Raw genomic sequence first — 72089 nt, forward strand, 5'->3', positions numbered from 1 at the left:
AGTCCACCACAAGTAATAATTTCACAAATACTTAATATGTCTAGTAAAGGTTTCTGTAATTTAATCCTGAGCTCAACCCATGGTAGCTGTGGCAAAGAAAAGACATGCTTAATTTAGGAAACAAATAAAGCAATTAAAAGTATCTCAACATTTAAAAAGACAAAGACTCAACACATTAATAAAAACAGAACATATCTAAATGAGCAAAAAGACAACAAAACAAAAGAAATCCAAAAAGAGGAAACAGAGATAGTAATGTTTAAAATTTACAACAACATTAGCGCCAAAAATTGCAAAGCAGCATCTTCTAGGAAACTGGTGGCACTATACCGGGTCAAAGTTAAGAGCTTCACAATGGATCACTGGTCGGACCAGGCTCATCCAGGTGGAAAGTTTACCTTCAAATTTATATAGAGAAAAAGTCATCAGATGGGCGATTTGCAAGCTAGATGTCATCAGAGTTGCTGAAGTGTAGTGTCCCTTTGAGGTGGGATAATTTCCATGCAGGTGAAGTCGGAAGAAAGCCTATGCTCAGCAAAGTCACAACATTGATTGGATGCTTCTCAGCATAAGTCCTCATGAAGCCCTCCAGGTTTGGATCTGGAAACTTTTCTGGACGTCAAATTTGAGTTGAGGCACACCAGAGATCCGACATTGACAGCATTGATTTTGATGGCAACCCTTCTCTCCCTCACTTCTCCTGGCAGAAAGTTAGCAAAAAGTTCCTAAGTCCTAGATTTAGCAGTTTGGGCAGGAGGACTAGACTGAGACATCTGCCAGGTTTTCCAGTAACTCAAAAACATCACTTGGGGCCAGGGCTCTAGCAGAAACCATCAGCAGGGTCCAGGGCAGGTCCAGTTTGAACTAGTCAGCTTGGATCCTCCAGGAAATTAGAATTCTTCCAGTTGTGTACTCCTGTAGCTTAAAATAATATGTGCCAACTGACCCTATGAGTCTGCCTATTTGTACTTGAGAATGGGGGAGCAGGTGCAGCCCTTAGTGTTCTTCTCACATGTCTCAACAGCAGGTGCTGTCCTTCTTCTTTATTCCACAGGAGCAGTAGTGTTCTGAATAGGGTTTCCAGGGGTGCCACATATATGCCTGACACTAGTCTGTGGGTGGGGTGATTACTAGCCCCTCTGTAACCAATAGGGTAGAGTTCCCAGGAAGAAACCTGCCCCTTTTTGCGGCAGTTCCTGTGCACCCTAATGCATACATTGACAGAATGCCTCCCTCTACCTAGAAACAACATGGCAGAAGCTTTCGTCCCTTGTGCAGAGCGTCTGTTCTGTGCCCACCCTAGAGTTGTGACCAGGAAATGAGATAACCTCCCCCTCAGGTCACTCAGAACTGATTCTGGGAAGTTCCTCTCCCACTAGGAGTGGTGCCTGGCTGATTTGTTAGAGAAAAGGGAGGAAACTCTAGGTGGGAGCTACATCTGCTAGTGATACGATAGGCATCTTTTAAAGATATGCGAGGGGTTGTGCCTAGGACCCAGGCTATTTTGTCAAGGGAAAGTCAACTTCTTTACACACTCAAAACCATTATCTCAGCTCTTGGAGCCAAATCCCACATAATCAAGGAGCCATTCAGCTCTAGAGGTTTTAGGTATGCTAAAAGGAGATTTTTTAAAGTACCTTTCTTAAAATATTTGTTACATCTCTGACACCAATAATAAATTGGATTCTATAATACATATTTTGAAAAGTCTAAGAATTGACTTTTGTTAGATTTGTAGAAGGAGATAACGTCATTAAGTGTATTAAAGTATCCCAATGCATTCCTATGGAAAAGCTAACCCTCTCAAGGTGAAAATAGTTTTTGGGTCACTGTCACTGAATAGACATGATTAATAGTAAACCTTTCCATTTTCTTCTTTCAAAAACCATGCATCCTGCCTTATAGGCATTTATGATATACTTAGAGGTGACTTACTAATATTTGAAAGGAGGGTTTAGGCCTGACAAAAGAGGTTCTTTTGAAAGGTCAATTCAACTCAATATAAGCTTTGTTTGGCATTTGCAAACAACCATAAAAGCAATTGCAAAATTAAAATACAAGTGTAAAACAGTCCTTTAAAAGGATTATAGCTGCCATACATAGGGTGCTGAATATTGCATACATATTAATCAGTTAATCAGAGGACAATGCCTTTTCTTACATTTATTGATTTTAGTATAAATGACGCAACATTAAAACAAATCCCGGGATCATTCAGGTCAGCAAGCAATTTCATTGCAACTTTATGTGTTCTCACATTGTGTTTTAACAAAAGTGATTTTATTTAATAACGCCTAAGATACAGATAGAAATTACAAAAGAGCATAAAGTGCATTGTGCTTTGCTTAGATTGCCCACCAGAGGGGCAGGGGGTAAGATCTTGGGGATACAATTCCATTACAGGGAAAGTAACTAAATGGTGTACTATTCCTAACCTCAATCGGATGTTAGAATAAAAATGTTTTTGCTGTGTTAATTATGTATTGTTCTATGTAAGTTAGCATTTGCGGCACCATTTTATGTTTGGCCGCCATTTTGAACCATGATTGAAAGTAATCTTTCCATTCCCCAAAAAGCAGATTTTGGTCATTCTTCTTTCTCCAAGGTTGTGTCCTTCTTTTTCTCTATGAATACACTGTTCTTATTAGCAAACTAGATAATGGTCTTCTCCCACTAGTCTACGGTGGCCACGGACCTTGAGTTGTAGATAGTGTTTGCCCGGCCTCAGGATCCATCTGTACTTCTATGTGTAGCTGTATCTGCCTGGAAAATTCCATTGACGGTGTGCCTTCATTGGTTCTGAATCATACATAGTGTATCACCACGTTTCCTGATGTCAGTCCCTCTACAACAATCCTAAGTGACTGGGCAGACTGGGCTCCACTCGAGTGTAATATATTGGTTTGTATTCTTTACTGTTTGACCGACTCTTCATTTCTATGAAAGTCTGAGAGGTGGTCATGAGTGACCCGAGTGACCCTAATCTGTCACTTCCTTCACTGATCAATACAAAGCGATGTGTAGACTCAGTCACCTGAATCAGGTAAGCTTGAATTCCCTTCCCAGATTCAATTGTTTGGTAGAATATAAAGGTTGATTGTTTCCCTACCACTCTCATGGGTCTCTATTTTGTAAGACAGAAAGGCATTCTTAATTACCTGTTTAGTTAAAGTAGTCACCTCCACGGGGTTCATTTGAATTTAAAACTTAAATAATTTACTATATGTATCACTAATATATCTTAACCAAAGAATACACATTTTTTATCCAGAAGTAGGCAGTCCTTAATTATAGCTTTGGTAAAATGAGTCTCATCTTCGGCCCAAATACATCTCTATAACAGCAATGGCGGCATAGCAAAAAGATCAGCTAAATATAAGATCCTACTTCCTGGTCTATTACTTCAGTAGATGCCCGAGGGGTATACTTAAATGATGTTTTAAAAAGGAATTATCTTCTTGCTGCAATATCTGACCATGGTTGTGGCTCCACACCCCTGCATTATATAGGGCAGTGGCAACAAATGTAACCTTATTATTGCTAGCATTTCCTTAATTGAGTGATAGCCTAACTTTGAAGCAAATCTAAAATCCCAATATGCGATCTTAGTCACCTTCAATCCAACATTAGTTAAGACCTGTGTCCAGTTCACACTGCCCAAGAAGGTTACTCCCTAAGTAGCAAAAATTGCTAACGGTATCCCCAGGGGTACTATTAATATAAACCATTTTACATTCATTCTATTTAGGTATGCATATCATAGTAAAAGTTTTTGTTTTATTTTCCTTGCAGCAATAAAATTACTAAAGTTGTCAATTAATCGTTGTAGGCCTACCGGGGTCCTAGAAAGTAGCACAGCATTGTCTGCATATAGCAGCACTGGTATGGGGCTGCCATCAATTTGTGGGGCTTCCGCTTGGACCAATTGCAAAGCTTTGCTCACCTCCTTTATGAATAATGAAAAAAGGAGTGGGGCCAGGACACAACCCTGGCAAATACCTTGTTTTACCTCAAAACATGGTGTACACTCGCCCCATTGCCCATATCGCACCTTTCTTGATAACATCTCATAAAACCTTGAAAGGAAACAAATGATTGACTTAGGCGTGCCAAGATTAAGCAGAGCTGGCCAAAGAATTAAATGGTCAACATGATCAAAAGCGCTGATAAGGCCTGCAAAACATAGATACAATCTCCCGTCTTTAGCCCTCGTATATTTTCCTATTAGTAATTCCAGATTAATACATTGCTCTATGGTCCCTAACCCTTTCCTAAAGCCATATTGTGCTGTGGAGAGTATCTTATTTTTATTCGCCCACTCTTCTAATCTCACTAAAAGTCCTTTACTCATCACCTAAAAGCGATTTAGGGCAGTAAATTATTGCTTCTGACTTATTACCTTTCCTAAAAAGAGGAATAAATACAGATTGACCCCACAAGAGGGGGATATGCTCTGTTACAGCTTTATTAAAAACTCTAGTAAGAATATGCCCCCATAAGTTTGTTGCAGCTTTATGAACATCCACTGGGACCCCGTCTGGGCCCGCATTACCCCCCTTACTTCCTTTCAGTCCCATTTGTACCTCTTCAGTTATGATATTTAGTGGTAGAATGGGCCAATTTCTTTGTGTTAGGCTTTGTGCCCTAGTTACTTCATAATGTGCTGGATTATTAAAAATACTTAACAAATGCGATACCCACACTTCACATGTAACATGGGATAGCAACTCAGGGAATTATTCACACTTTAAAAATGGCAAATTCTATGTTTCCCAAAACAATCTATTAATAGAAGTATCTGCTGCCAAGGATAGCTCATCCTATGCTAGCTCTGTAATTTCCTTTTCCTGACTGCAAGTACAGTTTTATAATTAGAATGTAGATTTTTAGTTGGTGCATTATCTCTTGGTTTACAGTGAAGGGCATGCTTCAATTGATTTAGGGCTTGAGTGCAGGTATATTCAAACCTCCCTCTAAGGTGCATATTCTTCTCTTTGAAGGGAGCAGTCAATATCCAATCAATGTTAGTATTCATTTTAATCAAATTAACTATCAACTGAGAGGGGTTAGCAATATCATTAAGGCAATAGAAAACCTCCTCCCACACTTTGTGTTCATTTCGTACAAGGTATCTTGGGGCTCCAATCCTTCCCATTTAATACGAACCACTGATTGTCTAAAGGGGGCAATATGAGTTATAGTATTTGGATGGGTTGTGACCTTCCTTCCCCAGAGGAGGACTGTCATTATGATACAGTTGTGATTGCTTAGTGCTTAACTGGGAAACCCACAAAGTGGAACATATATAACTAGCACTAGAGGAAATTAACATGTGGTTGATGGTAGATGCAGCATTCCTTCCTGTAAAGGTTGGTATTAGGTCACCATTATTGTCACAAGCACTCTAGCATTTCGAATCATACTTAGCAATCAATAAGTTCATGGCTCCTCCATAATCATTTTGTTGGAAATGTATATAATCATCCCCTTCTTTATTCTTAACCCCACATACTTGATTAGCTGACAAAGGACCAATTTGTGAATTAAAGTCCCCGACCCAGATAAGTAGAATGTTGTTGTTAAAAAAACTTAATAATTTATCAAGCCCCTTATCCAGCTCTTGTACAATACTACTACAGGTTGAATCAAGCACCTTATTATAATAATTCACCGTAACCATATCCCTATCGTCTTTACAATGTAACTACATAATTTGAAAACAGACTCCAGTTGTGACACCTCTTTTTACAATTACCGGTAACTTATTTGAAATAAGAATCAAGAGCCCTCCCCTTCGCTCTTCCAGCAAAGATGGCACAGCCTGCAGCCAATATGAAGAAAATCCTTCTAGTAAATAGAATCGGTGCAGCAAGATTCTTGTAATCAAATTATGTTGAGTTTTTTGATAAAATCAAACCATCCCAGGGAGTCCCGTTTACTTATTAGACAAGCTATATTCCAAGTTGCAATTTTGTATTCTGTTTCAGGCCCTGGATTGGCAGTAAAGAACTCACACCCACTATCCATATCCCCTTGTTGGTTATTAGTATCTAAGATAATGCTCCTGGTATTTGTTAAGTCAATTCCCAGATCTTTATCAGGTAGGACAATGGCATCTGAATACTCCCCATCATTATCACCTTTCCCATCTACATGTCAGTCATTATCTTGCAGAGTACTCAGGGCTTGATATCTATTCAAAACAGACAATATCGTCGGCCAGGCCCGTCCTCCATGTATTGAGCCAACCTTAGGTGCCTAAAGAAGAAACTAAGGGGTTGAAATTATACACTCTTATCAAAATTATTCAGCGGAATTGCCCTAACTAAATTATTTCTTGCCCAACTTGGAATGCTAAAATTAATAATTATACAGCCTTCTTTAAGGTTCTTCTATAAGGGGGCAATCCAGCTCACTCCTAGCACCAACAGTATCTGGTCAGCTCCTGCCACCGGGTACCCACAATTCCTATCGAGCTATTGTACCACTCTATTATTTAAGGTGTCATAGGTTTCTTGTTGACCCGGTTGTAAAGTGAGGACATTAACTAAGAAATCCACATAAGGACAACATTCAGGTGGCAAGTTTATATAAGAATCAACACCTCTCCCATAAATAACATTATCTCTCATCTGGGTATACTTTACAGGGGGTTGGTCCAGGTCAGTTCTATGCCTTCAATCTAACTGGTCTAGGTTTGTCGGGGTCTGCTAATTTGAGATTATATTTGTGGGCTCAGTTCCCCCATATTTGTACCCCCTATTATTGAGTTGTTGTTATCCCCATCTAGTTATTTACTTGTCACACTGACTGCTACCTTGTTTGAGGGGACAATTACCTGTGGTGGTGGCTTAGGTTGCCCACCCCCTTATTACATCCTCTCCTTTCTCATTATTAATACTGTTGTTCCTATATGAGCCACTAATCTAAGCCATTTCACAGGTAAATTTATCGAGTTTGTCATAAATCAGATTTAACAAGTCCTCTATTTTGGAAACTGTACTGGCTACAATGTGTTGTGTTTGTTTAGTGAGGTGTCTGGACCAACTATGCTCTTGGTAACTTGGAGGCTTTAGCACTCACTTTGCAGACTAAGGTTGCGGTGTAAGTCTAGGGTTGTTGGAAAACAAGCCATTCTCATGTGAAGATATTCACGCAGTTAAATTTACAACAACAGTTACATGCAGTGTTGTGTGCAAAAGCGGCAAAAGGGAAAAATGACGTTTAACTTCTAATAAGCTTTTGCTAACTTAGCAATGTGCGCAAGCAGGGGCCTGTCTTCACTACAGAACCCTCTCCTCCTCTTTCGAGATGGGGGTCCATCTGATGTAAAAAAACATGGGGAGTCAGTTTGAATATTGTGCTCTAATTCTAATGTGCTTTGGGAAACCCCTGAAACCTCAATATGAGTTACTCCCTCCAATTTCACATTTCCTTCTGGTATTAACCCACAACCATCCCGTTTGCCTCTCTTCCAGCATGCCTGGTCCCAATGATAGGCGATGTTCTACCCTCTCTATTTCTTCGGTAATGGCACTGACTGCTTGTGCATAGGGTGTTGGTTACTAAGGTTTGAACGCATGCCTTACGTTTAACCATTTTTATCTCTCTGAGTGTACTAAACCCAACCTAAGAAAGAAATTGTCAAACGTAGTATAATGTATAAAATATTATACAGAAATAAAAAAGTTACGTTATTAGTAAAATCAGAGCAAACTGCAGACAGTCTTAAATGGCTTATGATATAATGTACTGTGACCTTGGGGCAGGTCAATGTAAGATCAGACAAAGTGTCCAGGAATTGGGTGATGTACAGGGTGCTTTCCACATGTCTATTCCTATGTTGATAATATTGGATATATCAGCAGAACCCTCTTTTTCTCAATTGGCACGAGCTCTGAAACAATTTTATGTTTACAAATACGTTATAGGTCTATGAGAATTTTACTGGAGCTCGTCCCCCAGGTCCTCTGATGACCAGACAGTTATAAGCAACCAGAAAGTTGTACCTTCATGCAAGGTGGTGGCCCAGCCCAGCCTCTTCCGGGCTATGGTGGACTAAGATGGGCCTGTCTTAGCCTGGTCTTGGCCTAGGTATGCGCCCGGGTGCATCCTGATAGCGTCCTGCGCAGTGTGGGCCGAGCACAGCTCAAATACATGCCTCTGGGTGCTCACACGTGGCGTGGTATCGCTGTGGCTTGTGGCCCCTGCACCTCTCCGCACGGTAAATGGGTTCTGGCGCAGTGGGGGCCCAGCACAGCTCAAATATGCGCTTCCATGCTCTCTGAGGTGGCGTGGCGTGGGGCTGGTATGCTGGGGCCTGTGGTTCGCCTCACAGTAAACGGGATCCCTGCCTTATGGGCATTCATCACATGCTTAGAGGTGACTTATTATTTTTAAAAGGAGGTATAGTCCTGACAAAAGAGGTTCATTTGAAAGGTCAAATTTGCAGTTCAATCCTGCACAACCAGGGTACTGATAGAGGTTCTACAGTAATGTTAATGGTGGAACAATATTTATTAGCTGCAGTCCATTAGTGTCATTTAACTTTCGGGCCCTGTTTATACTCTTTACCATATACAAGTTACATGGGAAATTTATGATTATAGTAAATATTTAGATGTTTTAGGGATGCACATGCATGCACTGGGGCCTCATTAGCAGAGTTCCAGTGAACAAAGTCAGAAACCTGCACCAGCAGTGAAAGTAAAATGTGGGTGTTCATGCAAGAAGAGACTTTTCTCTACAATTACTATAAGAAGTCTATTCAACAAAAGCACACACTTTTTAGTCTGCTCAGTAAATCTAGCAGGCAGCAGCAATGACGAGTACAGTTGCTGGTCATCTGAAATGCACAAGTAAATCACGTCCTATATAAATGCCATGAGACAACATTTTGTGGCCTGAATCCTCACTTTTATTATACAGACCAGTGTAATGTTCTTAAGCAATTATCTGTTAAATGTTAAATCATTATTCCGTCTCTGTTTTCTATCTGTACACAGACTTTTCTCAATTGCAAAAATAACCCTGCATGTGTGAATGTATTACCTCAGAGCATTCACTGAAATCCCATTGTAATTCTGTATTGATTACAGCACAAATTGGATAGAATGCTCATTTTGATGTTAAACAATCTAATTGGTTGGCATGTAATCTATTGAAATACTCTTTCACAAACAAACCTAATCAAACTGCTTTTAAATGTCACAAATGGAGTATGGGTGTAATTGTTTTATTGCATTACCAATAATTGTCCTCTCTCACAAAGACTGTGCACCGCATAGCAGACAATATGCAGTTAGAGAGAAACAACATGAACTGCTTCTCCTGTCTAATTCACAAAGGTTTTTTCCTTATCTTATCACACAAAGAAGGTCCATTTACAGTAAGTTTTTTTTCTTCAGAACAGAAAAATAGGTCCACATATCCTACAGATCATGCAGGTCTTTGGTGAGACCTCAGTAATTAGTATTTGGTGAGACCTCAGTACTTAGTATGAATGTCGAGAAGTTTGTAGCCTTTTTCTTTGGTTTATCTGCTGCAGATAGGACGTGGGCATCCAGGCTAATGCTGGCCAGCACTGGGTGTAAGTATTTGGGCATATTTATCACATCAGATCCTACCACATCTTGGGCTCATAACATGGCCCCCATATTCCCCCTGTATAAAGGAAGAAGTCAAACATTGGTCCCATCTGCCATTGTCTCTGCTATTTTGAGATTCTGATGAACGTTTTTCTACAGTTATTTATACAGTGAGTTATCTACTCTGATGGTTGGAATGAAATATATAGTTTTCATTTTTTAATGTGTTGGTTGCTCTTGAAATTCGCTTTTGCTTTCCGCTTTCATGACGTACTCGTGGGGATCGCGATGATCGACATCAGCACACTATCTGTAGTCACCACAAAAATGGAAAATAGGTTTTAGAGATGGTTGTTCCAGAAATACAGTAGAAAAACATAAGTTTAAAGACTACAGTAATTATTCTCTAGTGTGTAGAATACTGTAATATGTGTGCATGTATGTATTTACACTGTATGGGAAGGGTGCGATTGTCGCGGTTAACTATGTCATCGTAATGTGCCAAATAACCGTGAAAATGGGAAATAGGTCTGAAAGATGGTGCAATCATCAAGGATGTCCTTTCTGCATCACTCTGAAAACCAGACTCTAGGCATAATACTAGTTGAAGGATGAAGTTCCCTTGGCTATTGAGGGTACTTGGGGGCAAAGTATCCCTCTTGTTACCTCCAGCAAGTTCCACACTGTCAGTTTGATATGAGGTATTCTAAGGCCACACCCCTTTCTGCACCATTCTGCATACATACCTGCTGGAACACTAGTGGTCCTGCTGGAACACTAGTGGTTGGGAAATAACGTTTTCTTGGATGTTATAGGATCTTGGTGACCAAGAAACCCTCCTGGTACTTGTTATAAGTCAGACTCAGTGGGACTTCTGAGAGGTAATCAGAGGCTCAGCCCCTTTCCATACATTTCTGCAAAGACATTTGCTACGACACAGGTAAGTTATAGTTAACAATTATCATTAAAAAAACTAGAACTTCACTGAAAAAAACAAAGCTTACAGGTATGTTATAGTTAGGAAGTAGAATTTAAAAAAATGTAGAAATTCACTGAAAAAAACATATGCTAAAGGCAAAGCTAAGACATAGTTAGGCCAATATTTCACTGGTACAAAACAAGCAATTATAGTTAGCTGAGCGACTCTCACACTGTCAGTCACTCATAGAGCTATTGACACACCTACTCACTCACTGTAGGGTCAATGACCCTACCACTAACTCACTTATACAGTTATACACACACCAACTCACTTATTTATTCAGATACTAACTCATACTTACTCAACTCCACATTCTTTGTCACAAGCAAACACTCACCTCTTCAGCCACTCTCACAATCACTCACTCACACATAAAGTCCCCTATACACTCCAAAACTCACATACACTGCCTTTCACATATGCAGTTACTCACCCATATAACAGTCAGACATCCATTTGCTCACGACAGCCATACAAACACTCACTCACCTATACAGCCCATCACAGACGCACTCATGAACCCATACAGCCAGTGATTCACCCTCTCATTTCCCAATGCAGGGAGTCACACATACCCTTAACCAGCACACAGACACTCAGGAACCCATAAAGGTACTCAGACAACCAATCAATAACCCATATAGGCACTCATGCACCTACTCACCAACACATGAAGCCACATATGTACCAACTGACAGACTGATACAGACATTCACACAGATTAGTCAATCGCTCAGACATTCACTAAGACACAAAAAATCACTCACTTATACAGTCAGCGATACACCCACTAAATCATTCATACAAACATACATACACCCACTCACTCATCAATACAACTTGGCATATATATATTTAACCCTCATAAACTTTTTAAAAACACTCACAGTCACAGGATGATGTCATCAGTGATGTCATTTGAGATGTTATCAGTGATGCCATCAGTAATATCACTGACCATGTCATGTGTGATGCAATAAGTGAGGTCATAAGCAGTGCATTGCGGGGACATGGAATATCACTACCTCAGCTAACTATAACTGCTGAATTTCTCTGGTTTTGTACGAGTGAAATGCCAGCCTAACTATTACATCCCTGTAACTTTTAGATTTTTCACTACACAAAAACAATCAACCAAACCAAACCAGTTTTACCAAACCTGGTATACTGGAAATGCACCAAAAAGAAAAACCTCCCCATGTAAGGTTGTATCGAGGAGGAACATCTTTATTTCTCCTAATTTGTACCTCTTTCTATGTGTCTTGCATTCTGTGGATTGCTTTTTTGCAGGAAGTTGCCCATTCCTGAACAAAAACCATCCTGTCTTCAATAGAGGCACCCTTGCACCATGGAGTGAGGGTGCCTGTGTTGAGGTTAAGAACAGGATTGCATCATATTGGATGAAAACTGCATTACTATCCCTATTCCTGTGATGCAGGGCAGCAAAGCAAAGAAACTTGCTTTGCTGTCCTGATCCACAGATCCAATAAATATGCACCTCAGACTTAGATGTTAAGTTACACTTCAGGGTTAAAGATAGTCTTTAGGTCTTAAATCAGACTTCAGGTCTAAACTTAGACTTTAAGTCTAAATTTACCTTTGTGAATCAGGCCCAATGAGTTTTGTGGATTTTATTTAATAAATTAATTGGTGTATGAAGAATTTTTATGAACCATTTACTTACACTCGTACCAAATCCAACCAGTAGGTCTGTGATTGACTAGTGGATGGGGGTTCAAAAGTGTATTGGTGTTTTTTTGCTTTTTACTCTCAGTGTATACTCTGTCTGTAGTGAACACCTTCTACCCTCACATCCTTTTTGAAACAGGTCACTAATAAGCATGGGCGAATTTTGCGAATCTCGCGTTCGCGAATTTTGCGCTTATTCGTGGGGCGCGAAGTTGTACTGGGAAGCCGCGAACTCACGCGAACAGTGCGAGCAAGCCATAAAATCCGCTGCTCGCGGATTTTGCGGGAGATTCGCGAATCTCGCGGATTGCAAATTTACCGAAAATCCGCAAAATCCGCGAGCGAAACGGATTTTCCGCCCATGCTTAGTCACTAAGAGCATATTATTTTGTACGTTTTGTGAGAATCCCACAAGGTTCACTTACACAGAAGTCCTTGTGAATTTGAATAATTGACCAAAAATATATTTTCTTCACATTTCTGTTTGGGAAAGTTGTGGGATGACCCGGCCAGCATTAATTTACTACCATCCAGCATTCCCCCAGGTATCCTGATAAAAATGCTACTGCACTTGTGTGGATGGGACAAATTCCCACAACAGGGCAGGTCAAAAAACATTTTGTGGGGACATCAAAATGATCTATTAAAAAATGATCTGGTTTTGGCCCAGGATCAGCGGCCATCTAGGGACACTTATCAAACCAAGGCATTTCTGAAAACTGAGAATCCAAGGAAGTGCGGCTTTCATGGATTCCTCGATGTTTTCTTAGACAATACCCTGCAAAGCTGAAATGTTGAATAAAAACACTAATGTTCCATGCATATCTGTGACATCAACTACAAGAATGTACAGGGATACACAAAACTCCTACCATGCAGTGTTCCCCCACTTGTCCCAATAAAAAGACATCCCCACTTGTATGCCTGGGTCGAGTGACCATGTCAGAAATGGATCACTCCAGGGTCAACAGCAGACCTCATGCAAGGACTAACATTGATCCTTCTGTGATCCATTGCTATAAGGTCAGAGATGTACAAGCAACCTATGCTCCTAAACTCAGTATCTAGTGTACATTTCAGAGTTTTATTTAATATCCTTTTCCTTTCTTTCTAACTTACAAAATGAATTGCTGTATAATTGGTACACAATGAAAAACCAATGCAAGGTGCAGTCTGGGGGTTGGCTCTTGGTATCTTTGGTTCTTGGAGAACCCACAAACCCTTAATATACCTGCAATCACAATGTTCCAGTTGATGTAACAGTATATAGCTTTTAAGGATCTGACATATTAAGAACAAGTTACAGATGAAAACTTAGTTACATATGGCTGTTTTGTTTAATTCAATTTCAATATATTTCTTTCCAACAGTTACTTTCTATTGGAAAACCTTGAAGAATCTACGCAAATGACCTCTTACTAAATTAAGAATGTTGTCTAGTTTTCAGAAATGTGTATCATTTCTGGATCCACGAATATCACATCCTTTTCTACCACAAACTGGAAGGAGATTAAAAACACAAAAAAAGAAAAAAAAGGCAATCCCAGTAAAATGCAATACTGTGATAACAAATTTTGGGGCATATTCACAATGGAAGTGGTGGAGCGGGACATTTGTACCTTGGTTTAACGACCACACCCCCACTTCTGAAACGCAAAGCTGCAATATGGTGCATCCCTGGGATACCCCCTTCACTACACTAAATTTTGCTGCCTAGTGCCAACTCAGCGACCGCTGCACCATAATGCAAGGGGTCTGCGTTGCAGGGGAAGATTGTTTATGTGTATGAAGGTGTCCCTTCCAGCTTAATGCAGCACACTTAGAAGTTGCAAAACATACTTTTTTAATTTTTATGTGCAGGAAGGTGCTGTAAACAATCAATGGCAGTTTGCTGTTTCCTAGAGTTCTGCACAACGCAGCACACATGGAAACAGCAAAAACAAGGACAAATAAAACGTTTCTCCTCATTGCACCAGGGTAAGACTAGGTTTTCCCCAGTTTTAATTTTAGTGCTATACCATTGCCCTCCCTTTCGTGATAAGTACAGCGTGAAAGTGTGCCTTATTTGCAAGGCAGCATTAGGCCATGTTAAATAGCCAAATCCCAAATAGCCCCAAAAACTTAGCAATCAGGTGTAAAAGGGCTAGCAACAAAAAGGTTACTATTTTTGTTTTTTATGCCTTACTCTGTTTTTTTTATTTTGCACAAACAACAATTATAAACCTTACAATACAGTGACACATCCCTCATAGCTTTCCCAGCCCAGGTCCATTTCCAACTATTCCCAGCAGCAAAATCCATCAAGAAAACATTAGAGAAGTCTCCAATGCAAGTCCACCATTAAGGAGCCCAGGTGCCAGGCATGCCAGACCAAATCATTGTGTGGGCCACCTCCATCTCCTCTTAATGACTTAGCTTTCTTAAACAGCCCTCCCTCTCCCTTCCACCGAGTTCCTGGTGAGCTGTTCTTCCCTCTTTCACTGACTTTTATCCCCCAACCACCACATAACTTATCAATCATGTGCAGGTATCCCCTGTCCTAATAGACTTCCCTTACCAGCAGAAAGCAGTTATCCATTCCTGCCTTCCATTCCTTTATCCTTGGGGCTGTTTGCTCACCTATTTACGTGTAACATCTCTCTTTGCCACCATGCAACCTAATGTGATGAGGAGTTTCTCATAGCATTTCAGATCCGAAGTGCCGTAGAGCCCAGGCAAAGCAAGTGTCTGTTGCAGTACCCCCCATGCTTTTTTGCCTGGTCTTTGATTCAACTTTGACTGAGGTGTACTGAGTCCCTGCGAACCAGGTTCCCAGTACCAGTGTTCTTTCCATAAATCTGTAAAATGATTGGCAAAACTTCAGCCACCCTTGTAAGTCCCTAGTAATTGGCACCCCTGGTACCTAGGGAATGGGTACCGCCCACTGGGACTGCTGCACAAATTATGCCAACCTATGGACCCCTCACCAAGACGATGCAAATTGCCACTGCAGGCTGCGTGTCTTAGTGCAGAGAAAAGAGTTGACATGGCACAAAGCCCTGTGTGCCAAGCCCTCACACACTATTTGAGATATATGTAGGTAACCCCTAATGTAAGCTAAGGCAGGGATCACTATTAGGGGTGGGCGGAATTTGCGTATTCGCGATAAGCAAATCTCAGCGAAACAGTAAAAAATCTCCACGAACATGCAGAAATTCCGCGAGCACGCGGAATTGCTTGTTCCTTTGTTTTTGTCTTGTTCGCAATTGCTATTAGTCTGCTCAGGGGAAATATCTTGCGAACACGCATTTTGAGACCGTGAACAAGCAAACAATTTCTCAAAGTTGCGGAACGCAGAATTTTGGGCAATTTTGTGTTCACCACGGAATCCGAAATTACCCAAATTCCGGAAATTCCCTGAGCGGAACGGAATTTACCGCCCGGGCCTAATCACTATATCCCATGTTTGGTCATATCTGCATGAGCAGATATGGTGCTACAATATCTGAGCCATTCATTGATATTGAAAGTGCACATAAAGACCATAAAAGGTTCATGGGCTGGATACTGGTCATTACAAGTTTCCTAGCTACTTGATGGCTTTACTGCATCCTAAATTGTTTGGTATCTAATATATTGTCTTAATAAATCATCACTGATGTCAGTGGGAGATTTATTAATACATGCACAGAGGAGACCCATTTAGAGGGTCTTCTGAAAACCTACTAAGCACTGGTGTGGTCTATCACTATTCATTAGGCCTGGGTGGTAAATTCCGGTCTGCTCGCGGAATTTGTGGAATTTGGGTAATTTCACGTTCCGCAGGGAACGTGAAATTGCCCCAAAATTCTGCATTCCGCGACTTCGTGAAATATTTAGCTTGTTTGCGTTCTCAAAATGCGTTTTCGCAAGATATTTCCCCCAAGCACTCAAACAGCAATTCCGAACAGGAAAAAAGCATTGCGAACAAGCAATTCCGTGTGTTCGCGGAGTTTCTGCGTGTTCGTGGAGACTTTTTACCATTTTGCGGAAATTTGCATAAAGCGATTACGCATATTCCACCCACCCCTACTATTCATAGCCAGTATGCCACCACTAGACATGTTTCTGCCCCCATGGGGTGAGACCAGAAACAAAGTCTGCTCTGGATTGAGGTGCTTTACATCCTCCAAGCGGTAGGCCTGCCAGAGTGGGAATCTTCAAAGGCTTTGCTGTCTTTGAAGTTCAGCCCAGGCTTCCCAGGATAGTGGAGGATGTGAACTCCCTTGTCCTGCTCCACATTGGGTGAGAGGACAGGTGGGAAAATTATTTGAATGAGGAGGAGTGTCTACATTCAGCCAGCACCACCCCTATGGTGTTGGCAGGTGAACAAAACCCCTCTCCTGAAAAACCACTATCTTCAGACGGTAGAGAAACAACCTATCAGGGCTAGGTTAGTGCCCTTTTTCACAGGAAGGAGTTACTTAGTGGGGATAGGCACCCTACAAGTAGGTAGCTACAACAATCATAGTGTTTGGAGACACGAGGACCTACCAGGTTAGCACCAGTAACAGACCCCAACTGCAAACAGTGAAATGATGAATCAGTGCCAGACTCCAATGACACCAGAAACAAGCACCCCGCGAGACACATTGAGATCCCTGGGACCCACATGCTGATTGGCCCAGCTGTCTCAAAATTGCCTCTCCAAGTTTCCTGCTCCTGACTGCGAGTTTTTCTCGCTGTACGATGCCTGGCTGACATATCTGCTCTGCACCCTGCCCTGCTGTCCATGGTAATGATGACTTGCCATGCACCCATGGCCCTGTGACTCTTATGACCTCCTCCCTTCAGTGGGTCCGTCCAGACTTACCTCTAGATCCTCCTGTGCAGTGTTGTTCCAGGTGGCTCCCTTTGTTGTAGCTTACCAGTTCCCTACTCCCAGCTGAATCTGGGATGCTCCCGATCTTCTCCTGCTGGATCTTTGGACCTGGTCCTGCTATCAACCTTAACCAAGAGGTGAACTTAGTGAAAGCATTGCCTGATTTTTTTATGCATTTTCTGCCTTTCTTTTTTACTTTATTGGTGCGTAGTGATATATCACCAAAGTGATATGTTTTCTGAAATAAAATTGATACTTTTTAAACAAATTCTTCTTGGATTTATTCGTGAGTGTGTCCCTCATTTATTGCCTCTGTAATTTCAACACATGCTTAGCATTACTCTCTGATAAGCCTAACTGCTCGCCCACACTATCATAAAAAGAACATTAGCATTATCTACATTAACAACTATGCCCCACAAAGGGATCCACTGGAATTTCTGAACAGTGAACTTTGTTTTAGTATACTGCATTGAGAGCCAGCTTCCTATATTGGTAGCCCAGTGGTGGGACAGAAGTCTTTGCATTTGGGGGAACAACTTTGTCAATCATTGACCACTTGAATAAATCCAAAAAAGGTCTTTAGTCTAGTTGTATTTTTTCAAAAGGTCTACTTTTTCTAAATTTCGAAAATTAACTGCTAGGGCCTTAACCCCTTCGATGCTCATGACGAGCACAGCTCGTCATGAGGTACACCTCTTGTGTGCTCATGACGAGCTGAGATCGTCATGACCAAACCCATTAACATTATGGCCCAGCATAGGAGAGGAAAATGTGGAGCATCCATGTGGTTAACTAAGTCTCTATTACTAAGTGGTTAAAAATGTAAAAGTCGTTTGCTATAGTTAGGACAAGTATTTGGTGTTAGCGTCTTTTTAACTTCCTAAATATAATTGACCAGATTAAAGTAGCTCCTATCCATCTTTGGCATTCAATATGGTGTAGAGATACGGTGTCCCTTACCCAACAAATATTTACAGACTGTTTAGACCTAGATCACATAGAACATATTAACTGGTTAATGTATGTGAAAAACATCATAAATAATCTAGTACTAGGGAATTTGTTTGAATTACCTGGAACCTGTCTATCTGTCTCGAAAATAATTTTGGAAACTCGTTTTTTAGCCTTCGCCAATGACACAGGAATGAAGGTAAATCATAACAAATCATCCATAAGGGAATACCTGGAGGGTCCACTGCAGGATGGGGGGTTATCCTCCTATTTGAACTTTGTAATATCTTCTCAGCACAGATTTATTGTGTTAAGATTCCTCATTAATTATATCCCATGCATGCAGGGCTACCCTGCAGGTATTTATTCCACCAATGATCTCCCTTGTTGCCCATGGGATGATCTCATGCGTCAAACTGATTAGCATATTTTGTTCTTTTTAAAATGTTATTCTAATAATCGGGAAATGTTTTTAATTCCTTTTTTATGTAAGTAAAATTTTAGACAATTTTGCCCGGCCTCATACTACTTTTTTCGAATGTTGCCCGATCCTCTAGCCTGTTTTAGTATTGATTCCTTTTTATGTGTATCCCTGATAACTAGGAACATGATTACTTGCTGAGGTGAATTGTTTGTTTTTACTGTTTTCATGTGTGATCTGTGAACTTTTATGATTCATTTTGAATTAGTCAAAAAAAGTAATTTTGATTTGATTTGATAGTAAAATAATGTCTGATACTGATAACTATGCTTAGGAGCTCAACCTGACTCCTTATATGGACCTGTCCTATGCCAGGCTAAGGGCCCTTTTTAAGGGTTGTGGGAGCAATACTGGCAAACATGCTAAAAAGACAAGTTTAGAAAGCTTGTAGCAGAGTTTAACAGAGATCTTCCAGAACTAGTGGCTCAATCTGATGACGATGACACTGCTGCTTCTCTTCACATGTGATAGGAATATGGACTTTGATGGCGAAAGCATTAAGAACTGTTTGGGCGCTGTATTTGCCTGGTTTCAACGAAATCAGCTGAAATGTAATTCCGACAAGTCCGAGCTCCTCTTCTTTGGGCGCCCCCCTGACCCTGGATGGAAGACCTGGTGGCCCGCAGGGATGTACCCTCCCTCTTCTGACTCCACGGTAGCTAAGAATCTTGGAATCAAGATGGACAATTGTCTCTCATTGAAACCGCAGATCCTTGGTCTGGTTGGGCAGTGTTTTGGGATATTAAAAATGTTAAGGAAATTCCTCCCTCTCCTTTCTACTGCCCTAGGAAAATAACGGTACAAGCCCTGATCTGATCGAGGTTGGATTATGCAAACGTACTCTACCTCGGCCTGCCTGGAAATATTTTGTCTCGTCTGCAGGTAGTGCAGAATGCGGCGGCACGGGCAATTTTCGGCCTTGGCCGCAGTTCTCATGCCACCAGCCTTTTTCAAGTCTCTTCACTGGCTCCCAATCCGGAAACGCTTTAAGTTCAAAGCCCTTACCATTGCGTTCAAAGCCCTTCATGGTATGGGGGCTCTCTATCTGCAGAAGAGAGTTGTCTTCCATCAGCTATCCAGAGCCTTACGATCGGCTGCCTTGTCATAGGCCAGGGTCCCGGCAATTAGGCGCGCACGGACCAGGGGCCGATCCTTTAAATATCTGGCGCCGCGGGCCTGGAATGCGCTGCCAATCGCTCTGAGAAAGAACGAGATTTTAGCATCTTTCAGGAAAGAGCTTAAAGTGTGGCTGTTCTGTCTCTAACTCCTCTACTGCTGCCTGGGTTATGCTTTGTGGGGTCTGTTAGCGCCGGGACACTCTGCTTGAGTAGCTGAGCGCTCAATAAAACCCCCGATAACATAACATAACATAACATAACTGCTGGGAATGACTTTGAAGATCAAGTTGAGGAGATGGCTGAGTCCATCCACTCTGAATCAGATAAAAGTCCCTCAGAACAGGACCTCATGCTAGAAAGATTGACCAGGAAGCTCAACTATGAAGCTCAAGTCCTGGGCATAGAAAGACAAAGAAAAGAGATGGGCCTACGACCTATCTTTGGTAGCAGCAATTATATAACTTGGGATTGTCCGGAAAAATTCTCAGAGAGTGATGACATCACCAAATGGTTCAATGCTTTTGAGAGGGCCAGCCTAGCTATCAGGGTAGCCACAAGAAATTGGTTCCAATCTTGTTGGAACTTTTCACAGGAAATAGACTTCTGAACTTGAATGAGAAAGATGCTGGGTCTTATGACATCATGAAGTGTACCCTGATTGAGAGCTTAGGAGACACACTTAATAATTTAGAATTAAATTCAGGGAGACTAAAAAACTCAGAGTCAGTCCCGGGTTGTTTTGTTGAATTCTCAGTTAAGACACTACGTGCCCGATTCACAAAACTAACTTAAGACAAAATCCAAAACTTACTACCACTTTTGTATTCACGGACGGCACTTACTCATTTTGGTATTCACAGAAGGCACTTACTCATTTCGGACTCCTAAATGCCTTCTGTGAATACCGAAAGTCTTAAAGTTAGGATTTTTCTCAATTTAATAGTATTAAAGTTAGGACTCCTAACTTTAGGACTCCTAAATGCCTTTTGTGAATACCAAAATTCTTAAAATTAGGATTTTTCTCCACTTTACTACTACGAAACTGAGAAAAATCCTAATTTTAAGACTTTCGGTATTCACAGAAGGCATTTAGGAGTCCTAAAGTTATGAGTCCTAACTACTGATAAAAATCCTAATTTTAAGACTTTCGGAATTCACAGAAGGCATTTAGGAGTCCTAAAGTTAGGACTCCTAACTTCTGTGAATACCAAAATGAGTAAGTGTCTTCTGTGAATACCAAAATGAGCAAGTGCCTTCTGTGAATACGAAAATGGTAGTAAGTTTAGGATTTGGTCTTAAGTACTGTGAATCTGGCTCTACTTGTTTGGTTAACAAGAAACAATGAGCATGATTATGATGGACTTCATAATTTAATAATGACAGAACATCTATTATGTAATTACGTGCAGGAAAAGATGCATTAATCAAGCAATCAATCAATCAATCAATCAATCAATCAATCACAGACATTTATAGAGCGCACTACTTATCCGGAGGGTCTCAAGGCACTTGGGGGGGGGGGTTGCTGCTACTGCTCGAATAGCCAGGTCTTGAGCTTCTTCCTGAAGGAGAGGTGGTCTTGGGTCAGGCGCAGGTCGGGAGGGAGGGAGTTCCAGGTCTTGGCGGCCAGGTAGGAGAAGGACCTTCCTCCTGTTGTCGTTCTTCGAATGCAAGGGACGGCGGCGATGGCGTGGCTGGCTGATCGGAGATGACGTTTGGGAGCGTAGAAACTGATGCGGTTGTTGAGGTAGCTCGGGCCTTGATCGTGTAGGGCTTTGTGTGCGTGGGTGAGGAGACGGAAGGTGATTCTTTTGTTGACGGGGAGCCAATGCAGGTCTTTCAGATGTCCGGAGATGTGGCTGTGTCGTGGGATGTCGAGGATGAGTCTGGCTGAGGCATTCTGGATCCGCTGGAGTCTCTTCTGGAGTTTGGCGGTGGTTCCGGCGTAGAGGGAGTTGCCGTAGTCCAGACGGCTGGTGACGAGGGCCTGGGTGACCGTCTTCCTGGTCTCGGTGGGGATCCACCGGAAGATCTTCCGTAGCATGCGCAGGATGTTGAAGCATGCCGAGGAGACGGCATTGACTTGTCTGGTCATGGTGAGGGAGGAGTCCGAGATGAAGCCCAGGTTGTGTGTGTGGTCTGTCGGTTTGGGTGCGGTGCCCAGGGCGGGGGGCCACCAGGAGTCGTCCCAGGCGGAGGGCGAGGAACCCAGGATGAGGACTTCCGTCTTGTCTGAGTTCAGTTTCAGGCGGCTGGTCGTCATCCACTCGGCTACATCTTTCATCCCTTCGTGAAGGTTGGCTCTGGCGGCGTCGGGGTCGTTGGTCAGGGAGAGGATCAGCTGGGTGTCGTCAGCGTAGGAGATGATGTTGAGGTTGTGTTGGCGTGCGATGGCCGCGAGGGGGCTCATGTAGACGTTGAAGAGGGTGGGGCTCAGCGAGGATCCTTGAAGGACGCCGCAGATGACTTCGGTGGCCTCTGACTTGTACGGTGGTAGACAGACTCTCTGTGTTCTTCCGTCGAGGAAGGAGATGATCCATTCCAGTGCCCAGCTGCTTGTTGACGGTCTACTCGATGACTTTGGCTGGGAACGGGAGGAGCAAGATGGGGCGGTAATTTTTGAGTTCGGTGGGGTCCGCTGTAGGTTTCTTGAGTAGGGCGCTTAGTTCGCCGTGCTTCCAGCTCTCCGGGAAGGTGGCGGTGTCGAAGGAGGTGTTGATGATGTCCCGCAGGTGGGGTGCGATGACAGCGTCTGCCTTTTTGAAGACGTGGTGAGGGCAGGGGTCGGTCGGAGATCCGGAGTGGATGGAGTTCATCGTGCGGACGGTGCCTTCGGTGCTGATCGGAGTCCAGGCACGGAGGGTGGTGGTGGGGGGCGGTGGTTCGGTCGTGGCGTGCTTCGGTTGAGTGCTGAAGCTGTTGTGAATGTCCACGATCTTGTTGTGGAAGTAGGAGGCGAGGGAATTGCAGAGGTCTTGCGATGGGGTGATGTCGTTGTTTCTGGCGTTGGGGTTGGAGAGCTCTTTCACGATGTTGAAGAGTTCCTTGCAGTTGTGTGCGTTGTTGTCCAGCCGGTCCTTGAATGCAGTTCTCTTTGTGGCGCGGATCAGTTGGTGGTGCTTCCGGGTGGCAAGCTTGAGGGCGGTCATGTTGTCCGGTGTTGGTTCCCTTCTCCAGGCTTTCTCGAGGGCTCGGCAGTTCTTCTTGGAGCTCTTGAGTTCGTCGGTGAACCATGGGGCCTTCTTGCTGCCGGGTCTGCTGGGCGGGGTCCTCAGTGGGGCGAGTTCGTCCGCGCAGTTGCTGATCCACTTCGTGAGGTTGTCGGCGGCCTGGCTGGGGTTCGCAGAGCTGGCGGGAGGGTGCTGGCTCTGGGAAGCGGCGAGCTGGTCGGCTGTGATATTGATCCAGCTTCTTCGAGCAACCTGTTGCTGGTGGTGGTGGATCGTCGTTCTTCTGAAGGTGAAGTGGACGCAGCTGTGGTCCGTCTAGTGGAGTGTAGTGGCGTGGCTGAAGGCGATGTCTTTGCTGGATGAGAAGACGGCGTCGAGTGTGTGTCCGGCGAGGTGGGTGGGGGTGGACACCAGCTGCTTGAGTCCGAGGTTGGCGAGGTTGTCGAGCAGGGTGATGGTGTTGTGGTCTTTTTTGTTCTCCAGGTGGAAGTTGAGGTCCCCCAGGAGGATGTAGTCAGCGGAGGGGAGGGCATGCGGGCTGACAAAGTCGGCGATGTCCTCGCTGAATTGTGTGCGTGGTCCCGGGGGTCGGTAGATCAGGGTGCCTCTGAGGGTGGTGTTCAGGTCGGTGCGGATCTGGAAGTGCAGGTGTTCGGCGGTAGTCAGGGTGTCGTCGGTGTTGGTCGTGATGTGGATGGTGTCCCTGTGGATGATGGCGATGCCTCCTCCCGTATGTTTGACGCGATCTATTCGGGTGATCTTGTATCCCTCTGGGATGGCGATGGCGATGTCGGGTGCTGAGGAGTCGTTCATCCAGGTCTCCGTGAGGAAGGCAACATCTGGACCTGTGGTGTCGAGGAGGTTCCAGAGTTCGATGGCGTGCCTGTGGACGGAGCGGGTGTTGAGCAGGATGCACTTGAGGTGGTTGCTGCTGGTGTTCGGCTTGGCGGGTGCTGGTGCGGGGCAGGTCCGGATGCAGGTGAACTTGCAGGCGTGGCAGCTGAAGGGTCCGTGGGTGCGTCTCGGAGTGGCTCAGTAGCATCCAGGGATCCCGCCGGTGTTGAGTGCGATGAGTTCGGTGGCGTCGTAGGACAGTCGGGTCGTCTTCCATCGGTGGGGGCCAGGGGTTCGGGCGCTGGGGGCGGTCCAGGCGCGGACGGGCGCAGACAGGCTTACCTTTGGCGCGCCTTCGGCGCACAATCAGCGCGCCCGCTGCGCGTGACCGCTGCGTGTTTGCACGGTCGCCATATATGGTGAAGTGCGAGGGAGGGCGGAGCAGCTGGGAGGCGGGAGCGGGGAGGGTACAGAAAGAAAAAGGGGGCGTGGTTAGCGGCGGTGGCGGGGAGCGGGGAGCGGGTAGGGAGGAGACCGGGGGGAGCGAGACCGGGGGGGAACGAGAAACAGGCAAAAAGTAAAACAATAAGCACAATACAATACAATACAAGTGAGCAGAATAGCTCAACAGGCAGGGGGGCACACAGCAGGAGAACGGGGTCAAGGAGCCAGCAGGTCAGGCGAGCACAGCGCTAGACCGTAGGAGACCACGCCGCTCGGTGGCAGGGGGCGTGGTCACACAGCGGCGGCCGGGGCAGCGAGGCAGTTAGGCGGGAGGCACACGCAGCAGCTGGTGGCCGTGCGGCGCGGGGGTGTCCTAAACTAGGTCACACTCACCTGCGTCGCACGGCCGCCATATATGGCCAAGTGCGAGGGAGGGCGGAGCAGCTGGGAGGCGGGAGCGGGGAGGGTACAGAAAGAAAAAGGGGGCATGTTTAGCGGCGGTGGCGGGAAGCGGGGAGCGGGTAGGGAGGAGACCGGGGGGAGCAAGTCCGGGGGGGAGCGAGAAACAGGTAAAAAGTAAAACAATAAGCACAATACAATACAACACAAGTGAGCAGAATAGCTCAACAGGCAGGGGGGCACACAGCAGGAGAACGGGGTCAAGGAGCCAGCAGGTCAGGCGAGCACAGCGCTAGACCGTAGGAGACCACGCCGCTCGGTGGCAGGGGGCGTGGTCACACCTAAGTGGATATGGGGCCAGTCTCCCAAGAGTTGGGAAAGAATGCTGATCATTGAGTAAGAACCATATTGCCAACATCTACACATGGTGGGGTAAAAGAAAAAGACCAAAAAGACCCCCAGAGAAGAATATGAATCTCCCAGAAACAGATAAACACAAGGAGTCCCCTGTAGGCACCCTATAACCTGTCCAGGAAGGTGGGTGCAAAGACACATCACAAAATAAAGGTGGGTACCAGGGTAAGAAGTGGGACCTCAGGAAATCTTGAAGCTTTAACTGACATTCAGCTGGGACACCTGTTGTGCTAAACACAAACCCACTAGTACACTGCTGGGGTTGCTGGTATAGCTTTTGAGGGTAACTCCTCAGATGAGGAGGTCATTCCGCCCTTTAAATGGGAAGTAAGCCCAAAAGGTTGAAGATTCCAGAGGGGATTAAACACTTCTACCACCTACTGGTGAATGGAATCCCATCCACTACCCTGAGAGAAACTTGTGCCAGTCACACTGTTGTGATGACAGGCTGGTTCACTTCAACTAGTATATTCCAGATGAGACACAAAGGGTAGGGGTCTTCCCAGGGCAAGGGTTCAGAAGAAAGTAGGCTTGGAACGGCTTAATTTTTAGGCCCCGTTACACAAGAACCTAAATCTTCCAGAAATATTCTGGGACTCTCATGTGAGAAGGTGGTGGCCCAAACAAACTAGGGGATTTCCTTCAGGAGGGCGAAATAATAATGTTGGAGACCTTATGGCTCAGTTTTAATCTAGAGCATAATGAATTCTTTAAATATATTCAGATTCAGGATTTCAGTTGGAAAAAGGTGGGAGGTCCCGAAAGGTTTCTCAGGACTGAGCTTTTCGAAAGGGCCCTGATAAGAAAAAACCCAATTGGGATGATTTATCAGCTGTTGAAAGGGTTGATGCCCGACGAAATAGACAAGCAGTAAAAGTGTTGACAAGAGAAAGTCCAGGCAGGAATAGATGTCCACTATGAGTCTCAGAACCTCGCCCTTTCGACTTTAATGTCTGCTAATTTGCAAGTGCACATTCCAAAACCAGTTATATGTTATACTACATCCCGGGAAAATAGCAAAATGAGGCAGAACTAAAAATGTGCTCTGTCCCTGATGTCACTTATACGGGGCCGATTGGGTACACATGTTTGCAAGCTGTTCAAGGACATCATTGAGTTCCTGGAGAGAATACTGGGTCCAAACCAACGATATATACTACCCGGGGTTATTAGTAAGGCAGTCCCAATTCAGGCAGTTTTAAATCTGTGCCTGGTGACGGATCTCTCACCATTGTCATTTCACCATGGGCCTATTCGGTCTTGGCTATGTATTGCCTTTTCTTGCAATTTATGCACGAAAAGGCAAGGGCGCTAGGAAAATTGGGCTACGTATGTGGGCTCCTTACTCAGGCTGGATCTCACAATGGCGGAGGGATAGGAGAGCCTCTTTTTTCTTCTCCAAGACAGGGTAATAGGTGATAGGGGAGTTATTTTTGGTTGTTTTTTTCTTTACTCTTCGTGGGATGAATTACATTTTGTTTAGACAGGTGAATTTAACTTAGCTATGTTTATTGTATGTGAATTGATGTAAGATGATTTGGCTACTTGGGTAGGGGGTGGGAGGGTGTTAAGTTATATAAAGAAAATGGCAATAAAGATGTAGTAGAAAAGGAAATGATCACCCAAAGGTTGGTTTGAGCCAATCAGAGGTACTAGTCTAGAGCCAGCCCTTACCCAAAGATCCTGGGGGCTGATTCTGCAGCAAGTGCAGGTAAATCCCAAAAGAAAAGAAAGTGTAGGAAAGGTGGGCAACTTTTAGACACAGTTCTGTCATGGGGATGAGCCGTAGCCATATTCCCCCTGGTGTTAACCTTATGCAGGTAGTGATTGCCAATGTGTTGATAACAAAATAAATTACCATAATTGGCAGAATCTAGATGCAAATCTTCAGCATCAAAGGCAGTATAATATTTCAAATCAGAAAACAAAGCTTCTACGGCATGAACAAATTCTGCAACGTAGCTTATCCACGGATTGAGAACTTAACCTTTTTCCCTTTTCAAGTTTAAGGCCTGTATGAAGTACTACGCAATAGGCAGATATGAACCTCTGGGCACAGCTTATCTTCATGAAGCTTGGTCACTACAATTTACCTATAGGTGCCTTAGGGAGGAAAAAAAGTTTACTTGAATAGTGAAGATTGCACCACAACACCAGATCACTCATTAATGTGTAGGAATATCCAATTACATGGCTCTTGTAACCAGACCGAGCCGAATTTACCCTGTATTTTGAAAGGTACACCGGTACCTGCTATCATACCACATTCACATTACTGGCAAATGGGAGTTATTTACTTTTAAATAATGAAGATTGTTGTGGGATGGTAGCCGGAATTCTTTACGTGGTTGTGGTCAGTGAACGTGTAGTCTGTTGTAAAAATGTAATGTTCCCTCCTCTACATGGGAAGCTTGATGTTTCCATCTGGCCGACGATTCCGACCTTGAAAGCTGAGTTCAACAAGATGAGTCATATAAGAGCTCTATTGTCCGAGAAAGAAGTCGCCCTCACATCTGCTCGTGAAACATTTGTCATTCACATGGCAAACACCCGCACTGAGGTGCATGCCTTATTAAATAAGGATTTGCCCATGCATTTTGGTGAGTTAATTCACACTATCTTTAATGCATCCTCCACCACAGGGCTGGCTCACCCTTTTTAAAGTTGTTAGCAGTGGCCTTGTGACTTATTTTCAAACTATATTTGGCGTGTTCCCGGCATTCTTTCATTCGATTTTTTCCAGCCTGTTTGGTGGATTTCCCTTAATGCTAGCTTTGGCCGCAGGCGTACTTCTGTTGTTTTGTTTATTTCAAAATGGATGCACGTCCTGTGTTGCGAGAAGATTTGTTACGACTTTTGCTGCTCCGCAACCGAATGCTTGAATAATATGGAGCGCTGCCTCTTGCTACTTTGAGTGCAGATTATGGATTATCGTTTCGATTTTTCTTTTTCACATGCGTCCAGCCTGTCTTTCATTGCTTGAGTTGCGATTTTGACTGGGCCCTGGATTTGTGTCTCTGCAATACGTTGTCTCCCAAAGCGGATTATGATCAGCTTATGAGCCCCTTAGTTCCTCATGAATTGCTTTGTTTTGGAGGAGGGATTATGGCCTTTGCAGCGATGCATGGTGTCCTGGGACGTTGGAATGTTTTCACAGAGGCGCAAGATTTCTTGGCACGCAGCTTCATTGAAGAAACACCGAGTTGCCCTCTGATGGTGCTAGAGGCTCCGGTAATTGAGGAACATGTATGTTTTTTTCTCTTTGCTGAATTGAATGGGTGAACTGTTTTCAGATGAGGACAGTGACTTCCTATTGGAGGCTGTTGCTACATATTTTGCATATACATTGTTGGAGTGAGATGTGTTATCGCTTCTCTCTCTCACATGACCGATGTCACATGTTGGACATCGGATATTTTTGGGGGAAATTGTTTTTCTCGATTTTACTTTTTTCTACCCAGCCCTATTGGCTTCCGTATTTCAGTTGCTAAAATTGACAAGTTATGGAATTTGTTCCCATTTTTTCACTGTGTCAATTTGAACTTGGTTCTGACTATCGTTCTTGAACTCTGCTTTCCAAAATTGCCCCTTTTTCTTATCCGTGCTCGGATCAAGGGAGGGTGTCATGGGGATGAGCCTTGCATTTACACTGTGTTAAGTTGGCATGAGTTTATTAGAAGTTTAAACGCCATTTTTCCTTTCTGCTGCCTTTGCACACGGCACAAATTATTATAAATGTTTAGAGTTTAGCAGAGTGTTTTGCTTCACACAAGAATAATATGTTTTTCTATATTAGTAGTCTTGCTTGGTAAGCTTTGTCTGAACAGTGAATGCCAAGGCCTTCAAGCCTATTTCTGATCAGCACACGTTTTAGACATAACATCTATGGAGCTGTGGCCACCTCTGATTTTGGAGCGTTTAATAATGCACTGCGTACACATGATCACACACTTGGAGAACATTTGCATGCAGAGAGCTGTTGCAGAAACTGATGTGATCCATTTCCGCTAGGACCAGAGGTATGGGGCCACCCGTGTAATCCCAAGAGACCTTCTGTAGATATAAAATAACCTACTAGCAAGGGAGGGTGAAATATAGGTATATTTTAAACCTGTTTCATTTAGCATTGTAACATGCTTTCTCCTTTTGTTTTTTATGGAATAGTAACTATGCTAATAATCTTGTTGCTTATAATAGGTCTGCTTGTATTAGCTAAGATACTGAGCATGAGAACATGGCATTAGAATTAAATATTTCAAACTTGCTTGTGTCTCCTTTTACTCCCTGTTTTGGACTGGTATGAGAGTATAACGAAAGAGTGTTCATGTGTTCCACATTGCCTGAGGTATTCTAAGTTCCATGTTCTGGGTTGTCAAATCATTGGGGTTATGGAATAACCCATGAGACACTGATTGCTAGTCTGGTAGGGGATTTTGGCTACTAAGGTGAGTTTGGTACACCCTAATTCACTGAGGTTCCAAGTCCCCATGCACAGTTCTGTGTAGGAGCAGAATCCCAGCTACAGTTCCAGTGAGCCCAAGAGAGTCTACACCAGTAGAGCAGAACTCCATAATTGGCACTGATAAAACCCTAGCTACCCCACAAAACAACCCGACTAGTCATCCTACTGTTCCGCTTGAGTTGGTGTCTCCTCAGCTGACAGCAATGAGGGTGGAATTAGGATGTTTTCTACAGGAGGTAGCACACCATTCTAAAGCAGCAGACAGGCAACCAGTATGCTAGGAAACTTGTAAATTGGCTCCTTCACCTATCAGTGAACAGATGGTATGGGTGTTGGCACTAACAGCTGTCCGTGTCCCTTGCTTGTTGCTAGCCTTTATGGCTGCCCTGTCATTGGCATGGTGATCTGATTCAATGTAAAATAGTAAGGGAGGACCCCAACCCTGTTGGTCATGGTGGTGTTACACAAGCTGTGGGTATCTTCTTTGGGTAAGCTGGATTTTGCCCTGTCGAAGTTATAATTAGCAGAGTTGGACACCTCTGATCCCAATCTTGAATGATTGGATGATGGCACTAAAGAGATAGGAGAAGGACATTTTAATTTGGGTCCTGAAACTGTTGCGGTACGCCAGCTCCCCAGAGGGACTGACTTTGACAGATGGATGAAAGGCAGAGTTGGCCCAGAAACACACCAACCAGTACCTCTACTCTTCCATAGATAGGCTATGAAGACTCTCCCAGCACAACCAACTGCAGCACATCGTGATGGAGCTCTGGAATAGCAACTCTGGCAAAATAGGAACCACTTTGTACCTTCCATTTCAGGTAGATGGCTGCCACAAATTCTAAGAATCCCAGTCCTTCCACAAAAGAAAGAGAGAGGAATTCCAGTGCTAACATTATTTCCAGATTTCCATTGTACAAATGTGCAGTTGGGTGGTTCCACTTGTAGGGTCTATCCTGCCTAGTCATGCCTGTACTAGTATCCTGGATTTTCTTCTCCTCTGAGGCCACTGACACAGGGGTCATTCAAAAAGTAGATAGTGGTAATAGACACAATGTTCTTCATGGTGGGGCAGTCACTGGATGCCGTGATGTCTCCATCTCACTCGGAGTATTCTTGTGCCATTGTGAGGTTACTGAGGTGGGCGATTCTGCTGGAGCACTGCTGTGGACAGGGTTGCTTTAAGTAAGAATATACCCTCTTCTTCCTCATCGTCACTTCCCACCATGATTGGAATTGTATGTTCCCTAGTTCTCCTCTCCACCACAGCCATGTTCAACACTTTTTAAGGTACACCTCCCACCAGATAGCATGGTGTTTTATCTCCAGTACCATACCGTGAACCAGGCTTACCTCGATGAACATACATGTTGAAAATGCTGCATACTGCAATGTGCTCCACTGTGTGTTAGCTGTAAAAAAAGGCCCAAACTGTGGAGAAGTAAATTTGTACTGTGCCTCTTCCAATTTCTGAAAAAGAACTGGATGTAGGAGGGTGTGTCAGCACCTGCTTTTCTGCAGTGAATATTTCTTCTGAGTTAGGGGTTGGTGCAGGTCTCGGCTGGAGCTTTGCAAATATGGCAGCTGGTTATGCTACCTGTGCCACATCCCTCAAAGGAGGTTTCTTAGCAATGTTGGACTCCTCTGAGCCACATCCACTTTCATAAGTCTAAGGCTTTGAGGAACTTTTTTTCTTCCTTGCCAGGGTCCACTCCATGTCCCTACCATCTTCTGGATTGGTCCTTGAAGAAGATTGGGGAGAAGTACCCTTCCATTTCCTTGCTGGAGATCAGGGAGCTAATGATTCTAAAAGAGGTGGTTCTTGCTCAGAAGGAATCTCAACCTCCTGTTCTGCTCCAAAATCAGGAAAATGTATTATTGCTGGCTACGGCTGCTGTCCACTTTGCTCTGTTTGCTGAAATGATTGGGCACTACTGAGCAAAAGGGACAAATCTAATTCAGTGTCACTGATCATTGGCGTTGCCGTAATTGCAGTGGCCACCACACTGACAGACATGGTCTTGGGCTTAGATTAGGGTGCTGCTGTTGATGCAGGAGTGCTGCTCTCCACATACTTCCTGGAGGCCGGCGAGATAGGCACACAATGTGGTGGTTCAAATAAAAATTGGGGCTACATGCCAATGGTGGGGGCCGATTCTTCTCACTGACCACTTTCTTAGAAGCATCCTAAAGTTTTCAATTGGCATTTGCCCTAAGCTGCACAAGTTGAAAGGATTGGATCACTGATGTGTGACTACACAGCCTTTCTGTTTGGCATTACTGCTGGCGATGTCTCTTCTCTTGTACACCGAAAAGCAAACAATTAAGGAAAACATTTAGCATGAAACGTCACATGGCTCTGTTTGCACTTTGAATTACTACAGACAAAGGCAATATTAGTGTAGTAATAAATTATAACCACTTTGAAGTCAAACCACACCACCATACCATAAAGTGTAATTCCACAGCAGAATACCACACACAATATACAGAATGATAGAGTTTTTTCCTTTGTGTTCACAGTATATTCTAAAGGCGACATCTGTGGCACTCAGGGAACTGCATGGTTAAATGGAATACTAATCTTTTTATTAAATGAAGGTTAGTGTGAAAATATGACACGCAATGAGATCCAGGTGGAAATGGAATAATCCTCACTACATAAATGGATGATGCTTATGTGTGTAAATGTGCTCCGCAGCCAGAGTTTCCAGGAGGAAATGTAATTATATATCTGAATGCTGTTGTGGATGGATGGATGGATGAAAGGATGGATGGATGGATGGATAATGGATCGAATAAGAGAAAAAGGGGAAAGAAATTAAGAAAAAAATAACATTAAATAAATAAAAGTACACAACACTAAAATAAACAATAAACAAAAAATTAAGTTACAATAAAAAATTAAAAAATAAGCAAAATTAATGAAAATGTATTTTTAGAAAAGACAAGATAACATTTTCAATTAAAATATAGTTATTGCCAATCTGTGTTTATTTGGGAGCATGAGAAGACACCCATTGGTGGTAATAAAAAAGTATGCATGCATTATATGTAAGCATTGGTCATCAAAATTAAACCATATTATTAATATACATACTACAATGATCCTCAAGCATATAATTAAACTGATGTCTTTTCCATCCATGCAAGCTTATTGCAAAGGGGGATACACAAAATGGGTGCCACATGGCCACAACAACAACAACCAGAAAGAAGGCATGGCCACAGCAAAGAAGAACACATGCAGACCTATGGCAAAAAAACATTGTCTGCTGAACAAAATGGGCGTTAGTGGCATGGTCACAACAACAACCAGCAAGGAGGCATGGCCATAACAAATAGCACATGCAGGCCTATTGCAAAAACACACTGGCTTAGAAATCAAAGAGCACAAGCAGGTATATGGCAGAAGTGCACTGGCAGAGTAGACAACATTGCCCCCAGCCACATGGTCAAACAACAATCAGGAGGTTTAGAAAACAAACCCATGCAGTCCTTTGTCAAAAGCACATTGGGTGTCTAGACAAAATGACCACCAACCACATGGTCGAACAACAAGCAGGAGGCATGGAAAACAAAGAACACATACATGCATGTGGCAAACAGACTTACACACTGGCCAGATACACTAGGCATGGTAACTCAGGGGAACACAGCATTAATTTAGCAATGGCAAAAATGAAAATTAATTGGGCTAAGGATTTTTATAACGCACACCCTCCAAAGGCATCAAATAAAATTAACCCACCTATACAGTGTTTGCAGAAAAAAAAGTGAAATGCCACCCAAAAACACATTTTATAATTTAATCCAGTGCCATCTATGGCCTAAATGAATATGGTAATTTATTTGAAAACACATGTAGAAATTGTACAAAACTATGCAATGTTTTTCTGTTACAAAGCAAGAACATTTGCATTGAAAAAAATGACTAGGGGGTTTGGCCGAGCGCGTCTAGAGATGGCCGCGTAAGATGTGAGCTCCGCCGCCCGAGTGCCCCATCGACTATCCTGGTAGCCCGTCCAGCAGTCCTGTGTACAGCCCCTTGCACCTGAGATCACGGAACCCGTCTGGCCTGCTCCGGTGCTCGTGGCTCTTTGGACCAGGGAGTTTCGGCCATCGGCAAGTGCAGGCCTGTACTGGGCCTTGAAGCCGGTGCCCACAGTAGGAGAGCTGGCGCGACAGTGACGCCTCCCGGCCCGTCCCAGCAGCAAGATTGCGACCGCTGAGGCACTCTGCCCGCTGTCGGCCCAGTGGCCCGGGTTTGGCTGCGAGCTGTGACGGCGGCGAGGACAACAGTGACGAAGCGCTGAGGAGGTGGGGAGACAGGCGACAAAGCAGCGGCCCCCCTTACGGCCATGAGTTAACACACGCTGGTTGCGGGCCTGGAGATGGCAGACAAGCGCATTCTGCGACCTCGTTTCCCCCCTGACTTTGGTGCAGACCTGCGATGCAACGGAGGACTTCAGCCCGCATTTACATAAAGGCCCGAGGCGGATGGAGTGGTGCGACATGACCCGGCAATGAGGAGGTGAGATTGGGCCTTCTCACGGTGGTGCAGTGCAGTGAAAATTGGGGGAATTAGAGTGGGGGGCCTCACAAGTGTGGCAACACTTGCGTGACCTAATTGACTGGTGGCCCCCTCCTTCTCTGCCCCTGCCTCTATACGCTGCTAGAGGCAGAAGGCAGAGCTTCGGGCAAACCCGCGATCGCCTAGCTGGGGGCTGCGATACGTAAAGGCCTGGGGGCTGCGAATTGGCATTATCCCCGCGGCAACCAGCTCTCCTGCAAAGAGGAACAGAGTCCATTGACACTCTTGTCCGTGGAAGTGGTAGGTGCTAGCGAAAACTTCCCTGGATGGTGACACGATAAGTAGTGCTGGAGGTGAGATGCCCCACACTGGGATGGCTCAATAAGTACAAACTTGCTGACGCTAAGCCTTAGAGTTTCTCCATCCCCGTAGAAAGGTCCACCAGAGTGACAAGCACGTGGGAGCGTACTGTACCACCCCTGCCGGTTTGCCCTCGACTGAGTCCTGCCTTGGCCGATATGATGGATCGCGGCATGGGTTCTGGTGCCAAGGGCTCGAAGACGGTCCAGTCAAACAACCTGGATTGTTACATGATTACTAAGGAGGCGCAGCGGGCAGGTTGTCTGAGGAGATGTAGAGGGGTAACCTGAGTTAGGAGGAGCCGGAGCTTTCCCTGAAAGACGTAATGGAAGCCATCACAGGGGTAAAAACCTTAATGGAACACAAAATGGACTCAATGACCATTAACAAAATATTATTAGGGCCAATATGGGGAAACTCAATGGGAAGGTGAAGCAAGTAGCAATAACAGCCACCAGCCTGGTGGAAGACGTCTCACAAATGCACTAGTTGAACTTAAAGTGGATGATTATGAGGGCCACCTCCGCCGTAACAACATCTGTATTCTAGGAGTGCCGGAGAAATCAGAGGGGCAGGCTTCTGACCTGTTTGTAGAGGACCTCATTCTCAAGCATCTAAAGCCAAAGGGCCTCAGTAAGTTTTTCGGGATAGAACGGGCACACAGGGTCCCTGGCGGCCGTCCCAGACCGGGCGCTCCCCCACGGCCTATGCTGGCCCGAGTCCTAAACTACTGAGTCAAAGACGTAATCCTCCAGAACTCGAGAGCCAACGCCCCACTCAGGTATGAGAATGCCACTATTCAGCATGGGCGAACTCACAATTCGCAAAATTCGCAAATTCGTGCGAATTTGCTGTTTTTGCCAGTTCGCGAGGGTTTTGTACAAGTTCGGGAACGCAAACTTACTTGTGTGGTCGCAACGGTCGCGACCATGCTTTTTCTACGTGTCCAGCCTGTTACCGACCCTGTAGTTCATCGCAGCCACCCTCCGGTTCATCACTACCACCCTCTGGTTCTCCAATGCCACCCTCTGGATCATCACTGTCCCCCTCTGGTTTATCACAGCACCCTCTGGTTCATCGCGGCCACTCTCCGGTTCATCACTGCCACCCTCTGGTTCTCCAATGCCACCCTCTGGATCATCATTGTCCCCCTCTGGTTTATCACAGCACCTCTGGTTTATCACTGCCACCCTCTGGTTTGCCACTGCCATCCTCTGGTTCATCCCTGCCACCCTCTGGTTCAAGGCTGCCACCCTCTGGTTTATCACAGCACAATCTGATTCATCACTGCCACCCTCTGGTTCATCCCTGCCACCCTCTGGTTCATCCCTGCCACCCTCTGGTTTGCTACTGCCATCCTCTGGTTCATCCCTGCCACCCTCTGGTTCATCACTGCCACCCTCTGGTTCATCACTGCCACCCTCTGGTTCATCACTGCCACCCTCTGGTTCATCACTGCCACCCTCTGGTTCATCACTGCCACCCTCTGGTTCATCCCTGCCACCCTCTGGTTCATCCCTGCCACCCTCTGGTTCATCCCTGCCACCCTCTGGTTCATCCCTGCCACCCTCTGGTTTGCCACTGCCATCCTCTGGTTCATCCCTGCCACCCTCTGGTTCAAGGCTGCCACCCTCTGGTTCATCACTGCCATGCTCACGATTGTTTTTGGGCTGATGAATGAGTCACTGAATTTGAGCTTCAACTAGCTCTAGCGACCATGTGTGTGTTACTATGCAATCGCCCCGAAGGGCGCAGGGGTCCCTTGAGTGAGCTGTCCATCATAGTGGGTGAATGGCGGGAAGACGGTGCACACCGCGAGTGTGTGAGCGGGGCCAAACGGGCTGGGCTTCCATGCGAGTTCACATGCCTCTTGTGTGTATAAAACAAGGTCAGAGACTGATCAGAGCAGCAGATCAAGAGAAAGAGGCTCCTGGTCACAGGAACAGCACGAGGATTGCGCTTGTGAAAGTCAAGGATGCAAAGGCCTCTATCCAGCATCACAGCTGATTTTCGACGGTAGATTTGAGGAGAAGGCACACCTGCCCAACCTCGACGATGCTCACGATTGTTTTTGGGCTGATGAATGAGTCACTGAAATTGAGCTTCAACTAGTTCCAGCGGCCATGTGTGTGTTACTATGCAATCGCACCGATGTGCGCAGGGGTCCCTTGAGTGAGCTGTCCATCCATCATCCTGTAACTATTTTACAAGCTGCCAGCGCCATCCTAAAATAGTTACTAAATTAGCTTTTTAAGGAAGCACTAATAGATAAAATAAAGCAGGTGCTCGAGCACCTGCTTTATTTTATCTATTAGTGCTTCCTGTTGAAGCTAACTGAAGCTAACTTAGTAACTATTTTAGGATGGTGCTGGCAGCTTGCCGGCCCCATCCTAAAATAGTTACAACTTCAAGCTTGAAAGCTTCAACTTTTGCCCCCCCGATCCGCCGCACGCGGATTCGCGGATTTTTGGTAAATTCGCGGGAGTTTGCGGATTGCGGATTTACCGAAAATCCGTGAAATCCGCGAGCGGAACGGATTTTCGCTCACGCTTAGCCACTATCTCCCTTTCCCCAGACTTCTCATAGAGAGTGCAACAGCAGAGTATTTCCTTTCTGTCGGTGAAGCGAGACCTAAGGGAAAAGAGCCTGAAATACTCGATGTTGTTCCCAGCCCGTCTCAGACCGTGTTGATGGTGATAAGGCGGACAGTCAGCCACCCTGAAGCTGAGGCCTGGTGAACACTCAACTTGCCTGCATGGGGGGACTATAGTGCTTGGGTTTAGAAGGATTGCAAGGTGATTTATAGTTGGCTACTTCTCAGGTTACAAGAACAAAATATTGAATGGGTTTGGGTGGCGGGCTGGAGCTCACGACCTGCTACCCCCTAACTTTATTTTTTCTTTGAATCTTTCTAGGGCAACAGGCACTCTGCGTATTTTGATGGGCAGTTTGGAGCCCAGAGGGCGGGGCAGCGGGTTGGGGGGTTATTAGGGAGGGGTGTTTGGTTCACCTGTTGGGTTGTTTGTTGGTTGCATCAGCACAGTACATTTGTCTGACAGAGGAAATGCGGAGGTTTGTCAACTGTACCATGTAGATGATGGGGGGTAGGGAAGTGAAGGTTCTGAGTTGGAACGTTAACGGGTTGGGGGACCAAATCAAATGAAGTGTGGTTCTTCAGTATCTTAAGAGGCAGGCACCGGACGTGGTCCTGCTTCAGGAGCCGCATCTAGTAGGGAACTCGTGCAAAGCACTGCACAGAATGAGGTATAAATTGATTGCACACTCAGGGTTCACATCAGGTTCCAGGGGGGTGGGCATTTTAATTCGCAACACTTTTCCAATAGCAGTGATTTCCACATGGGAGAACGGGATAGGCAGATACACTGGAGTTACTGGCATGTGGGAAGATCAACACATCACATTCCTATCTATCTATGTTCCCCGGGGCTACACAGTACGACATTTGCCGATTTGGGGCAGTCCTACTCACTGTCCCTGAGGGACTTTAAATCCTGGGAGGTGACTCTAATGCAGTCGTCTCTGGTATGATGGACAGACATCCCCCACGGGGAATGGTGCGGGCGGCGCGATGACTGCCAGACTTCATGGACGCAATGGGCCTGATGGATAGTTGGAGGTTGCTTCACCCGGATCAAAAGCATTATACATTCCACTCGGGGCGCACCACAGTCTCTCGCTACTGGGCTACTATCTAGTCCCCGCCGCACAAACGTCCTACACAACAGAAGTCACGCACCTTGCCAGAGGCATCTCACACCACTTTCCGTTGTGGAAACACATAGTTGTAACTCAGGGCACTGCAGTGAGGGTGGCCCCCATCAATTCTTGGTATCGGCATAATCACAAAATTCGCAAAGACCTCATGCAACGCTAGATGAATTCTTCACCAATAAAGTGGGGTCAGTCTCCTCTTCTCGGTCCCTGTGGGAGGCCTTCAAATCTGTTATCAGGGGTCAGGCTCTGTCTTTGATAGCGGGCTCTAAAAGGGTGAAGTAGAGGGAGGTGGTGGAGCTGCAGACTGAAATTAGTAGGTTGGAGGAAGAGTTGGAACCGGGGGTAATGCAGGCTAAACCTCATCTGTTGAGCCTGAAACAACACAACTACATAGAGCTGGTCACTGTCAGGGCTAAGACTCTTAGTAGGGAACAACAGGGCAGGCTCTATTACCCAGGGGATAAGGCTGGGAAGCTTATTGCATGACTGGACAAGAGAGAATGGGCAAGCCGCCTTGTCCCTGAGCTCCTAACAGGGGGAGGGGTATCACTTACCGAACCGAGGGACATAGTAGATAAGTTTGCGGACCACTTCCGGATGGTTTACAAATCGGTCTCCCCTCACTTAGAAACTGACTCCCAGGTATTACTCCGTGACATACAACTCCCATGATTTTAACCTGAAGATCGTGACTATATAAATAGCCCACTAGCAGATGAGATTGCCCAAGTAATCCGTTTATTAAATTTTGGTAAGGCACTAGTCCCCAACGAGCTCCCTATCGAACTCAACAAACTCAAACCGGACAAACTAGCACCTTATCTGAAAGCAATGTTTGTGGAATCTAGAGACAAAGGGGTATTACCCAGGGAACAGAGAGTGGCTACTGTGGTCATGATTCATAAGGAGGGCAAGACTAAAACCGACTATGCCTCATACAGACCTAACTCTCTCTTAAAGGCTGAACCGAAGATCCTAGCCAAGCTCCTAGATTATACACTGGTGAAAGTGATCAGCAGCCTGGTGCACCCCGATCAATCAGGCTTTATGCTCCATAGGAATACGGCCCTAAACTTGGGTCGACTGCACAGGGTGATAGACAGAGTTCACACTCTGCGGTATCCAGCCATAATCACATCGCTCGACGCAACAATGGCCTTCAACACAATTGAATGGCCCTATCTGTGGGCTGTCTTTGCCAAATGTGGGTTTGGTTCCGAATTCATCAGGAGGGTGCGTCTGTTGTACACGGAACCACTCGCCCAAGTAGTGGTAAACAACAGAGTCTCAACTCCATTCTTGCTTGGTCGGGGCACCCGTCAGGGCTGCCGGCTGTCCCCCCTTCTCTATTCGCTGGCCTTGGAGCAACTTGCCGCCTGGATACATTGAGAACCAACTAAAAGAGGCATGCGGGGGTCCCCCGGATGGGAGGGTCACATATCTTTATATGCAGATAATATTCTGCTTTACCTGACCTCCCCCCGTACGTCGCTTATTGTGATCCTCGATGTCCTGGACTCCTTTGGGAAATATTAGGGACTCTCGATCAATTGGGTGAAATCATTATTGTTTGTTTTGAGGGGGGATCCCCCTGTTCCTCTGCGAAACTGTCCAATTCAGATCAACACAGAAGGGTTCAGGTATTTGGGAGTCTTTGTCTCTATGGATCCCTCGGTTAGGTATGCCCGGAATCTCCTTCCCCCAGCAAAGGCTCAAGAGTGATATTGCCAACTGGAGGAAGCTTCCTCTTTTGTTGCTGGGTAGGGCAGCCCTATTTAAAATGATGGCTCTGCCTCGATTTCTCAATGCCTTGCAGAATACCTTGGATGTTGTGCCAGCTGGCTATTTCCGTGACATTGAGAGCCTTCAGTGAAGTCTACTGTGGGATGGCAGGCCCCGCATCGCTCTGAATAAACTAACACTTACTTGGTATGATGGGGGCATTAGCCTCCCGGATATCAGAAGATACTATTGGGCTTCCCAGCTGGCCACAATTAACCAAGGCACATATGGTTGAATTGATCACCCTGGATATGCCATGGATAGATGGCTTCTCCCCGGGGGTAGGTATAGCAGTGCCCTGTATTCCCGACCAAAGAAACAGGCATTAACAGGGACAACGAAACATGCAGTTAAAATTTGGCAGGATGCCACAGGTTCCCTGGGTTGGAGAGACAAATTGAACATGGCCAGCCTACTCTGGGACTCCAAGAGACTTGGTAAGCTCCGGATGACAAAAGGTTTCCACAAATGGGACCTTATAGGAATCTCCACTGTCAAGGATATCTGGGGGAAGGAGAGGATTAAATCCTTTGCGGAAATGCAGGAGGAATATGAACTAACAAATGCCGAATACTTCCGCTATGTGCAAGTCCGGCACTCGCTTCTATAAGCATTGTCTGGTGGTATGGAGCCCCCGGAGGCTTCACCTTTGGAGGATAGAACACTGGATGGCCACCTTCCTGAAAAAATGATCTCCTTTATATATAAAAAAACTAACCAATCACAAAGCTGATCCCCTTGAGGCTTTAACGGACAAATGGGTACAAGATTGGGTAGAGCTGGATGATGAAGATTGGCAGACAGCAGTGTCATCCCTAAGGGAAGTTGCCATCCCAACCCGCCTGAAATTAGTCCAGCCTAAGCTCTTAAGATTCTATAAAGGATTTACATCACAGGACCCTGACTGGTACGCATGGGACTGTCGGACTCGGGGCTATGCAGACGACAATGTGGTCTCGCAGGTACCTTTATGCATATCATCTGGGAGTGCACACACATTACCACTTACTGGCGCAAAATACATGACACACTACATAAGGTACTGGGGTCTCCCTGACACCAGAGGTGAGGAGGTGCTTCTTGATAATTTGGGAGCCCACTGACCTAAGCACCTCACAAACGCAATGAGCCACCGTGAGTTTCATGTTAGCCAAAAGGAATATAGCCCAGTTGTGGGTAGCGGAGCATCCTTCTACCCTGGAAGCATGGGAAAACAATTAAGACTGGTGTATGTTTAGGGAGAAAATGACATAACTTGCGAAGGGATGCCCTCGAAAGCGGTCACTGGTCTGGGGGACCTGGAATCGCCAAAGAGGAGAAATGTGTACGCCACCCAGAAACTCCACTTGTGATGATCCCCCCTCCCCATGAAGTTCCCTCTCAATTGTATGTATTGTTTATCCTGTGACCCCCTGATGTAGAATCTGCAACTTTGAATGAACCTCTGTACTGTGTCTCTTTGCTGGTGTTATATTTCAATAAAAAGAATTATTTTAAAAAACTGAGGGCCCTCACCACAATAAATTTGAAAAATCAAATACAAGTACAAATAAATCCTAGCACACGCCCCTAATCATACAAAGTCCTTAAATCCAATAATCTCTGGGGAATTTCCTTCCCATTGGAAAAAAAGTAAAAATAAAAGGCTTTTCGCATACTATAAAACAACTCTAACAGCAGTTGGAGAAGAAAAAATCCATTCAGCTGCTTCTCAAGCACACAATCTGCTCAAGCTGTGCGTTCACGATCGGCACTACATTTGTGCGTGAAGCAAAGTATCACATGACCTTGCTAGCAGCCAGTGTTTATTGTGGCACTCCTGATCGAGTGCCAAAATAAATCTCAAGTGTGTTAATGGAAAAAACCTCTGATTCGCCCCCGGGAAGGTGGAATTCAGGAACTCCGTGCACCGCAGCAAAATTCTGCAAACACCGCGAGCAGAGTGGAGTTTACCACATGGGCCTAAATATAGCCCAGATGCATGAGCTGGCTAAGCATGATAATGACTGGAAATATCTGCTTAAATGAGTTCCAAATAAGATGAAAAACGTTTTGAGTCATGAAGCGAGCTCACTTAAGGAATATTGTGCCCACGATACCAACTCAGTGGGGTATAGAGTAACTCAGAGGTAGAAACTCAAGAAACATATGCCCCAGAAGGCCACGCGCCCCAACCTAATACCAGCCGCAGACGTGAAAGAAATTATGCAAAATAATAAAACCCAAGAATCAGTAGTGAAACCCCCACCATCTTCCTTAGGTTGTTGTAAAAGTGAATTTTACAGCTAGGCTTCCGAGAACACCAAATAAACTTCTTGCATAGGGCCTCCACTTTAGTGAAGAAAACAACTGGAATTAAAAGTGGGATACAACAAAAAAGATAAGGTTACTGAGAGAAGATGACCGTCTTAATGAGGTTTCAACAACCAATGGGTCCAAAATGGAAATGATTCCACTTCAAGAAAAATCAACGGAATGTTTAAACAGCTCTCCATAATTGTTTTACGGGATCTCCAATGTATTAATAGTTAGAATAACCTCAAGATAAACCAATGACTGGAACAACCTCACATTCTGTCTGAAAGAAACAACATAGATAAGGCCTGGGTCCTATCTGAATTCACCTTAATTCTGGGTACCTCCCCAAATAATTAGGCTACTGAAATGACTGTACTTGACTGATCAGAGCTGATGTCAAAACTGCTGCGTCATTCGCACATGACAGGATTTTAAACTCTTAAAGGGGCAGTTACACGGGCTGTCTCTCTTCTAAACATTTAAGAGATTGGATACACGATTCTATGTATAACAAAAATTACTGAGGAGAAAGAGGGCACCCCTGCCGGGTACAGCGGACAATATTAATGGAATCTGATACTAGATAAGTGCTGTCGATCTTTGTTTTGAGATCAACATACAGACACCTAGCTCTGGAGACAAAGATTAAGCCTAAGCCTGCGGACTCCATGGCACCCTGAAGGAAGTTCCAGGAGACCCAGCCAATGGCCTTCTCCACCTCCAGACATTTCATGCCCACTGCACCCAGGCCAGAAGGGCTACCCCCAGAACCAAGAATGTTCTATTAACATGTCCTGTTGTGTTCCGACCAGGATGAAACCATGCTGGTTTGGATTGACCACCTCCGAAATTAGCACTGACACCCAAATAGCGAGGACACAGGTATAAATCTTAGCATAGGCATTGGTTAAGGAGATTGGATGGTATGGTCTGTAGAGTGTGGGGTCTCTCCCCTTTTTAGGGAAGATAAAGATATGTGTCTCCCCCCACAACACAGAGGACACAAAAGATCCCTTAACACTGGGGCCATGGTCTGCAAAAAGCTGCAATAAAGCTCAAATGGTTTCTGGTCTGGACCAGAAACCTTCACACTGGCAAGGAAACCAATGGCATTTTCAGTATTCAAAATAGTAATAGGTGCTCGAATTAAGCCCACTTGATAACAGTAAACTTTTGGTAAAAGTGTTGGCCAATATACATATATATTGAACATTTTCATCATTGAAAGCAGAACAGTCCTCACTATAAAGGTCCTGATTGAATTGATGAAAGACCTTACAAATTGCAACTGCCTCAGTAGTGAGAGCACCATTCCCATCCCTGATCTGCTGGATAGTATTAACACTAGTTCCTTCTCTGACCTTAAAGGAAAAAATGTGCCTAATTTTTGCACTATTTAAGCAATTTGCCGTGCCCAGCCATTTTTATTTACCACCCTATCCCAGATTCATTCTTTAAGGGTGGCTCTGAGAACAGTGGACTGCTCCGAAAGCTGGTTGGACTGTGGCACCTCATTCAACATGATACTGTGTCCCAGTTCAAGTTCCAATGAACTAAGAGTCCATCAGACCGTGGACCCTTCTGCAAATATTAACCTCCATTGATGTGAGGTGAATGGAAGGGTCTGTTCAAGACACTTGGGGGCAGATTTACAAGCCCCTTGCGCCACGTTTACGCCGCCTTGCGTGATGCGACAGCGGCGTAAATGTGGCGCATCCCTGTGAGGCATTAACAACGTGACGCATCTAGGGAGATGCGTCAAGTTATAAAGCCCAGCGCCACAATGGGGGCGTTCCCACGCAGGGTGGGCGTTCCGGCACCAGTGCACCTCGCAAAAGTGCCTGCGTGAAATCTACAAGATTTCCGCAGGCTTTTCCGCGACGCTGCTACGTCAATTCCTTACGCCTGCTTGAAGCAGGCGTAAGGACTGACGCAGCATGAAAAGTATTGCGCGGCCCTGAGCAAGCACGACGCAACTCCAGCGATGCTCCGCCCTTACGTCACGAGATGCGTCACGCATCTGCCTACCCTTGCACAACGGCGCACCGCATTGTAAATGCGGTGCACCTTCCATGACGCAAGGGTAGTTTTGCGTGACACATTTGTTCTGGCGTATCTCTGCTGATATGCAGAGATGCGCCAGAACTCTTAAATATGCCCCAAAGCCTTAAGAGCATCCCAAACCACAAAAAGTGGTGCTGATCCAATATTAAATTCTAGGATTTCCCTTAAGTGGGCATGTTCCAGAGGTAATCTACGCTCAAGTGTACAGCATGCAAGCCTGGTATCAGAGTCGGCTCACCAAGTTGGATAAATAATGAAACTGAGTTATGATCAGTTAAAAGCACTGGTTAGGTACCATCTTAGAAAAGGAAATGAGGGTATTACTAATCAGGCAAGAAACAGAAGTTTTAATGAGGGTCCAAGGGCAGGATTAACGACATACATACAGACACATGCCCCAATAATACGTTATAACAACAAAAAAGGGTCTGAGGGTCAAAGAGGATAGGGTTCAGGTGTGTAAACAAATAAGTGGCACAACTAGAGATGACAAAGAAAAGGTGATAGTGCAGATGGGTGACAGCAAACACTACGGGGCATATTACCAAGCAATAGCGATAATTATCGCTATTGCTTGGTTAGAGACAAAAATGTATCGCCGCCCTGTGGCGATTTTTATCGCAGATAAACCTTGGTATTACCAAGGTTTATCGCAAATGCGATAAAAATCGGCCGCAATGCATTAATATCGCTGATAAGTTCACGATATTCATGCATTACCGAGCTAATGCTCTTAGCCATGTTATCCACCTCCCATTGGATAACATGGCTAAGAACTGCTCAGGGCAGGTGTTAGCTTTTGGAGATATTTGCGCTTAGCGCGAATATCTCCAAAAGTCGTTAATACGAGATAGCGTTGTTAGTGACTGTTTCCAGTCACTAACATCTTGGCACGCCCACTTTGCATGTCATTAGTGATAAATTTCTCTGACATGCAAAGTGGGGCCCAAGAGGGTCGCTATCTCCTACTAGCTGTCGCTAACTGGTGTTAGCGACAGCTAGGTAATAGGGAGATAATTTTATCTCCGCTTTCTTGGCTTTTAAACCCAAAAAAGCGGAGATAAACCCCCTTGATAATATGCCCCTACATTCTCTGAGTTGGGGAAAAAGTACCCATCAGTTCCTACTCAGTACCGCCCTAGTCATAGTTTGGGCTCTCTGTAACCCAGGAGAGCGTGCTGTCCGTCACTAGATGTTGCTGTGACGACCATTAACACAAAATAAATGTGTTTATTACATATATAGGTGATACCGGAAATGTTTTCAGTGAGCCGGGGTAACTTGCTTGCAGTGCAAAAAGTGTAAAGTGAAAATTTGTGAAATAATTTAAATTGGATAGAAATGAGTAGAGATTAGCAAAATATTTTTAATGATTTCTCTCAGTTCTCCCAACATTAAAAACAGTATAGTGCGCTAACAGATTTAACAAAATATCTGTTTGCCGAAGGGGTCAACATGTTTCAGCATATGTGGCAAAAAGATACGCCACTGCTTTCTTCAGGACCAGTATGATAAAGCTACTGCAATAATATTAGAAATTATATCACCTGTATTTTTCAGGTCATACTCAATATCCTCCAATACACGGAGGAAACGTTGCGCCCAAACAGAAAACACAGAGAACCACAAAGGAGGGAAAAAAGACAAACGTTACTAGGTTGTCAGACCACATAATACATTTAGTGTAATATGCCACAAGAGGATGGTACAATATTCCATTACCCATGTTGATAAGATTGCTTACCTAGTAGGTAGGAGATAAATGCATCACCCCACCTGGCTGCTGCTCAGGCGAGTGGAGCCCCGCTCTAGTTAAAAGACAAGACAGACACACATTCACATACACAAGCTTACTGATATATTAATGAGAAACTGTGATGTTAAAGAACAATATATGGATCATTAGATCGCATCATTTCACTTGATATGTTGTATTAATAAACAATGCCGGCGCTCGGCCGCATGGATCATTTATATGTTGCCTTGATTTTATGAAGCTTGATATTATTGGTGATAGGCTGAGCAGAGAAATATATACGTGAAAGGAGACAAAAAGTCAATGCTATGCAATGAAGGAACTGTTCGGTTGCATCACGCTAAATATTTCCCTGTGCACATACACCTCTGTCACGTTAAAAAAGCCATCGGTATTTTTAGGGTTCAGGGCTAGGTTTGGGTTTTGGGGTACAGGGGTGTTTTTAGGGTTCAGGGGTAGGTTTGGGTTTTGAGGTACAGGGGTATTCATAGGGTTCAGGGTTAGGTTTGGGTTTTGGGGTATTTTTAGGGTTTAGGGATAGGTTTGGGTTTTGGGGTACACAGTATATTTATAGGGTTAAGAAGGATTAGTGTTTAAGGGTGTTGGGGTATTTTAAGGAGTAAGGGTGGATTATGATTATGGGGTGCAGGGGTATTTAAAGGGAGCAGGGTGGGATTAGCACACAATATGAGACATGGCATGAAGGGCGGAATGTACCACATGCCCCCAGCGTTTGTCACGCCCTCAGCACACGCCCACAGCACAACGCAGACACGCCCACAAGGGACTACTTTGCTGGCACGTTTTTTTTACCCTTTAAATGTATAAGGTGGGCGTCTGCATAGCCTATGTCCTTCTGCTGCAACTGCCCTTTCCAACGCTGTATTGGGTGTCGTGATTGGGTTCTGTGGTTCCTGAGATTACCCGCCTCAAAGGTTTGGGCTCTCTCTTTATTATATTAGTATATATTTATTTTTTATTTGGAATAGGGAATTTGACATCCTTATTGGATTTTATTGATTAGCTAAACTTATGTTCTATTGATTTAAAGTTTACCTCCAGCTATGACGATGAATACTTTGCTTTTTGGACCTTACAATTGTGATGCCTGAGGGCACACTGGCAACTAAATTGTATACCAAACCAATTGCTAGGAACTCCTTGCTTCAATATCAAAACAATCCCCCTAAATGCTTGAAGGATGGGTTGCCTTTTAGACAATTCCTTCTGATTAGAAGAAATTGTAAATGTAAAACGTATTACTTCCCATGAGGCTAAGATCCCAGCAAAGAAATTGGAGGCCCAGGGTTATCCCTTACACTTAATAAAGAAATCACAAAAGTGAGCATGGTATAACTATTGGGATTTTTTACTCACCCCACACCCTAAAAAAACATTTGAAAGGGTGGTCTATGTTACTACGTTTTGCATTCAGAGTAATGCTACAAGTGAAATCGTCAAGCAGCATTGGCCTCTGGTTAAATCAAGTGGCATTTTGGATGATCTGCCACTATTTACTTTCAAAAGAGGTCGCAATATATAAGACCGTCTGGTACGTGCAGCTATATCAAGAACAAGCTCCCCTGATCTAGCAACTGTATGGGGGCTTGATAAAATAGTTGGACATTTTAAATATGGAAATTGTATGGCCTATGAGTCTACAACTAATATAACTAATCCAAAATTCATTTCACATGCTAATATTGTTCGAACTTTGAGGGATCACACAAACTGTATTTCACAAAATGTGATCTATGCTTTTTGGTGTCTGTGTGACTTCCTCTATGTGGGTCAGACATCTCAAAAGATCAAAATGAGAATATCACAACATAAGAGCCGCATTTCATGCCGCACTTTGAATGTCCCACTAGTTTTCACTTCCTTGATTGTAACCATCATTAGGATGAGATTAGATGGCAGGTCATTGAACATATAAACAAACCTGTAAGGGGGGAAACATGCAGATGTTATTGAATCGAGCAGCGTGTCGATGGGTCTTAAAATGTGACAGCAGTAACAGAGGGTTGGGTACATTGGAGGAGTGCAACTCTATTGCTCATAACTAATTCTGTATTGCATAGTGTTGGCCGATGTTAACTCTAATACTGTTCACCTCTGATGCTCCGTTGTAACTTTTCTTTGGCACACCAACGTTGCATAATTATTTTCATATATAATGTACAAACTGTGGATTTTAGACTTCTATTGTTTGGTTCCATGACTACCACTTTTTTGTTACTATTTCCTTCTGGTCCATTCTTATATGTTTGGTAACACTGAAAATGACTAATAATACATATATTTAACCCACTATTTTTTTCCTCTTTTTCACTGATTAACTCATTGATGGCCCTTGGGGGAAGTAAGGTTGCAGACCAATCTTCCTCTGTTGGTTTTCACGCAGGAAGGACAAAGCTGTTGGGTCAAGGGGTGGAGTTGGGGAGGGGTTTAAGGATGCAGGGGAGAAAGGTTCTTCCTCTTCCTGTATCCAGTACCATCGGGGATGGTTGTTAAAAGTGAATTGGCAGCGTAGTGAGGTTTAGATTAGTGCAGTCCCAGATTCCACAGTTACCAGTCGGATGATTATTTAGCTATATCGGGGGTTTGCTTGCAGGATTCACTTAAAGGACGTGACTCACCAATCCAATGTCGGAGGCTGATGCAGAGGCCGTCCTGATCTTCTCCAACTCAGAGTGTTAAGGCAAGCTTGGGATGGGATGTCCCTGACCTCAAGGTCAGCTTTTGTGGGCATGGCAGCAGGGGTGGTGGCGTGCATGGATGAACACCACTGGTTTCAAGAGGTATGTTGGGCCGGGGGTGGGGCCTGGGCAAGAAGGAGCCTGCGAAGCGTGGGGGCAATTGTCGGAGCCTGTCACCGTGGCTGAGTGAGGCCACGGCAGTTCTATAGATGTGCTTCCGCTCGAGTCTGGCAGACAGCATTCTATTGTGGGAGGACAGTATGAGGTGGGGGAAGGGGACGGGGGAATGCTGAGCCTGCCTGGCATGGTGCCCGGACCGTTGAGGGACAAGGTTGGATGCAGAGGGTGGGGGGACCTGAGGAGGTGGGATAATGCAGGCATTGAACTTGTCCAGGCACAGGGCAGGACAGAGGAATGAGTTGGGTTAATGAGAGGACGCTCCCATTGATCTTACTTGCAGGGTATCAGTGCGGACTGCACAGCAGGGTGGGGAGTCGGGGGCCTCCAAGCTGGGGATGTTGAAGGTCCATGGAGGGGGAGGGGGAGGCCCATGGATGACTTTGAGACAGGCAACAGGCCTGGGAGTATGGCAGGTGGGGTTCCAAGCTCCCATCATTTTTGTTAAGAGGGGAGGGCATGTCCCTGGAGGACAAGATAAGGGACCAGCAGAGGATTATCCAGGCCAGGTGGGGGAGCTTTGCACTGCCAGGGAAGGTGTGTGGTGATGGAAAAATAGTAAAAATAAAAGGCTTCTCGCACACTATAAAACAACTCCAACAGCAGTTGGAGAAGAAAATCCATTCAGCTGCTTCTCAAGTACAAAAGCTGATCAAGCAGTGCGTTCAAGATCGGCACTACATTTGTGCGTGAAGCAAAGTATCACATGACCTTGCTGGCAGCCAGTGTTTATTGTGGCACTCCTGATCGAGTGCCAAAACAAATCTCAAGTGTGTTAATGGAAAAAACCTCTGATTCGCCCCCGGGAAGGTGGAATTCAGGAACTCCGTGCCCCGCAGCAAAATTCTGCAAACACCGAGAGCAGACTTGAGTTTACCACATGGGCCTAAATATAGCCCAGATGCATGAGCTGGGTAAGCATGATAATGACTGGAAATATCTGCTTAAATGAGTTCCAAATAAGATGAAAAACATTTTGAGTCACGAAGCGAGCTCACTTAAGGAATATTGTGCCCACGATACCAACTCAGTGGGGTATAGAGTAACCCAGAGGTAGAAACTCAAGAAACATATGCCCCAGAAGGCCACGCGTCCCAACCCAATACCAGCCGCAGACGTGAGAGAAATTATGCAAAATATTAAAACCCAAGAATCAGTAGTGAAACCCCCACCATCTTCCTTAGGTTGTTGTAAAAGTGAATTTTACAGCTAGGATTCCGAGAACACCAAATCAACTTGCATAGGGCCTCCACTTTAGTGAACAAAACAATTGGAATTAAAAGTGGGATACAACAAAAAAGATAAGGTTACTGAGAGAAGATGACCATCTTAATGAGGCTTCAACAACCAATGAGTCCAAAATGGAAATGATTCCACTTCAAGAAAAATCAACGGAATGTTTAAACAGCTCTCCATAATTATTCTACAGGATCTCCAATGTATTAATAGTTAGAATAACCTCAAGATAAACCAATTACTGGACCAACCTCACATCCTGTCCGAAAGAAACAATATAGATAAGGCTCGGGTCCTATCTGAATTCACCTTAATTCTGGGTACCTCCCCAAATAATTAGGCTACCGAAATGACTGTACTTGACTGATCAGAGCTGATGTCAAAACTGCTGCGTCATTCGCACATGACAGGATTTTAAACTCATAAAGGGGCAGTTACACGGGCTGTCTCTCTTCTAAACATTTAAGAGATTGGATACACGATTCTATGTATAACAAAAATTACTGAGGAGAAAGAGGGCACCCCTGCCGGGTACAGCGGACAATATTAATGGAATCTGATACTAGATAAGTGCTGTCGATCTTTGTTTTGAGATCAACATACAGACGCCTAACTCTGGAGACAAAGATTGAGCCTAAGCCTGCGGACTCCATGGCACCCCGAAGGAAGTTCCAGGAGACCCAGCCAATGGCCTTCTCCACCTCCAGACATTTCATGCGCACTGTACCCAGGCCAGAAGGGCTACCCCAGGAACCAAGATTGTTCTATTAACATGTCATGTTGTGTCCCGACCAGGGATGAAACCATGCTGGTTTGGATTGACCACCTCCGAAATTAGCACTGACACCCAAATAGCGAGGACACAGGTATAAATCTTAGCATAGGCATTTGTTAAGGAGAATGGATGGTATGATCCATAGAGTGTGGGGTCTCTCCCCTTTTTAGGGAAGATAAAGATATGTGTCTCCCCCCACAACACAGAGGACACAAAAGATCCCTTAACACTGGGGCCATGGTCTGTAAAAAGCTGCAATAAAGCTCAAATGGTTTCTGGTCTGGACCAGAAACCTTCACACTGGCAAGGAAACCAATGGCATTTTCAGTATTCAAAATAGTAATAGGTGCTCGAATTAAGCCCACTTGATAACAGAAAACTTTTGGTAAAAGTGTTGGCCAATATACATATATATTGAACATTTTCATCATTGAAAGCAGAACAGTCCTCACTATAAAGGTCCTGATTGAATTGATGAAAGACCTTACAAATTGCAACTGCCTCAGTAGTGAGAGCACCATTCCCATCCCTGATCTGCTGGATAGTATTAACACTAGTTCCTTCTCTGACCTTAAAGGAAAAAATGTGCCTAATTTTTGCACTATTTAAGCAATTTGCCGTGCCCAGCCATTTTTATTTACCACCCTATCCCAGATTCATTTTTTAAGGGTGGCTCTGAGAACAGTGGACTGCTCCAAAAGCTGGTTGGACCGTGGCACCTCATTCAACATGATACTGTGTCCCAGTTCAAGTTCCAAAGAACTAAGAGTCCATCAGACCATGGACCCTTCGGCAAATATTAACCTCCATTGATGTGAGGTGAATGGAAGGGTCTGTTCAAGACAATTGGGGGCAGATTTACAAGCCCCTTGCGCCACGTTTACGCCGCCTTGCGTGGCGCAACAGCGGCATAAACATGGCGCATCCCTGCGAGGTATTTACAACGTGACGCATCTAGGGAGATGCGTCACGTTATAAAGCTCAGCGCCACAATGGGGGCGTTCCCACACAGGGTGGGCGTTCCGGCACCTGTGCGCCTCGCAAAAGTGCCTGCTTGAAATCTACAAGATTTCATGCAGGCTTTTCCGCGACGCTGCTACGTCAATTCCTTACCCCTGCTTGAAGCAGGCGCAAGGACTGACGCAGCATGTTAAGTATTGCGCGGCCCTGAGCAAGCACGATGCAACTCCAGCGATGATCCGCCCTTACGCCACGAGATGCGTCACGCATCTGCCTACCCTTGCACAACGGCGCACCGCATTGTAAATGCGGCGCATCTGCCGTGACGCAAGGGTAGTTTTGTGTGACGCATTTCTTCTGGCGTATCTCTGCTGATATGCAGAGATGCGCCAGAACTCTTAAATATGCTCCAAAGTCTCAAGAGCATCCCAAACCACAAAAAGTGGTGCTGATCCAATATTAAATTCTAGGATTTCCCTTAAGTGGGCATGTTCCAGAGGTAATCTACGCTCAAGTGTACAGCATGCGAGCCTGGTATCAGAGTCGGATCACCAAGTTGGATAAATAATGAAACTGAGTTATGATCAGTTAAAAGCACTGGTTAGATACCATCTTAGAAACGGAAATGAGGGTATTACTAATCAGGCAAGAAACAGAAGTTTTAACGAGGGTCCAAGGGCAGGATTAACGACATACATACAGACACATGCCCCAATAATATGTTGTAACAACAAAAAAGGGTCTGAGGGTCAAAGAGGATAGGGTTCAGGTGTGTAAAACAAATAAGTGGCACAACTAGAGATGACAAAGAAAAGGTGATAGTGCAGATGTGTGACAGCAAACACTACGGGGTATGTTACCAAGCAATAGCGATAATTATCGCTATTGCTTGGTTAGAGATAAAAATGTATCGCCGATCTGTGGCGATTTTTATCGCAGATAAACCTTGGTATTACCAAGGTTTATCGCAAATGCGATAAAAATCGGCCGCAATGCATTAATATCGCTGAAAAGTCAGCGATATTCATGCATTACCGAGCTAATGCTCTTAGCCATGTTATCCACCTCCCATTGGATAACATGGCTAAGAACGGCTCAGGGCAGGTGTTAGCTTTTGGAGATATTAGCGCTTAGCGCGAATATCTCCAAAAGTTGGTAATAGGAGATAACGTTGTTAGCGACTGTTTCCAGTCACTAACATCTTGGCACGCCCACTTTGCATGTCATTAGTGATAAATTTCTCTGACATGCAAAGTGGGGCCCAAGATGGTCGCTATCTCCTACTAGCTGTCACTAACTGGTGTTAGCGACAGCTAGGTAATAGGGAGATTATTTTATCTCCGCTTTCTTGGCTTTTAAACCCAAAAAAGCGGAGATAAACCCCCTTGATAATATGCCCCTACATTCTCTGAGTTGGGGAAAAAGTACCCATCAGTTCCTACTCAGTACCGCCCTAGTCATAATTTGGGCTCTCTGTAACCCAGGAGAGCGTGCTGTCCGTCACTAGATGTTGCTGTGACGGACCATGAACACAAAATAAATGTGTTTATTACATATATAGGTGATACCGGAAATGTTTTCAGTGAGACGGGGTAACTTGCTTGCAGTGCAAAAAGTGTAAAGTGAAAATTTGAGAAATAAATTTAAATTGGATAGAAATGAGTAGAGATTAGCAAATATTTTTAATGATTTCTGTCAGTTCTCCCAACATTAAAAACAGTATAGTGCACTAACATATTTAACAAACTATCTGTTTGCCGAAGGGGTAAACATGTTTCAGCATATGTGGCAAAAAGATACGCCACTGCTTTCTTCAGGACCAGTATGATAAAGCTACTGCAATAATAATAGAAATTATATCACCTGTATTTTTCAGGTCATACTCAATATCCTCCAATACACTGAGGAAACCTTGCGCCCAAACAGAAAACACAGAGAACCACAAAGGAAGGGAAAAAAGACAAACATTACTAGGTTGTCAGACTACATAATACATTTAGTGTAATATGCCACAAAAGTATGGTACAATATTCCATTACCCATGTTGATAAGATTGCTTACCTAGTAGGTAGGAGATAAATGCATCACCCCACCTGGCTGCTGCTCAGGCGAGTGGAGCACCGCTCTAGTTAAAAGACAAGACAAACACACATTCACATACACAATCTTACTGATATATTAATGAGAAACTGTGGTGTTAAAGAACAATATATTGATCATTAGATCGCATCATTTCACTTGATATGTTGTATTAATAAACAATGCCAGCGCTCGGCCGCATGGATTATTTATATGTTGCCTTGGTTTTATGAAGCTTGATATTATTGGTGATAGGCTGAGCAGAGAAATATATACGTGAACGGAGACAAAAGGTCCATGCCATGCAATGAAGGCACCGTTCGGTTGCATCACGCTAAATAAATCCCTGTGCACATACACCTCTGTCACGTTTAAAAAGCGATCGGTATGCGGTAGTTAATAGTAATTGTTGATAGCGATGTTATAAGCTAACTCCGCATGCACATACCCCTCTGTCACGTTTAAAATGCCATCGGTATACAATAGTTAATAGAAATTAATGAAATGAGGGTTTTATAAAGCGCGTGTATGCCAATGGCGTCTTAGCGCTGGACTGTCCGAAACACAGGGTACAAGGCAGAGGGGATGAAACAGAAATAGTGCAGCTAAATATTAAAACAGCCAGGTTTTAAGATCCCGGCTAAATTGGGATACACTTTTTTGAGTTCTAAGATGTAGCCCCTAAGCATCCATGCTTAGGGGCTAGATATTGGAAACTTCTGCCACCCCATTTCAGCGTTCTTATCCTAGGGACTCTTAACAAGGATGCAGAGGCAAAGCGAAGATTTCTTGATGGGACATAGCACTCAACATATTGTCTGATTTGTCCTGGTCCATTACTGTGTAAAGCCTTGTGTAGAATACACATCGACTTAAATTTAATTCTAGCAGTAATCGTGAGCCAGTGAAGTTGCTCTCGAATCGCCAGGCTAATGGAGCTGAATTTAGGTAGGTTCAACAGTAGGCGTGCAGCTGCATTCGCAATTGTTGATAGCGATGTTGTGAGCTAACATAGCAGAAGCGGCACATAACTCCCAATGAGGGATGTATGGTTAAGCAGTGTCGATCTTCGTGGCAGCAAAGTGATTATCAGAAATATCAAATTCCTGCCACCGAGACATCCTCATCACTGACCTTTCCGTCCGTACACCGAGCGTCCATCTGAGAAAACTGGGAGGGGCGCCGGTGTCAACCTGATCGCCATATTTGTTTGTTTTGCACAGTCCCGCTATCACGTGATAAGCACCACGTAATATTAAAGCTACCAAAGTTCGGAATTTTGATGGAAGTTTTAGTTTATTCGATGAAAACCTGTGTTAGCAAAATAAAACAAACTTATTTTCTAATCATTTTCATTTTGGATGGGGCTAAATTTAGTTAACTATGTTTGGTTGCCCTACAAACATGCTCTGTTCGTATTTGCTTGATTGGTCACGTGATAATACATCATGTGACCTCGAACTGCAAAACTTCAAGATTTACATGAAAGTTGTAGTTTTGTAATAAAAACCCGTTTTAGGGAAATGTGTGCAATGTACATTCATCTTGCTAAATCAGCGCTCGTGATAATTATCATTTTAAATGGGGCTAGGTTTGATTACATGGAAGCGATTCATTTGAAAGGCAATGGTGAGCTTTTGAAGAAATTGTAAAGAATTTGTAAAAATTGTAAAAATCGGTACTTGGGTGAATCCTGCAATTCTTATTGCGACATCCTTCTGGTGATCATCTTAGAAAAAAACATACTGAATCATTTAACGCAGGGTATGAACTATTCATATGGGCTTGGGACTATTTGTCGGAGCAAGCCCAAGAAAAAAACCACAAGGACCTGCTATTGAGCGATACAGATCGGCCCAAATTAAGGGAACTTGTAATCGCCAGATACCTGACCAGCGTTGGCATATGAATGTTATCAATATTGGATTTAAATAGATTTTAACCAGTACCTATTGTTAAACCTAAACAGGACAATGGCGGCTCAATATTAATTATAGGTAAGGATAGGAGAGTATATTATCCTTCTTGTTTACGGCATACGAAGTGATTGCATTAATAATTAGTGAGGATAGGGCTGTATTTTTTTCTCTCCATGGTAAGGACATGCACCCATTGTGCATGTCAATATAATAGCTTATCTCTCAGATAGTTTAGATGTTATTTGTAGGTATCTACATGAGAGACCTATCTATTTGTCAATGCTCACTGGTGTATTGCCATATGGCTCAGGAATGCAAAATGTCAGTCGTACTATATGTTGATAATCTCATAATGACATCCACGGTATTTCTTCATTTACGCCGTCTTTGTCACTGTTCAATTTGTAGACCCATTTTTGTTCTTTCATGAATAGATACTTTCCAATGTCTGCAACATGTCAGGTATGTTGGGTTGTTCGAGGACTGTCCATTGAAAATCCGTCGGACCATGGCCAACCTCCAGAAAATGCGCTGTCAAACGCGTAGCTTTTTTTAACTACTCGTGAGTTTGATTTCCTAAATGGCAAGACTCCTAGGACTCCTGTCCTTTACACTTTACCAAAAATGTATAAGGGCTTAATGAGCCCACCCGGCAGACTGATTATGTCTGGCTGTGGTTCGGTTTGCAAGCCTTTATTGAAATATATTGATGTCTTTATAAAACACTTTGCTAAGAACACCTGCAGTTATGTACGAGACAGTGGAGACATGATTACCCAAATTGAAAACATTGATTTTGATCCCGAGACTGAATTATTGGTGTGTTTGGATCTTTAATTCTTATACACCGATTTCCTCAAACCAAAGGAATTGCTGTAATAAAGGATATTTTGGACAGTAGATCTGGTTCTGTATCTGTTCCTATTGAATATCTGATTGAACTCTTAACAATTTCTTAAACCAAAAATTATTTTGGGTTTGATGGCCAATATTATTTACAGATAATGGGACTTCAATGGGGGCTTCTTATTCCCCCAATTTTGTGATATTGTTTGTAGTTTTGACAGAAAATACATCTATGATAATTCGGTCAATCAATTCTTCCAAAGCATACCCCATTGGCAAAGTTATATTGTTGACTGGCAGCCCGTCCCGAATTTGTCCGGGTATGAATTGCTGCCGGCCAGTAGTATATTGTTTTGTAGGATTTCGTTTTGATAGCATTTCTTATCTGTGACAGGCCTGTGAAACGCTCCGATTCACAGTGCACTGCTGATGCACTTAAGAGTGCGCGTTCAGTAGTACTTTATTTTTCCTTGCAATATTATATAGCGCGGACTCTACAACATTGCATGAGCACAATTTACATTACAGAAGAACACATTCATTTGTGGTAGGCTTGGTGAGACAAAGCGATTTGCCTGGAATCACAGGATGTTGAGCTGATGCCGAGATTCGAACGTAGCTCCCCAGCTCTAAAGTTCGCAATTCTAGAACTTGTGGCGGGAGGTGTGTCTAAAAGTGTATGTCGGTGCTGGCCATCAATTAGAGAGACCTGTGCATTTTTCAAATGGGTGGTGAAAAAATATCAGTATGTTGCTGGAGATGTGGGCCGCCGTGCCACCAATGTACTTACCGAGGGAGGGTAAACACCCATTATTCCGCAACTTTCTTTCCGCATACCAGCACTCCGCATACTTTCATTATGAAAGTACCATGACTCCGCAATGCCATTATAACGCATGGCATTACATTTTATATGCTTTTACCACGCATACATTTACAACGAAATTCGTTGTAAATGCATGAATGGTAAAAGCATGCTTTTTTAAAAATGTTTGGATAAGGTAAGTATGGGTATAGGGGTATATGTTTTGGGGTACTGAGGTATATGTTTTGGGGTGTTTGGGTATTTTAAGGATTCAGATATAGTTTTGGGTTATGGGGTACAGGGGTAGTTTTAGGGTTTAGGGACAGGTATGGGTTTTGGTGTACAGGGGTATTTTTAGGGTTCAGGGCTAGGTTTGGGTTTTGGGGTATAGGCATATTTTGAGGGTTCAGGGCTAGGTTTGGGTTTTGGGGCACATGGATATTTTAGGGTTCAGGGGTAGGTTTGGGATACAGGGTTATTTTTAAGGGTTCAGGGCTAGGTTTGGGTTTTGGGGTACAGGGGTATTTTAAGGGTTCGGGGCTAGGTTTGGGTTTTGGGGTACAGGGGTATTTTAGGGTTCAGGGGTAGGTTTGGGTTTTGGGGTACAAGGGTATTTTTAGGGGTCAGGGCTAGGTTTGGGTTTTGGGGTACAGGGGAATTTTAAGAGTTCAGGGCTAGGTTTGGGTTTTGGGGTACAGGGGTATTTTAGGGTTCAGGGATAGGTTTGGGTTTTGGGGTACAATGGTATTTTTAGGGTTCAGAGCTAGGTTTGGGCTTTGGGGTACAGGGGTGTTTTTAGGGTTCAGGGGTAGGTTTGGGTTTTGAGGTACAGGGGTATTTATAGGGTTCAGGGCTAGGTTTGGGTTTTGGGGTATTTTTAGGGTTTAGGGATAGGTTTGGGTTTTGGGGTACACAGTATATTTGTAGGGTTAAGAAGGATTAGTGTTTAAGGGTGTTGGGGTATTTTAAGAAGTAAGGGTGGATTATGATTATAGGGTGCAGGGGTATTTAAATGGAGCAGGGTGGGATTAGCACACAATATGAGACATGGCATGAAGGGCGGAATGTACCACATGCCCCCAGCGTTTGTCACGCCCCCAGCACACGCCCACAGCACAACGCAGACACGCCCACAAGGGACTACTTTGCTGGCACGTTTTTTTTACCCTTTAAATGTATAAGGTGGGCGTCTGCATAGCCAATGTCCTTCTGCTGCAACTGCCCTTTCCAACGCTGTATTGGGTGTCGTGATTGGGTTCTGTGGTTCCTGAGATTACCTGCCTCAAAGGTTTGGGCTCTCTCTTTATTATATTAGTATAGATTTATTTTTTAATTGGAAAGGGAATTTTATTGATTAGCTAAACTTATGTTCTATTGATTTAAAGTTTACCTCCAGCTATGATGATGAATACTTTGCTTTTTGGACCTTACAATTGTGATGCTTGAGGGCACACTGGCAACTAAATTGTATACCAAACTAACTGCTAGGAACTCCTTGCTTCAATATCAAAACAATCCCCCTAAATGCTTGAAGGATGGGTTGCCTTTTAGACAATTCCTTCTGATTAGAAGAAATTGTAAATGTAAAACGTATTACTTCCCATGAGGCTAAGATCCTAGCAAAGAAATTGGAGGCCCAGGGTTATTCCTTACACTTAATGAAGCAATCACAAAAGTGAGCATGGTATAACTATTGGGATTTTTTACTCCACACCCTAAAAAAACATTTGAAAGGGTGGTCTATGTTACTACGTTTTGCACCCAGAGTAATGCTATAAGTGAAATCGTCAAGCAGCATTGACCTCTGGTGAAATCAAGTGGCATTTTGGATGACCTGCCACTATTTACTTTCAAAGGAGGTCGCAATATATAAGACCATCTGGTACGTGCAGCTATATCAAGAACAAGCTCCCCTGATCTAGCAACTGTATGGGGGCTTGATAAAATAGTTGGACATTTTAAATATGGAAATTGTATGGCCTATGAGTCTACAACTAATATAACTAATCCAAAATTCATTTCACATGCTAATATTGTTCGAACTTTGAGGGATCACACAAACTGTATTTCACAAAATGTGATCTATGCTTTTTGGTGTCTGTGTGACTTCCTCTATGTGGGTCAGACATCTCAAAAGATCAAAATGAGAATATCACAACATAAGAGCCGCATTTCATGCCGCACTTTGAATGTCCCACTAGTTTTCACTTCCTTGATTGTAACCATCATTAGGATGAGATTAGATGGCAGGTCATTGAGCATATAAAAAAACCTGTAAGAGGGGGAAACATGCAGATGTTATTGAATCGAGCAGAGTGTTGATGGGTCTTAAAATGTGACAGCAGTAACAGAGGGTTAGGTACATTGGAGGAGTGCAACTCTATTGCTCATAACTAATTCTGTATTGCATAGTGTTGGCCGATGTTAACTCTAATACTGTTCACCTCTGATGCTCCGTTGTAACTTTTCTTTGGCACACCAACGTTGCATAATTATTTTCATATATAATGTACAAACTGTGGATTTTATACTTCTATTGTTTGGTTCCCTGACTACCACTTTTTTGTTACTATTTCCTTCTGGTCCATTCTTATATGTTTGGTAACACTGAAAATGACTAATAATACATATATTTAACTCACTATTTTTTCCTCTTTTTCACTGATTAACTCATTGATGGCCCCTGGGGGAAGTAAGGTTGCAGACCAGTCTTCCTCTGTTGGTTTTCACGCAGGAAGGACAAAGCTGTTGGGTCAAGGGGTGGAGTTGGGGAGGGGTTTATGGATGCAGGGGAGAAAGGTTCTTCCTCTTCCTGTATCCAGTACCATCGGGGAGGGTTGTTAAAAGTGAATTGGCAGCCTAGTGAGGTTTAGATTAGTGCAGTCCCAGATTCCACAGTTACTAGTCGGATGATTATTTAGCTATATCGGGGGTTTGCTTGCAGGATTCACTTAAAGGACGTGACTCACCAATCCAATGTCGGAGGCTGATGCAGAGGCCGTCCTGATCTTCTCCAACTCAGAGTGTTAAAGCAAGCTTGGGAGGGGATGTCCCTGACCTCAAGGTCAGCTTTTGTGGGCATGGCAGCAGGGGTGGTGGCGTGCATGGATGAACCACCACTGCTTTCAAGAGGTATGTTGGGCCGGGGGTGGGGCCTTGGCAAGAAGGAGCCTGCGAAACGTGGGGGCAATTGTCGGATCCTGTCACCGTGGCTGAGTTAGGCCACGGCAGTTCTATAGATGTGCTTCCGCTCGAGTCTGGCAGACAGCATTCTATTGTGGGAGGACAGTATGAGGTGGGGGATGGGGACGGGGGAATGCTGAGCCTGCCTGGCATGGTGCCCTGACCGTTGAGGGACAAGGTTGGATGCAGAGGGTGGGGGGACCTGAGGAGGTGGGATAATGCAGGCATTGAACTTGTCCAGGCACAGGGCAGGACAGAGGCATGAGTTGGGTTAATGAGAGGACGCTCCCATTGATCTTACTTGCAGGGTATCAGTGCGGACTGCACAGCAGGGTGGGGAGTCGGGGGCCTCCAAGCTGGGGATTTTGAAGGTCCAGGGAGGGGGAGGGGGAGGCCCATGGATGACTTTGAGACAGGCAACAGGCCTGGGAGTATGGCAGGTGGGGTTCCAAGCTCCCATCATTTTTGTTAAGATGGGAGGGCATGTCCCTGGAGGACAAGATAAGGGACCAGCAGAGGATTATCCAGGCCAGGTGGGGGAGCTTTGCACTGCCAGGGAAGGTGTGTGGTGATGACTGGGCAGAGGGGCCCCCATGCCCATGTCAGAGGAGAAAGCTTGGGCTGACCAGGAGGCACAGGTGGTGGAGTCGAGGGGTAAGTAGGTGTGGGTGGAGGAGGGCAGCCACCCCCAGACGGGGGCAGGGACAGCCAGGTTGGCAGTAAGACCTGATGGTGCTGGGGCCCTTCCACGTTGGAGCAGCCTTGCAGGGGTTCTAAGCTGGTGACAGTTGGCAGAATGGCAGGGGCGGCGGGGTGCAAAACAGCCTGAGATGCCGCTGGAAGCATCAGGGTGGTCCGCAGCAGCCTTACCTCCATTGAGGGAGCAGGAATCGGCAGTGTGTTCAGAAGAATTTGGCGGTGAGCATGCTAAGAAAGGAAAAGGTGTGAAGAGAGCGGCGCGGGAGGTGTTGTGGACGCCTGCGGAATTGGAGCCTGAGTTGTTACTGGATTATGGTGCTGAGAGTGATGAGCTGGAAGAGGGAGATCTGCGGGATGATGAGGATGTTACAGGAAGACCTGCGGATGGCGGGGAGAAGGCAACCAGATGATTTGGTGTTTTTCAAGAGACAAGTGGGGCAAAAAGCAAGACGCAGTCAGGCAACTTTAAGAAGAGCGTCGCCAAAGGAAAAGAGGGAGAGACTCAAGCAAACCTAACAGGTAAGGGTGATTGGTGGGCTGCTTGGGAAGGCGGATTGAAAGAGGGAGGAAAAAAGCCTGCTGGTTCGTAGGTGTGGGAGAGGGATCTGTGAGGGACACAAAGGTGCTATCACACGGCAGCAGTGCCAGTGACAGGGGGAAAGGATGCTGGGCCAAAGAAACTGGTGGTGGCAAGTGTCCAGACCAACAAGACGGAAGGGATAGACAGGAAGGAACTGTGGATGCAGTGGATGTCATCTGGGCAGTCGTCAGCATTGACACACACAGCAAATGGCCTGCCGGTGACGTAACTGTCATTTCCGACGCGTCCCATCCAGGATGGGGCGGGAGGAGGTAACGTTAGTTTGGGAGGCACAGATGCATCACTTAAGCAAGGGGGAGGCAACACAGGAGCCTGTTGGAAGTACAACAAAGGTTACTGTTCAAGATACCCCTGCAAATGTAACCATGAATGCTCAAAATGCGGGGGCAGACATGCGTTCACGCAGTGTTTCACCTTGCTCATGCCGTCAGAGCAGTGGCAGGCCATGAAGGGCAGAGGACAGGCTGGGCCAAAGGGCTCCTACCCCTGACAGAGAAGCTGCACTGAAGCTTCAGTGGGGGTTTACCCAGGGTTTCCGGGTGGAGTATCAGGGTCCTAGAGAAAGGAGGTCAGCGGAAAATTTGAAATCGGCCAAAGAATTGCCGGAGGTGGTAGCAGCCAAATTGAAAAAGGAGGTTGAGGAAGGCAGGATAGCAGGTCCGTTTGTTGTTTGGCCGGTTGATGACTTAATTATTGCACCTCTTTGGGTGGTCCCTAAAAAAGAGCCAGGCAAGTTTAGAATGATACACCACCTACCCTGGCCAGAGGGGAAGTCCGTTAATGACTTAATTGCAGAGGAGGACTCCAGGGTGCTGTATGCTTCAATGGACATAGCAGTCCGCCTAGTGTGAGTGTGTGGGCAGGGAGTGGAAATGGCGAAATGTGATGTGAAATCTGCATTCCGTTTACTACCTATACACCCTGCGTATGTCTCGTTGCTGGGGATGCAGTTTGAGGGGGTCATTTTAGCATACAAGGTCTTGCCTATGTGTTGGGCAATCTCCTGCACATTGTTTGAGATGTTCAGCACATTCTTGCAGTGGGCTTTCATGAAGATCAGCGGTCACCAGGAAGAATCTCACTACCTGGATGATTTCCTATTCATTGGCAGAGAGAATTCAAGAGACTGTGAGAAGGCGTTAACACAATTTCCGGACATGGTGAACTGTTTTGGGGTTCCCCTTGCGCTGGAGAAAATAGCTGGGCCCAGTTGTAGGTTGACTTTCCTGGGCATTGAATTGGACTCCGTCCAGTTGATGGCCCGGTTGCCCGCAGGCAAGGTGGTAGACATACAGGCTTGCCTGCTAGGGGTGACTGGGAAAAAGAAGATTGATTTGAGGACGGTGCAACAACTCATGGGTTTCCTGAATTTTGCTTGCTGGGTGGTGAGAGCTGGGTGGACATTCTGCAGATGCCTCTGCATGGCCATGTCGGGCGGTGCTTTCACAACTCAGGGTCCGGATCCCAAGGGTGGTCCCAGCGGATTTGAGAGTATGGCTGACATTTTTGACTGATTTCAATGTGGTGTCATTGGATTTTGTTGAAGTCAGGAAAATGTGACAGGTTCAAATTTTCTATGATGCGGTTGGGGCTTCTGGTTTTGGCATCTTTTTGGATGGTTGATCAAACGTTGAAAAGTGGCTCACCTATTCGTTGAAGCAAGGGAGAAGCATAGCATTCCTAGAGTTTTTCCAGTCGCTGGTAGCTTTGACGGTTTGGGGCCGGGAATTTCAGAATAGGTCGGTGATGTTTGATGTAGGTAACATGACAGTAGTCGAACTAGTGAAAAAACAAAGATCTAAGGACTTGTGGGTCTTGAGGTTGTTGGGTAGTTTCATGCTGAAAAGCTTACAATTAAAAGTGTTTTTTTGGACGAAGCATGTCCCAGGGGCGAGTAATGACATTGCGGATGCTTTGTCTTGTTCGCAGTGGTGGCATTTCTGACAACTGGCACCTGGAGTGGAAGCATGCAAGACAGAGCTGCCGGACGGCATCTGGGCCTGGGGAGAGTAAGACTGATAGGCCTGGTTGAGATGTCTATAGCAGAAACTATGAGGTGCAGCTAGAGGCTGGCTTGGTCTGAATTTGGATCTGCAGTGTAGTTCCTATTTTCCCTATGGAATAACATAAACAGCAGTTTAGACGTAGAAGTGCGGTCTTCCAGGTCTCTACTGACTATGCTAAACTTAATTGGGTTTGTACCAACTAGTTCAGAGGTCACTGGAAACTTTCTTGACTGAGTAGGAAGTGATCAGCTTCCCAGGCACAGACAAGAAGGGAATCAAGTTTCCAACAACCGCATGAACATGACAACTTTAGTCCTTAGAATAAGAGTCAATCTCTAGAGTCGTGTGAAACAATAGACAGCTATTTCACTCAGTCAGTTGTGCAGATTACTTTCACCAAGATGCAGAGAATAGAGAGACAGGCGTTTTCAATAAAAGGTATTATTTATTGAACAGTCTTTCTTCTCATGCAAGAGAAATGAATTGCCACATTTGCAAGACTTGTTATTATAAAAAGTGCGTACAGTAAAAGGAGGATTGCGTTTCTTAGCCATACAATGGTTAAAATGAATAAAATATATACATTCATATATACATTTAGCTAACGTACTCAACTGGTGCTTCTAACTACGCCTACCCCAGTGTACCTGACCTAAGCCTAATACGTGGTAGGGAGTAAGTAAGTAGCAGTTTAAGTTAAGTTGGTTTTGCCAAGGGTTTGCTTCAAGAATTCTCTCTAAGGGTTTAGTCAACACTGTACCTCTGGAATAGAATGTTGGAGGTCTTGTATCTCCTCTCAGGACTCGATATCCCAGTCACCCGCAAGGGTAGGCTGGAAACGCCGGAGCTGGATTTTCTCGTCAGGAGAAAAGACAGCGTCTTTCTCAGCGTGTCAAGGAGGAAGAGGGGCAGCGTCCGTGGGCTTCTCGCATCTGCATCTGCTGGGCTCTGCAAGGGACAGCTGTTCTGCTCCTGTATTCTCTATCACCACCGCTGTGTTTTCTTAAGGCAACGTTGGTATTATTTATACCTGGAAGGTACCTTGTTTGACATAAGTTTTGGACATAAGACGTCAATAAAGATGTCACTAAGAACAGGTCGTTCTTACAGTGCTCATTAGAGTTCTATTACTAATCAAAACATAGCAAGCGGGGCTTTCCCAGGTTGCTGGGGGTTTTATCTGTTGAAAGAACTCAGTGTGTAATCTAGGAATATAAGATAGTGGCTTCTGCTGTGTCATCTACTGTAATGAGCTGCAGAGGCGAGTTTCTGAAATATGGCTCTGATTGTTTATGCCATTATAGGGGTATGGATTGATTATAGCCGTATAGGGGCATAAGGTCACAATATTGATTGGGGTCCTAGATAGATCATGACACCCACTCCACAAATTTATGTCCATCAAATTACTAAAAACGAAAGCAATAAGATGCGTGTGTAATACTTCCCACCCCAAAAATACATATTGCATTTGAAATGGCGTATTTGAAATATATGTAAATATAGGTACTGTACGTTTTTAAGCATAGAAATCATTCAAAAATTATAGCATATGTAATCAGTTGAACGATTTTGCAAAAAAATTACACATGAAATATCTCTTTATACAGAAAAGAAGGGCGAGATTATTTCATCACATATAAATGCATTTGCTGTAAAATGTGCTAGAGGCTGAGGTAAAGTTATTTTGTCTCTAGATTTACTAAAAATAGAAGTTCTGTTTTTTATGAATAGTTCTACTTTAAGCAAAGGTTTTCGTGCCAGAAAAAAGGTAAATATTTTGAAAAAGTGTTCAATTAACATTTTTTCCTCATGGTGAACGGGGGAATACGCTTTTTAGTAGTTTTTGTTGATCAAAACTGAAGGCCAAATTCAGAGTTCATGGGAACGCTGTGCGCCGGAATGTATTTCCAAAAATTCATTGTTGTTGTTCAGGGGAGAACATCATATCAGACAGGCTCTTAAAGAATAGGTCTACATATTCAGGTGACAGTTTGACCAAGTTCGATTATGCTGTAACTTGGCAGGTATGAGAATGATTGCTATCATCGATGTTTGGATCAGCAATGCTCACAGAAGGCCGTACCTGGGTGATGTTGCTTTCATGTATCGCTTCACTGCCCCCACCTAGTCGTAGCACAGGAGTCTCAACGAATGCCGTCATCAGGATTGGTAGCCGCTGGGGACAACACGATGCGTGAGCCGTTACAGGACTTAGCAAAGTATTGATATCCATTGGTACTGCTGATGGTAGTGCAAGACAGGTGTCTAACACGCATTCTTCTCCGCATAGCATACATCGAAGCACAGGTAAGATGCAGGTCTGCCATATATGTCTGAATGAAAGAAACCAGATCATGTTCAGATCTCTCAGCCTGGCCAATCCAAGGACACTAGTTATGCGGTCCCGGTAGCGTACTGCTAGGATCGTTTCTTCCATCCTTGCCAGAGTCATGTCTGTGTTTTGGCTTGCCATATCGGAGCAGGAGGGTCAAAAATAAAATGCCTGCTACAAGTCCCAAAATTAGGGGTATGCCGCCAAAGACTGAATGGACAAAATTAGGAATAATTCCTAGGATTGCTTTAAATGTTGTTAACAGTCCCGAAAAAATCGTCTTAAATACGCCTGAGATACCTACGGCATCTGACATATTTAGAATTTGGCTAAGCATTTCTGTGAAATGCAAAGGGCAATTTGTTGATAAAAGGTCATATATTTCCGAAGCTGTCCTTGCAACTTGGAGCTCATACGTCTCTTTTGATGGCGTGATGGGCACTGTTGTCTGTAAAAGCACCGACTTCATTCTGCTTAAAGTATCAATTCGTATAGAAGAGACATTCAAAGGAGGCCAAATCGGCGTCTCGGAATCTTCAGGGCCGTTTGGAAACAATGCTTGCATACAGCAAGTGACCATGGAAGTTACGCTTACGAGATATGCTTTCCCTGGCATCAAGCCTCAACAGCTGTGATCCGTTATTAGAATATAACTCCCGTTAGAGAGTTGCTTAAAGAAAGGCTCTATCTGCGTTGCAGGTGTGACATGTTGGTGGCATGAAATGTTTTTTGAAGTTCCTTCACAGGCCCCGTGTAAATTAATACCCTGGCACAAAAGTATACCGCTTAGTGAATGTTTGCAATTTTCACCACTAAGAAATACATTTTTGTTGCTGTCACTATAACATGTGTGTGTATATGGTAATTTCCATGCTGACTTAATGTACCCTTTACCCAATCGTTCATACTGGCCAGTCGGTATATATTCAAGGCAATTTTTAAATTGGAAAGTTGTTATCGGAATTGTGATAATCCTGTGTATTATCCATTCAATGACAGGTCTTTCTGACATTGTCAATGGTAATCTCTCAAGTTTTTCGATGCTCAGGATCTGTGCCAAGTTGATTTGTTTATCAGTAAGGTTAAAGATGGAAAACAATGACGTTTTGTTGATTAAACGCCAAGGCACATAGCCTGAACAGAGATTTTGCAGCGTCCAGCCTAGCTGTACAATAGAACGTAATTGCGACTGGCCATGCTGTAACATTAGCAGGTTTTTATCTATTATATCAATGGCAGATGATACAATACTGTCCAGTGAATATATTCTGGAGGACAGAGTTATTAACCCATTGTCCACAACAGAAAGTGATTTTTCCAAATGAATACGATCAATTTCTCGTATTTTTTCAGCCGTTTCAATTTAAGTTACTTTCCAAGCCTCGTTGTATGCCGCAAAGATGCTGGCCGCTATGAAGCGCTTTTGACGCTGTTTGCGTGGTCCCATAATAAAATCACGCAAGTCAGCACCATCTTTAAGTAAAGTTAGGTGTTGCTTAATTTCTGCCAGTGTGGATGATTCTAGCCATTCAAGGCACAGCTTCCCTACACTGTATGTTGTTACTATCCCTGGATTTTGTCTCTGGGAGTATCTAGAGTCTGGTCTGGTCATTGTTAACCCCTGTGTTTTGTTCAGGAATCTATCTTGACAGTTATTCGTGTCAGTAGGCCAGATTAACCACTTTTTCCAATCAGGATGTGTTCTGTTTAGATGTAAAATTTTAGATACGTCTATTTCAACTTCTGTTGTTGCATTATCAGGTATTGGCCTTGGAATAGACGGTTTGTTAAGGTCTTTAATCTTAGCTAGGCCAAGACAGGTTGTTTGGTGAATTGTGTCATTTAAGAACATTATTTGTTCTGGGATCATGCAGGCTCGAAATAATGCTTCTAGGCCTTGCACCTGCCAATCTTTTGTACCCCAGATTGTTTTTGTTTCAATGTTGTTTTTCCAAAAATCAAAACCAAATGTCATCATTTTTTCATAAAATGCTTCTGAATATATCAATTTAGTATTTGTCAGCATTGTTTTCGTCCCTGTTTTATCCAACAGTTTATAATAAAACGTTTCTGCATCACTTGTATTAAACCCTGAGAAGTACTTGAATTTCTCATAGAATGTTTTCGAACTGCTTTTAGGTGGAGTAGCACAATGTTCCCATTGGTTATATTTAAAAACATTTCTAGGTTGTGCAGATTTATGTAAGTAATGGTCACTGTAATGTGAGAAGCAGTACATCTGTTCATAATTAGACAACCTTGTAAATAATCATGTTCTGTAAATCTTGCTGACAACACTAAATCAGACATCATATTATTTATACTTTCAAAATCCCAATCATCAGAAAATGTACTTGGTTTTATAAAGTCACTTAATGAAACCTTGAACTGGTGAGGATATTTCAGGATTTCCACCGGGCCATATACTTCATAGTCAGTCTTGTCCCATACTACCCCGCCGGGTATTGGAATGGCTGTGACATTTACTGATGATAGTCCTCTTTTCTTCACGTGGGATGATTTGTGAGGTTTTAGAACTAAGTTGATGTTCTGACTTGCTGTGTCCATTGAATTGTAATAAACTTTCCTAAAATTAAAACCAATATTAGGCCTGGTAGGAGTATAAGTACCCCTGATATAATCCAATGCTCAATCAATGGTGCATCTAGATATACTTATTTGATTTGATGAAAGAGTTCTGTTGCTTTTTCTTTAAAAGTCTTTGTTTCTGGTCTCACTTCAGGGTCGTTTTGATCTTCAGAAAAGGTATCGAAGTTGATGAAGTAGCCAGAGGCAGTTCTGTCAATTGTTGGAATTATTTTCTCAATTTGTCTTTCGGTAGCACATTCTGATACCACATCATTGTAGACTGGTGTTTCATGACGAACTGTTTTCATCTGTGTTTCAAGAGGCACGAGTTCCATGGCATTATTGCATAGTCCCTCTCTGTGCACTGTATGGATTGTTGCAAATTTGGGTATTCTATTGTTTCTTGGGAGTCCACTTGGCCTACTGTTGATTATAGGCCACATGCTTGTGGTTTTACCAGGTCGATTGATATAAATCAGTCCTCCATTTTTACCAGCAAGAGGCGATAGTACTACTGATCTTGTTCCGTTGATTGCCAAGACAGGTACTGCTTTTCTGTAAGAAGGCCCAAATTCCTTCTTCACCGCTATTTTCTCTCTGACTAGATCCCCAATCTTTGGAATCCAGACAGGTCTTGCTGGGACAGGTGGTGTGTCTTCAGTGGTAGTTGGCTGTTGCTTTAACTTTATGTTGCTTAAGGATTTTCTTGTTTCATTCAAGTCCTGTAAAACAGCCAAACGATCTTTGATGTCAAAGTCTTTATTCTTATCTTTTACCACTGAAGCCTGACTATCGTGGTCCTGAACATGCATTCTAGTTCCGAACATTAGTTCGTACGGGCTGAAACCTTTAAGAGAATTTCTTGGCAAATATTTAGACTAAGTTGGACACTTATTAAATGTTTGACCCCCCCATCACCCGAACCTAATACCTTCGCTGTTATAGATTGCTTTATGTCTCGTTTTTTTCTTTCCACTACACTGTTCCCCTCAGGGTGTGATGGACAAGAGTATCGCAACCCAGCGCCCACACTGGCCATGGCCTCCTTATAAGCTCAAGAGCTGAAAGCAGGACCCTGGTCAGAATGGAACATGGCAATTGCGTATCTGCCGATAAAGACTCGCAGATCTTTTATACAGTTTTGGCGTCAGCTGAGCGCTGGGGCCACATTTTCTAAGCGAATGTAGTCTTAAACAATTAATATGACGCTGGTTTGCATATAGACAGCATTACCCTGTCTATAAACGGTAACTGGGCAACAGACTGGACCGGTTCATTACTGCGATCTCTGTCGCAGTCGGGACAGTTCTTTACATATATTTGATGTTGCACGCTCATCCCCGGCCACCAGTATACTGATTGTAATTCGGTCAGAGATTCCTTCATCTGTTTGTGCCTTGGACCTTCACCCATGTGTGCGTCTGCTATTAATAACTTTCTCCGGTTCATGTTTGGAATTACCCTATCCCCCACTCCAGGGATTCCAGCAAAAGGAACGGAGTTTGCATCAATTACGTATGCATAATTGAGTGGATAGTTCACGGGTAGTGCTGCACAGTCGCCTTTTAAGAACGTCTTTTCTGCCAGCAGGGTTTCCCCGTCTATGTTTTTTTCTGAACGCTTTTTTGTGGCTACGGAAGCTGGTTTAGTTGCTTCCGCTGTGGCTGTATTAGCCAATGAATTCCCTGCAACGTGAACGCCATCACGTTGATGACTCAGAGTGTGTATCACGTGAGTCTTTTGTAGTTCTTTCTGTAAAAGATCTACCTGTTTCCAAAGCATTTTATGCTTGATTGTGGCACCTGTGTCATCTTTGTAATCATTCTGAACCCAGCTCTGTAACTTATTATTGTAAGAGTTGACGCAAAAATGCGAATCGCACACGATTAGTGTCGGGAATTCACGTTCTGCATTTTCAAGCGCCATATTTAAAGATCTGATTTCAGCTCGCTGAGCCGAACAGTTTCTCAGTGATTCAGTTTTTGTTATTTTCGGTCTGAATTTACCGCACAGCCTGTGACCTTTAACAATCGCGCAGGCTGCATCGTAGGATTTAATTTCTACGTTCTAATGCTGTACAAATCTGTCTGTGTAGATTATACATGAGTATTGTTGTAGAGGAAGAATTTTGATTGGCAGAGGATATTCTTGTTCATAAGTTAAATCATTCAGTTTTTTCATGTGCGGGGCGAAATATAATTTCACGTCTTCCGCAGCAAGAGAATTTTCCCACTGTATCCATTTCGGATCCAGTGACACTGTAGGCAGGTTTACTGGGCTGAATAGCGCCTTGAAGGCAGATTCCACTGTGAGGACAATGATCCTTTTGCCGTGTGCTAGTTCTCGTTCATTCGCTATTTTAGTTTGTACTGCTTTCACAGTATTTTCTGTGAGACTGAATGTTTTTTCTGCTTGTGTATACAAGTGAGATTTGTAAGCTATTGGTACCGTTTCTCCGTCATTAGAGGTCAGGTACGTGAATCCGCATCTTCCTGGGATGACTCGGATTACAAGGTCGATTGTATTGTCACGTGTATCTAATTTTGTTTTTGCTAACATGTCTGTTTGCAGTGATCTCAAAATTTCTGTGTGTTTTTGATTCCAGTTGATTGGTTTAAAATCAGGTTTAATTAGTTCGTAGAGAGGTTTAACCCTCTCCGCATAATTTAGAATGTAAGTTCTTCCGAAATTCAGGAAGCATAGAATCGATTGTAAGTTCTTCAGCGTTTTTGGTACCTGGAGTACAGCGCACTTCTCTAAGAAGTTGTCCGCTAGGCTTTTTCCTTCACTTGATAATTCGTATCCTAAAAATAATACTGTCAGATGGGCAATTCGAGACTTTTTAAAGTTGAATTTGTAACCCTCTGCTGCGAACCCAAGTATTATGGTGTTCACACTTTTCAAGTGAGTATCCAAGTCATCGTCTGTGAGATAGATGTCATCGACATAAGATAATGCCTCATCATCATATATTTGTAGTAACTCTGTTACTCTGGCTGAGAATAGTCCTGGGCTGTTCTTGAATCCCTGTGGGAGCCAACAGAAATTTTTCTGAGACCCCATTACTGAGAAAGCGGTCAAGTATCTGCTTTCTGGTGCAATATTTTGACAAAAGAAACCATTAGATATGTCTAATGTCGTTTTATATTTTTTGCGAACTATGTTATTCATTAGTGCAGCACTATGCGAATTTTGTACTGCAAATGTTTTGCAACATGAGTTTAGATGTCTGTAGTCCAAGATTAGACGATATGAATCGTCCGGTTTGGAGACA

Source organism: Lissotriton vulgaris, chromosome 9 (genome assembly GCF_964263255.1).
Source record: "Lissotriton vulgaris chromosome 9, aLisVul1.2, whole genome shotgun sequence".
NCBI lineage: Eukaryota > Metazoa > Chordata > Amphibia > Caudata > Salamandridae > Lissotriton > Lissotriton vulgaris.